The following is a 72,089-nucleotide window of genomic DNA, read 5'->3' as shown; positions in this document are numbered from 1 at the left end:
GGTCTTAAACATGTCACGTGAAAAGTTGAAGTTAAAGTATTGCAAAAAAAGAAAAGTGGTCATTCTTTTCTAAACAAGCTAAAAAGGAATTTGGGTCATTCTTTTTTAAACGGAGAAAGTAATAAGGAAACATGCAAGCACTGTAACCTTTCCAGATGGAACCTTAACACGAAGAGCATTAATAACTAGCCTGCTAAAAAAAAGAAACAAAGAAGGTACCTGCAAAAAATTTGTGTTACTTTCCACAAAAACTAAGGTTGCAAAGATTATTCATGTGCTCTAAAATTACAGAGCATATGAGATGGCATGCAAAGGATATAAATAGAGATGGAATCATGAGGCATCCTAGAGATGGTGAGGCATGAAAGAAGTTTGATACTACTTTTCTAAATTTTCTATTGATCCCCGAAATGTTCGTTTAGACCTAGCGAATGATGGTTTCAAACCTTTTGGAAAGATGAGTACTACTTATTCTATTTGGCCAGCTGAGGTAACGAACGGTTGGTCCAATACAGTATCATTAGATGTTTTTTTTTGAAAGGTAAAATATTTCTCATTCAAAATTCATTTTTTCAACATAATACTTATTCTTATATCTTCTTAGTTTAGTTATGGATTGTTATGTCATTTCAAGTCCCTTTATGGAATTAATCACAATCAAAAGGTTCCATAGCCGAGATTGGTACAGTTAAAAAGTTTTATGTCATGCCCAAGCCTACACGCTGGACGTGCTCGACACTCGAGAACCATCGTTGGTCCCAAGAGAACCCTTGGTCTGGCTGACTAATTCACGGAAAACTTACTCAATCAAAATAGGAACTTCAAATGCGTAATTAAACTTTAAATTTTAAACCAAAACTTAACTCGAATGAACGTTTGAAAATACGTATTAAGTTATACAATCAATTGTCTCAAGATCTCAAAACAACTCAACATGAAGGGGAATAATAAAGACTCCTTGACATCTAACTATCCATGAATTTCTCTAATAGTAAGATCGATGTTGGGAAATAATCAACGAAAACATAACAAAAGCTGAAAATAAGTGTGAAACCCTCTGTAAAGTAAGAGGCTCACCAAATCTAGCTAGAGTGCAAATGGTATCAACAAAGTGCCTGCCGATGACCCTTAATCTGCATCATATAAGATTTAAGTTTAATGACATCTGGTATTGGGGGGATTTTAACCCCGCAATAAAATTGTTGCCAAAATATTACAACGACCAGGAAAATCTCCGCAAACTGGGAAAGGTGAATGTTCTTGGGGCGGGCAACTAATCATAGGGGTTGTTGACCAACATAACATATAAATTTAACCCCCATAGATAACACATTCTTTTGCAGTGAGGGTTTAGGAAACAATCGTGGTTTTTCTAATCCACAAGGATAGATCCCCCTTCATAATGAACTAACATAGATACTAAACAAAGAAAAACAACTTTAAGATTTTAGGATTCTATTAAAGCATGTAACTAGTGACTTTGTTGACTAAAATGAATGTCTTCCTAACAAAACATTTCTAATAACCTCTAGAAATGGGATAAAAGTTTTTTAAGAAATTGGATGAAATTCTTTGAATGAGGAATGCAACAAAATGAAGACCATAAAATAGGAACGAAAATTTTGTGAGAATATCTATGTTGCTCGAACTCTTCAAAAAATGATGGGAACCTTTTACTTTAGTTAGTACGGGTTTCTACTAGCAATATACTTATACCATAACAATATTCCCAAATAGGTCCTTTACTTGTGGATCCACCTAAAAGAATGGCATAGTTTGACTTAGAATTAGAAGTTGAGGGAAAAAATTGCTATTATTTTTAAGCATACTAATTTATTTTTATGTTTCATTTTTAATTTAGTTAAATAAATAAACACATAGAGACACTAGTTTTTGTCGTACTATGCTTTATTATGTTGATTTGACAAACTTATTCGAGGAACCAGATGATATGCACAGATCTATTAACTTTATAAGATTTTTTTATACGACATCTTTATTGATGCTTTTATATTGAATTGATTTGAGTATTTCTGAGTTGAGTTGAGTTGAGATGATGTGAGTATGTCTTCCTTTTTAACAGGAAAAACTTATGTCTATGCTTTAGAGTTTCCTGTGCATGCTCGTACATTCAATGTACTGATGTCATTTGACCTACATCTTTCATGAGACAAATATGATAATCAAGATAGTCAACATGGGTTCCGTTGATACCACTTGCAGTTCCATATTTCCTTTGGTGAGTCTCCTTGCTTCAAAGGGTTCCACACATTGACTCATTTTTGTTAGGATGTCGTGGGTCTTGTTCCGGCTTCCATCATAGTTTGTAGAGGCTTCATAGACAATAGTGTTTTGAGGAGTCTTTTCATTTTTATTGTTTATATTTAAGATTTGAGTTGAACACTTTTGTATTGAGTATGTTAGAATATTTTGAGTTAAACTATCTTATAAATGATACTGTTAAGAGTTCAGTTTGTTTTGAGATTTCTATTTCAACAGGTAAGTCTTCTGCTGAGTATTGAGTCAGTCCAATGGTTCACTTGGGATCACTAATGGTTGGTTTACGAGTGTCGTTCATGTCCAAGGTGTAGGCTCGGTGCATAACACGCACACCCCGCCCCCTCCCTCCCTCCAAAAAAAATGCTTTTGAAAAGTATTTAAATTTTACTTTTTTTTTACTTTTTACGCCACTTTCCCCGATACTCCCCCAGACAAGGCTGGACCCACCACTCCGAAAGTATTTTAAAAAAATTATTTTTTTACATCACATCACCTCTAACCCCCCCCCCCCCCCCCCACGCGCATGCCATCCCCAACAAAAAAACTCAAAAAATTTGTTTTTGAAAAATATGTTAAATTTTTTGTGATTCTTATTTCCCTCCAAAACTTAGGGTTTTCAATCTATGTCACGGGCCTTCTTCCAAAACAATTTCAATTGTTTATTTATGATTTATTATAGTTGATTATGATTTATCATATTGGATTGATGGAGTATTGTTGATTTAAGATGGAAATTCCCAAGTGATCCATGTATGATTTCCCCATATTGCTAATTATATATTGATATGTTGGTTGCTTGAGATTATAAGTATGTCAGTTGATCATATTTACATTAACTAAGTTACTGAATCATGATATCCCCTATACAATGTAGTAATTCAAGAAGTTACAACTGAATTTGACTCATGGCCTTGAAGGAAAAATTATGCGGGTTCGAATATGTTGATGAAGATTATGTATAAGCTTGTGATTCACTTATATAGTGGATATTCCATGACTATTGTGTAAATTATGATATTGTTACAATATTATTCTACCCTATACATACACATGATGATGCGTGAATTGTCTATAATTATGATATGTGGTTGTGTATAATCGAAAGACTGTTCTAAAAAAATACTATGAAATGATGTGAAAGGTTTACTCACATAGTAATGATTCGAAGGTTGATGCAACATTTAACAACTAAAAAAACCTAAGAATAAGCTAAGAAACTAAAAATAATCATTTTTGCAAAGAAAAAGGAAAAATATGGAAAATTTGTCTAAGTTAAGAAAGTGAGTTTTTGTTATTTTTAAAAGGCCATAACTTCTAGCTCAGGATGTGTTAGAGGTAGTTCTTGATATGGTTGAAAATCCTATGGAAAGGTATTTCCAACTCCGTCGAGTTTTCTCGATTTTGATATAGTGTGCATGAGTTGAGATTTAGGATTTCTTGATGATATAGGTGTTGTTCATGAATTTATTGGGTTATATCCTTGTATAGATTAATGGAGTACATAGATCTAAGGTGAATTTTAGAAAAGAAATCAAATAAAAACGATTTAAGGTCAAGAAAATTGAGATGGAAATTTGTTAGCCGTCACCTGGGCAGATCCAGGCACAAGGCGCCCCCATCTGCGCAAGAGGTCCTGGGGCGGGCGCCTCCAGTGCGCTAGAATGAGGCCTCTATACTTGAGACATGGTGCGGCGCACCCAAAATGCACCCGAATCGGCATTTTTCACCCAATTTTTGTACTTCAGTCTAATAAAGCTTTTCTAAAGTGTTTCAACACTTCCTAACGATTATAACTACTCAAAATCACTTCTAATCATACTTAAATCATCCAGAAACATGAGTTACAACCTTGAATCTATGACTTCAAATTCAAGGGAAGATTAGAAAGCTCCTACAATTCTTTCAAGAAGTCTTTTATAAATACTTTAAACTTGTTTTAAGACTTAAAGATCGAGTTGTGTAATGAGTAAATATAAGAAAAAGGAGTTCATTTCAAGCTTCATAAGTCTTTCAAAAATGTTTTAAATGTTGTTTTATGACTTAAGATTTGGTTCAATTCAAAGTAAAGTGAAATATTTCTTCAAATATGGGGACTAAGTATTCCCAAAGCATATAAAATATTTTCACATTTAAAAAGAAGGGAAACTAGGATTACTAAAGACACTTCGGGCTAGCCTTAGAGCTAAGTTTATGCATTGGAGATACCACAAAAGTTAGCAACAATTCATCCGGTATTACACATCTATATGTTGAAGAAGTCCATGGGCGATCCTTCATTGATCATTCCAACTGAGAATATTGGGATCAAGGATAGCCTATCTTATGAAGAGATTCCGGTTGAGATCTTAGATCTCCATGTTCACAAGTTGAGAACTTAAGAAGTTGCATCAGTCAAGGTCCTATAGAGGAACGAATTTGTTGAAGAAGCTACTTGGGAAGCTAAAGAGGTTATGAAGAAAAGATATCCGCATCTCTTTGAATGCGGAGAAGATGGAGATCAATGTACTAATTCTCTTCTTAATACTTTAAAGTTATGAGTAAGCATGTTGTTACTTGTTTTTACTTGATTGAATGTTGAAATTGATGTTGCCACACTTAGCTTAGTGAAAGAAATCTCATCCTAGGATTAATGTTCCCAAAGAGGAGATATTGTAACATTTCGCATTTTCAAAATATCTAAGAATAAGCTAAGAAACTAAAAGTAATCATTATTGGAAAGAAAGAGGAAAAATCTGGAAAATTTGTCTAAGTTAAGAAAGTGAGTTTTGGTGATTTTCAAACGTCCATAACTTCTAGATCGAGATTATTTAGAGTATTTTTTGATATGGTTGAAAATCCCATGGAAATATCTTTTCAACGCCGTAGAGTTTGTGCGATTTCGATATCGTATGAGTGAGTTATGTCCTTCGAAAGTTGGGTTGTTCGATTGAGAAAAGTCTCATTCCGGATTTAGGGAAGGGCAAACTAGTCTTTTCACCAATTAATTTCCTATTTCATTTTAGCGGTTTATTGTACTAATAAAATTATTAGATCAGTTTGGAAAAGTCAAAATTACGTTTAGGGCTTGCAGAAGAGAGAAAAGAATAATGAAAGGGAGAGAAGTCAAGAATTCACCAAGAACATCAAGCTTTGCTAGGAATTCATCGGGGGTGATCCCTATCCAGGAATGTGTCTACCATAACGTTGGGTTCATTCACCAAGTTCCAAGAATGTTTGATTCAGCGTGATTTCATCCTAAAAAGATTGGATTTTTGAATGTTCTTGAATGTTTTTCTTGAATTGCTTTAGTTCTTGAACATGAATTGGGATTTCGGAGTTCTTTGACGATCTATGTATTGTTCTTGCTTTCATTGGGTTAGATCCTTGTATAGATGAATTGGGTGCATATATCTAAGGCGAATTTGAGAAAAGAAGTTGAACTAGAATGATGTAAGGTCAGGAAAATTGAGATAGATATTCGCTAGGCGTCACCTAGGCAGAGAAAGTTGTGGCACACCCCATTTGCACCAAAGGGCCCGTGGCAACACGCCAGAATGAGGCCTAGCGTGGTGCGCCCAAATCGGCGCTTTCACCCAATTTTCGTGATTCGCTCTAATTAAGTTTTTCTAAAGTGTTTTAACACATACTAACAATTCTAAATACTCTAAATGAATTGTAATCATATATAAATCATCCAGAAACACGAGTTACAACCTTTATTCCGTAACTTCAAATTCAAGGAAAGTATACAGCCAAGTCTAGAAAGTTCCTAAAGTCCTTTAAGGAAGTCTTTTACAAATACTTCAAAATTGTTTTAAGACATAAAGATCAGGTTGAGTAATGAGTAGATATAAGATGGATTTCATTTCAAGTTTCATATGTCTTTCAGAAAATGTTTTATATCTCATTTTAAGAATTAAGATTTAGTTCAGTTTAGAGTAAAGTGAAGTATTTATTCAAAGCAGTATAATGGGACTAAGTATTCCCAAAGTAGTATAAAATGTTTTCACATTTAAAAAGAAGGGAAACTAAGATTTGTAAAGAGCCTTGGGCTTGCTTTATGAAAAGAGTAATAGCTTTCTAAATGAAGCAAGCAGGGAAACTGAGATTTCCAAGATAGCTCTTGAGCTAAGTTTTTGAGCACTAATATCAAATCACAGAATAAGTATGTTTTAAAAACCTAAGAGCCAATATGTTATGGGAGTAGTATTGAGAACGTTATAGGTGAGTGTTGAGACAACTCACAGCCCCATAAACTAACATCAAGTCCACAAGTGCAATGACCAAGTAAATTCCCATAACCTTACTCAACCAAGTAAACCGAACAAAAGACCATAAGCAATGTCTAATATGATATAATGTAGCATTAAGAGGAATCATCATTATATCTAGCAACATAAACCAATAACATGTTCATAAATGAAACTAACATAGAATAAGGTCATTAAGCTGTAAAGTCAACATATATACATATCATGTACTTTCTAAAACATAAGAACAACCTTCCAAGACTTCCCTCAAGGATAACTAGTGCAATGTATAGGTAGAGTCTCATACCTATACCTAGACTAAGTCAAACCTCTTAGGTCACCCTAGTTAGTGTTCACATTATTACTTCATTTTACTTTCAGGAACACTTTCCTTAACCGACGTAGACCACATGAGCTAAATGTGGAATTCGGTTTCCTGAAACCCTACACCGAGAGAAGGCAGACCACTTTCCAAGGTAGTACCAAAACATGAACATAACATTCTAGGTGGATCCACTAGCTAGTATTCCTATGAGGGTAACATAGTTCAAGAACTAGGAGATATACTTGGGACGCTTTTAATGCATAATTGCACCATGTCACCATCTCATGAGAACCATTGTGAACCTACCTTCCCAGATTGAGAAGGGACACATCTCACATCTAGTTCACTCGGTGCTAAGCTAGAGTCCCTTTTTGAAATGTCATCAAGCCTTAATTAATCATCATAACTTAGTATTGGCAATAAGATACTAACCCCTTGTATATTAATATCATTATCTCATTATGAATTGCATGAGAATGTCCTTTCAACACAACCCTTATATGTGAGATCAACACATTATCATCATCATGTTATAATGAGGCATATAGGCAATTCATAGCCAACCTTATATCATTTCATCTTAAACATAACATCACAACTTCATATAATCAAAGACATTTCAATAAAATCATCATACCAACACATAATCGTTATAATCTAAAGGCATGCTTCAATTGAACTTCATCACCAAGTAAAAGCCATCACAATTGAAGTAAAGGTTCAAGATCACAAAGTCTTACTAATTCTCCTTTAACAAGACATCATCATTGGTATTACCCTTAACCACTAAAATTTCATCATCAATAAGTTTAATAAAATAATTCAATAGTAATTTAACACAATAACTAAGTCAATTGCATCAATACTAATCAATTCAACATGAGTTCATAACCTAGGGTTAGGGAATTTGGATCAATTCATGATCTATTCCACAATCTAGGTTAATTCATCAAGAACAAATGTAATTGAACCATAACACAACATAATCTAATCATAATCACCAAAATAAACCATAAACAATTCAATTTAGAAGATCAAATTCGTATTAGGAAGAAACCCATATGAAATCATCTTTTTGAGAACCAATTTTTGGAGAACCCTTTAGGGAAAGGAATCCCAAAGGTGAAGAGTTCTCATACCTTGTTAATTTTTGAAGATTGATGGATAAAATCACCCTTAATTCTTACCTAATGATATTGACCTAGCCCTTCAATGGAGTTCCTCTTTGGGAGATAGAAAGTAGAGAGAAGGAAGAGCAATTTGGGTTTGGGAATTTAGAAGTGTTAAGTGAGGTTTTAGGCTTAGGGTAGGTTATATAGTTAATTAACTAATCTAATTAAACACACCATAATCACTAATTAAACCCCTAACTAATTATCTAATTAAATGAACCTAACTAATTTTCACAGGGAAGTCACAGGCCTGATCTACGAGACCCCAACCTACAGGCCGTTACACAGTCGACGGCCAGGACCCCACCGTCCTGTGCAATCATAATTTTGGTCAGAGAGTTTCCAAATTGGCCTCTTATTGAAAATAAATAAGTGACCATCAACGGAGGTATCGAGACCCCATCGATCATTCCACGTCTTGTCGCCTGTAACCGTCGATGGCTGTTGCCTACACTGCCTCAATTGGCAGCTTTGGGTCAAAATGAAAGGGTCCTCCTCAAGGACCCTTAGGATGGTCCTTTGGGAGTCATAACTGGACATTTTGACCCTAAATCTACTCTAATATGTGTTAGACACCATTATACCAAATTTCATCCATTTCTGACTCTTAAAACCCCGTAAAATAGGCTAAGGCACACTAGCACCATTTTGACTAGTCTCCGGACGTCATGGACGTTCCTAGACGTTTTGACTCTAAAACTTCCTAAATGACTTTTATACATTATTATTGACCTTAAAACATTTTTATACACATTACAAACTCATGTGAGGCTCTAGATTAGGTCTTAGACTTTTGGAGTGTTACAACAAGAACAAGAAGATCAACTATGAACAAGAATATGGGTTATGTACTATGATTTATTAATAGGTTCTACTTAGTATGAACGGGGGGATGAGACTTCATTCATGCATTGCACAAGTGGACTTTGAGAGTGAATGCGGTATGTGCTCTTGTGACATATTGTTTCGTCAGTTAATGCATGTTTTCTATAAATCATGAACATTAACCTTAATTATGATTTCTTAATGAGCTTTGCTTAGTGTTACTGAGGGCATGGAATTCACTTAGACAATGCACAAGTAGACGTATAAATTTATTATGATGTGGTTTCCTTATGATATGATATGTATGAATCTATGTATGCATGATATGAATTGTTGTTAAGAGTTATTCTCTCTATATTTCATGTTATCAACATGAATGTCTCCTTGTCTATGCGTGTTGTCTATGGATGAGGTCAAGGTATGTTATGTATGATAATGGTGTCTTAAAAGTTATACATAACATGGATAGGAATTATCAGATACTATCTAATACATGACATAAGTACAGCCTAGGGTTGTTTATGATATGGTTTGACCATGTAATTACTCTAAGTGGGCATGATGGCTTTTAAACTTGATAAATGCATGATTTCGACCGAATCTCCCTTTTCTGCGTGTTTTAAGGATTTTTATGCATAGCTTCCACACTTAGTACTTATGTGCTAATCCATTATCTACATTTTCTATAAATGTAGGTTTTGGTCGTTGAGAATACTTCCCATTTCAATTAAGGCTTCGGTTGACTATTCTCTAAGCTTGGTGAGTCCTCATGCTTATGCGGGTGGATTACTCATTTATAGCTTTTAGCTTGCTTTCTATTTTTAAGACTGGATAACCCTAAGTTTGTATTCACTTGTTTTAGCTGGTGACTGTGACAAGGTCTAGACTCTTGTGTTGGTTTCATGAAAAAGAATTCTATTGTAAAAAGTTATAAATTTTCTGCATCATTTCTACTTGTTATTACATGATTATGGTAAGGTCTTGAAAGAGACCCCTTCGGGGTCAAGTACTACGTTGTGTTACGTCTAGGGGGTACTACTGAGTTGTGACAGAAGCGATAACAAAATTGAGTTTGTTAAATATATTTGCATATACTACTTAAGGTTCCAAATATTAATAGTTTTAACAAATTAATCATGTCTTAGAACACCTGACATCTGAAGGATTTTTTTTATTAGATCTAAGTTTTTAAATTTTCTATGCTAATTAGAGAAGTATTGTTACCGATTAAAGAGAAATAAGTAAAAACTAATATAAACAAGTAGACTTATGATTAAAAATATTAATATAAATACTTTTGCAAAGCGATGTCCAAATAAAATAGGCATAATACATAAATATATCTTTTACTTTTTCTTCTAAACTAAGATCTATTTTTTTTAATTTATATAAGTTTAAAAATCTATTTACACATGTTTAAGATTGAAAGGCATAAATATATGTAATAAAATATTGGTAGCTTGTTTTTATACATTCAAACAACACTAAAAGATATGATTAGGTGTCTTTGAAGTTAACAAAACAAAATCTGCACCACATGTAATAATAAGTCGTAATCTACTTTGATTTTAGGAATTTGACACTTCACTTCTGTGGGCTTAATTCTAATACCTTAAGTCCCCTCAATAAACCTTATTATTTTCATCTTTTCTTTAAGAAGGGTTTCATTTTTTAAATTTAGCAATCAGTGTTTCTCTGTCTCACTATCTTTGTTGAGGTAAGTAATTAACAACTAATTGATTAACCTGCAATTTGTGGCTCTATTTTTGTCCTAATATGCTTTAAGTAAAAAAGAAAAGTTGGGTTCTAAGTTTGTGTATTATTTTAGTTGCACCTGTTTGATGTTGAATTAGGCGAAATTCATAAACTAATTTTACTTGAGCAAATTTTAAAATGTATGCCCATGAATGTTGGTTCTTAAATCATGTTATGTGTTGTGTGTCCATGATTTAGGAACCATCATTCATGGACACACAACACATAACGTGATATAGGAACCAAAATTCATCGGCATACATTTTTAAAACTTATCTTAAGTAAAATTAGTTTATGAATTTGTCCTAATTCAACATCAAACAAGGGCAGTAAAATTAATACACAGACTTAGAAATTTTTCCTTAAAGCATATTAAGTCCAAAATAGAACCATAAATTACACCTTAATGATTAGTTGCTACTTACATCAACAGAGATAATCATGAGACGGAGAAACATTGATTGAAAATATTTCAAAACTGAAACCCTTGTTAAAGAAAATATGAAAAGAACAAGGCTTATTGAGGAGTTTTAAGGTATTAGAATTAAGCTCACATAAGTGAAGTGTCAAATTTCAGAAACAACAAAAAAGAGCCCTTTTAAAATTGGTATATCAGATTCTCATTTCCCCCAAAACATAGGGTTTTCAATCTATGTGATGGGACTTCTTCCAAAATAATTTCAATTGTTTATTTATGATTTCTTATGGTTGATTATGATTAATCATGATTGGATTGATAATTATTGTTGGTTTAAGATGGAAATTCCCAATGGATCCATGATTTCCCCATATTGCTAATTATGAATTGATATGTGGGTTGCTTGAGATTATAAGTATGTCAATTGATCATGTTTATATTAAATAATTTGTTGAATCATTATATCCTCTATATAATGTAGTGATTGAAGAAGTTACGGCTGAATTTAACTCATGGTCTTGAAGGAAAAATTAAGTGGTTTTAAATATATTTGATGAAGATTATGTATAAGTTTCTGATTCACTTAGAGAGTGGAGATTCTATTACTATTGTGTAAATTATGATACTGTTGCAAGATTATTCTCCCCTATGCTTACACATGATGATGTGAATTGTCTATAACTATGATAATCTGGTTGTGTTGATTGAAAGACTATACTCATGAAACGCTGTGAACATGATGTGAAAGGTTTACTCATATAGTAATGATTCGAAGGTTGATGCAACATCTCGCAACTCAAAAAATCTAAGAATAAGCTAAGAAACTAAAAATAATCATTGTTGGAAGATAGTGTTTCTCAAGGTTCTTCTAATGCTCACATTTTGAAATTTAACGATGATAGGGTGTCTAACTCTAAGCCTCAATAGGGAAATTGGGGTGGACTTCTTTCACCTTTTGTGCTAGGTGCGTAAGGAAGCACAATGGTAAATTCTTAGTCGATATTGATAGTTTCTTTAGTTGTTGTAAGAACACTCATTCTAGAGATCTTCCTTTAATTCTCCATAACTCCAAAATATTCTAAATTTTTCTTGACTTATCTTTACTACATAATTAAGTTGGTAGTGAATTCTTAACAGTATACACCTTGCCAACCCTCTAGCTTCTAGAGAAAGACCCATGGAGACTCATAGTCCATATATCAATCTCAATATCTCAATATCACATCAACTCTCCACCTCAGCATGGCTAGTGATATAAGTAAGGTGTCACATTTTCTTTCTAAAAAGAATAGTATTTATCCACTTTCTCATATTTTCATAAACCATGATATGCCGCATGAGAATGAATATTTCACAATAAATATAAAAAAGGGACATAATCAGCTCATCAAGGATTTCAAATATTATTAAGTTCTCAAACTCAATAGGTCATGAAACATATTCTCAAAGGATATGGGTAGTGGAGGAAATCATTTAAAGCCAAACTTCACAACTTACAAAAGCATTTTATTCATTTTCTTTAAGGTTGTTCAAAAATCAACTCAAGCTCCAGTTCTGGCATTTTCACGTCAAATATAAATTTAAGCCACACAACCTTTCGCTCGGATAGTTACTCAAATATCACAGACTTCTCACAATAATTAACAATGTCGCAAAAGCCTCCACATAGGATAAACATCACAATAAGGCATTATAGTAATTAAATTGGGGAGATAATTACATATTACCACTCATTTCACAGTATTCTTCCTAAGAACACGTTAATTACTCACATCAGTCTATAAAAGGAATAGCCAAATCTACCTCACTCGAACAACTCTATCAAAGCAATTCCTCCACCCAGTCACCGAAATGATCCTCAATATCAAGAATGCAAAGAGTTCATCAAAAGTCCAATGATATCCATATTGATAAGATTTAAAATATGCGGTAAAATAGTCAAAAAAATCACTTCGGAAATCAAAAAGGTAAAACTAGATTTTTCGTTGAAAATCAAGATCGACAAGTCAAGAAGATTTTGTTGTTGAAAACATTATTAAAAACAAGCAAGAATTGAGCTTTAAATCAAGAATTACACATTTTTCAATTTGGGGAAAAAATTGCCAAAAATTCACATTTGGAATCTTGATTTTAAAGTGCTTTGAAAAGATTATATTTGAAGAAAACGATATAAAATCGATAAAGGGATTTACCCGCACAAGTTTTTCTAGAGAAACTGCTTCCAAAATCTTCCTCCCAAGCTCCCAAGATGAAAAGAACGGTGAAAGGAAGTGAAATGGGAAGAAAGGGGATTGTTTTAGCCCAAAAAAAAAGGTTTTCAACTTTCTGTTGACCACCTTTGACAATTGATCGTGCATTTACAATTTTCTTCTATCTTATTGAAGTCTCCGAATAAAATCTCGAAATTAATTCGAGCCTCGATAAAAATAAACCAAATATGCTACCCCCACTAAATTCGATATTCCACACTCAATGGAATTGTCGAATTTCTAAAAAAATGTCGTTATAACTGAAATATCCTCTTGACCCTATCTTTAGGCCTGAATAGTTATAACAATATATGTATATATATTGTTATAACAATATATGCATATATACTGTTATAACAATATATGTATATATATTGTTAATATAGTCATTGATCTGAATAGTTAACATAATCTGAAACTTGAATTTATATTTTGTTGTGGTTCATATTAAATTTTTCCACAATACTATTAGAATGTGATATCTTTACCTTAATTTTATATATATGTCTTATATTCTCCAACTTTGTATGTGAACAAATAGACACTTAAACGTGTATAAAGTTGAATGAGTAGACACATTAGTCCTATGTGACATAATACACATAGGACACCACCTAGGGTGCAAATTGTTATGTAGGAGGCCATATAGGACATGTGTATTGTCTATTTGTTCAATTTTATACATGTTTAAGTGTCTATTTGTGCATACTCAAAGTTGAAGGATAAAAATATAAAATAATGCAAAGTTAAAGGACATAATTACGCATTAAGTAGTAAGGGAAAATTACAGAAATCACATACTTTTAATGCAAAATTACAATCTATCTCTTAAACATTAATAATACAGAAATCCCTCAAACAGATACAATAATATAAGTGTGCTGATACATTAAAGAGAGGGTCGGATACATTAATGACTAAAAAATCAAAGTGTTAATACATTAAAAAGAGGGTCAGATACATTTAAAAGAGGGTCAAATACATTAAAAAAAGAGGGTCGGATACATTAATGTAGGATCCGAATACATTAATAGCCAAAATATCAAAGCGCTGATACATTAAAAAGAGGGTAGGATACATTAATGGAGGGTTTGATACATTTATGACATTTTTTGCTTAAAGAGAAAAATAAATAAGGGATTTTGGAGATTTGTAAAACTTATAGGGGATAATGGTAATAAGTAAACTAAAAGATGAGATTTCTGTGATTATTCCTCAGTAGTACTACATAAACAAATTCTGAGTAGCTATGTTCATGTTTCAACAATTTATTAGTCTTTTGGACTATCGTTTATTTTATTTTATTTCAAGATTATTTTCATTCATACCCAACACCGCCTTAGATATAATTCTTTTACCAATTATGAAATTAGTATCAAATTCACATTTACCAGTCGACTTACTGTTAAAATTTTATAATTCTTTGGCATAATACATAAATATACCGTTTAACTTGGCTTCGAATCACATTTATGCCCTTCAACTTTGGGTGTGCACAAGTAGACACTTAAACTTGTATAAAGTTGAACAAATAAACATACATGTCTTACATGTCATTTTTTGTCATACGTGGTGTCCTAAGTGTATTTTGTCATGTAGGACTCATGTGTTTATTTATTTAAAAGCTGGATGGTTAAAGTGTCTGTTTGTGCATTATGAAAGTTGGAGGTCAAAGTCAAAATTTGAAGTCAAGTTTAGGGTCAAATATATGTATCATGCAAAAAAAAATTTAACTTTGAACTAATATAGAGACACGCCTTAACTAAACTAAGGTCCAATTAACCCACCCACCCACCCCCCGAACTTATTTTTATACACCTTTTGTCTTACTGGCACACTCTGTGACTCCACGCAATTGAGGCGCGTGGGAGATATTTGGATGCCACGTAAGCCAAAAAGGTGCAAAAAATTACAAAAAATAAGTCTAGGGAGTAAGAGGACCTTAGAATAGTTAAGTTGAGTTTCTCGAATTTCGATCATAGTCTAGGGGGGTAGTTGTGCATTTTCCCAACCAATATATTGTTAATGTTTGATACCTACTTGTGAGAAGATTGTATTTTAATATCATTGTATATATAGATAAGTGAATATAGTTATATGTATATAAACTAAAAAATTTTTTAGTTGGCAACAATATATTCAATATTTTTATATTAAAATGGCTCAAATCCGTTAATATAAGAGCAATATGGCAATGAATTTCTCGGCTTCAAAGATGAAAAAAATCGATGGAGAACTTTTACCTTTTTCATATTTGATACAGCATTCATAATTTTCAGTTGATAAATATTTATATATTAAGGTTCATAAATTGATATTAGCGCAAACAAACATCAGTTTGGTGGTTGATTCATCAATTTTGCAGTTGATTTTGTAATATTTCATACATGATTCATCTATATCGTTCTTGATTCATCAATTTCATGGGTATATTTTAAGTGATCATTGTTTAGCCATAGTAATAATACACTAACAACTTCTTAGACTTGAAACTCTTCTCATTAATCAATTCCCGATGTTTTACTTAAAAATATATAAGGTATATATAATACTAAAAAATTACTAAGTTTCAAAAAATCAATTAATCTTATGATTTAAGAGATATTAATTGCCACTTGAAGAGATATTAATTGCCACTTGATTTTTAGTAAAATCAAGAAAACTTAAAATTGTTTTTCAAAAGATTTAAACACATAAAAATCAGTTGAAAAAGTGTTGGAAGTTCAATGTGCATTCCTAGAAGGTGTCAGGCCCTCGGAATGCCCGCTAACTCGCGGTTGACCGGCGATTTGACTAAATGACCTTTTAAAATGATTTTCCAAATTTAACTAAATAATGAAAGAATTCGCCTGTGTATGTATATATTTTATTTTATTTTATTTTTTTATATTATTTCTAAGGGAAAGTATCTAGAGGGGATTATCTTAAGGGAATAAACCTAAGTATTGATAACAATCAATAAAACAAACTAAATAAATAAATAAATAATAATAATAATAATAATAATAAAAAATTAAAAAAATATTTATGACTATATAAATGTAGCAAGAAATGATTGTCTTTAGGAAATTAATAAAATTCAACCGAAAGGTTAGTCAATATAACGATAATAACAAATAGTTAATAATAGGGAGAATAAATATTTGAACTTGGGCCAAGCCCAAATACTGGATCTGGAGTCTGCCCCATTTCAAAATGACCCAGGGCTTCCTGCAGATTTCTGTGGGCTTTCCCTCATTTTCCCTTCAGAAAAAAACTGTGTATACGTGCTGCGTATACCACTGTATATAGGGCTGCATTTGGCCCTTTTCATTGTATATCAAGCTGTATATTCGGCGTATATATCTTGATTCACCGTTTCAAGCACTTGTATTTATTTTTGAACTTGTGTACCATGCTTTATAATGTATTATAGTGTATATAGTATGTATACAATTGGTATACAACCTCCTCAAAACCTGTAAATAAATTTTACAGCCCCTGCTGTTGTTCTTCTGCTCCGTAAACCAGCAGTCCGACTGACTTAAAGACGGGAGAGACTCGAGCCTTTATGGCTCGAATTTGGGATGCAACGAGATGAATTCATTATGGACTCTGAGGGGTTCATACAACAACAACAAAAGGAGAGAATTAGTATCCGTATTGAATAGAATGAATGGGGAATATCTTAACTCATACAAGAACTATTTGAGAAAAAAAACTTAAAAGAAAGATGCAGTCACCTTCAACTATTAAAACTAAACGACAAATAGCTCTTAAGATAGGCAAAAACAAGCAAGCTTAACGAATAATACTAGTTAACAATCACTATTTTTCCCACCCAAAAGTAATATGCATGAATACTTGAACAATGAAATAAGAGCAAATTAACAAGATGGCAAAGGGTAAATCATATCCTAATAAAAATGATCAACAATCACATGGAAAGCCAAAAGATGATGAAGAAAAAAATACTTTACTGCAATACATGCAGTGATTGAACTTAATTATATGAATGGCATTTAATGGTGTTGATGTCAAAAGGAAATTTGAAAGCAATAGTAAACCTATTCCTTAAAGCAAAAGAAAGACACTGGCAGGGATCGAGCCTATTTCTCAAGCTAAACATGCTGCAAATGAACACAAACATGCATGGAAAACTATAGAACACAAAGAGAAGACCATGGTTAGGCAGTGACATCACACAAAATGAGGCGGGATCAAGAAATAAACTGCCATATTCGAAAGCACTTCACATTCTTCAGGGGACTGACTACAAATAATGAGCGATTTTTGACTAAACCGTGGGTGAAACAGGAATGAAACAAGACTCCAAACAGGCTCAGCTTGAGGTTGAAGAACAAATCTTGGTCAAACTAAATTTACACAAACTTACAGTTATGGTTGGAAACCATTTAGCCCTTTAAGCATCAAAATACCAAAAATATTAACATGTAACGACAAACAAACATTGTTCCAACCTCCTTAGCGATTACCGACTAAGAACAAATAAAGAACAACAAAGGCACACTTTTTAAAATTCGAATATAGCAAAGAACGAACTATTAATCAAATATGTTTTAAGCATAAACAACACAAAAAAAAAGTTTTGAGTTCACTATACTAGGCAGCGAGACAACGGAAAACACAAAAGAAATGGGTGAATGGGGGAGATTAAATCGAACATGCTGTGAATGACTAAAGTTATATCAGCAGCATGCTGACTTAATGAAAATGACACAGGGACATGCATATCGTATAAAATTATATCGAGTCGACAATACATGACATCCGACAGCCACAAAGAAAAGCTTCAACACCTGATTATCATTTTGAGACAAGGAAACAAGGAGAAAAAGAAACATCACGAAGGAGGCGTAGTTACCTTTCTCCGGGCAGCGAGTTAGGACCAAACGAGCAGGAATGAAAGATGAACTTCCACGTCAAGGATCGATTTTGAGCAGCAGCCGAGATGCTTGGTAAAAATTTACCGACCTGAAACGCTATATAGAGAAGAAGGAGAAATCTCCTTCTCCGTTCCCCTGAATTATACCTTAGTATTTCTACGTGGTCTGCCCCTTTTTTTTACTACTTGATGCCTTTCTCTTTAGAAATTTGCCAAGTGAAAAGCCACAACCCCCCTTTTCCTGAATGTATTCCTAGAGTTGCATTACTGTATATATTTCCTTGATATCTTTGCTCAAAATCACAACTAAAGCTCCTAACTTCGAAAAAGAAAAATCCCCCTCATCAATAGTGAGATGAAGGGAATATATAAAGGGAGAATTAGGGTTTCACTAGGGAGGAAAAATCGGATTGGAATCGGGTTCAAAACCTATCCAAAAAACTCAAAATTTGAATTTCATCGCCACTTTTGGACAAACATACTTTCCCTGTACTTTTGGATCCATTCCGCAAGATGAAAAGGGACGGACGTTTGGGATCGATCCCAAACGTCCTTGCGCGAAGTGGAGCGATCCCACAACGGCAAGGACAAATATGCAGGTTGTATGAATAAAGCTGGTAGAGGATGGAGATGAAGGGAGCTTTTTCGCGTGAAGAAGAAGATAGGTGCGTAGGGCTGAGATGGTCACGCGCTACTGCTCACGTATGGTGTCTCTTTGTTGATGGAATAATATTAATTGGGTGTTGGGTTGGGTTTGGGGGTTACGAAATTGGGCCTTGGGGTAAGGAAATTTGAATGCTAATTGTTGCCAGTTGATGGAATTTGACTGGGCTTGCTTAAAAGTGGAACAAGGCCTGAAATTCTTGCCAAAAATGAATTAAAATTGGTATAAGATGAGGTGAATTAAATATAAATTAATATAAATCAATTTCATAAATTTCTTAATTTTAACGAAATAAAATAATCGACTTAGATATGAAATAATTAAACTTTTTAGTAAACAAAATAAAAATTAAAAAATACATAAAAACCTTTTGAGACAATTTCTGAATAATCACGATATTATAACTTCATACATAATTATGTAAACCATATATATTATGAAAAGCGAAGAGATCCATTAAAATTAATTTGAAAATTATTTTGAACTTTATGAAATCTAATTATTTTAAGTCATTTTGAATTAAGAAACTTGTTAATTAATTTATTGGGGAGGGTCAAAATTGGGTGTCAACAACTGTCCCTCATTTTACCTGAATTGATGCAAGAAATTCGAGGACAATGAAATTGACCAAACCGATTTTGACCTGCCACATAATTATCTTTAGGAAAAGGGATTTGGTAAGACTTTAGGAATTATGGTCGATCTCTGGAAATGGGTTTCCTACATATCTTAGGTTATATGAGAATTCAGGCCATTTGTAGTTTGATACACTTGATTTAACACACGATCTTGAAAGAAATCAAAATCCACCTCGATATGGAATTATGAAGGTACCAAAATAATCAAAAATAAAATTCAAGAGCGAATGTTGGAATATAGCTGAGTTTTCAACATTAAACCCGCCTACATATACTTAAACCTTAGGAATCAGGCTGTTTGTAGTTCGACTCAATCGGTTGAAAAAGAAATCCATTATGTTAGATAACCTTGATTTCATACAAGTGACAAATCAAGTCGAGTATGAAAAAGAGGCTTGTAACCTCTTAGCCATGAATGTGGTGCGCTCATATCCATAGGTAAGAACTCACACGGACATAATTTCCGAACTCTTGGCGCACTGTCACTTAGATTGGAAACTGACGAAACTCAAAGGAAAACCCACATGCCTTTTGATAGGGGTCTGGTTTGATTGTGGTGGAAGTCGCTCCTCTGCTCGTGTCCTAAGAGTTTGACATTCCTCTTTGGACTGTGTCCCAGTTTGCTGCTAAGAAAAAGTTCCACGTTGTGCTGCATCCTTGTTGATGTCGTCCGAACCTGTGGTATGTTTTGGAGAATTCATCCTTTCGGATGCCCTCGACAAAGAATGGGATAAAACTTGTCAGCATAAAAATGCGATTTAAATGGGAGACAGTGTCTTTTTCCATGTTGACACTCAATCGTTTTCCTCGATATTTGACGTCAACTCGATTGGTTTGACGTAAAGCGAATAAAGCTTATGTCTTGTGTTTGTAATATAATATCCAATGTATTCTACATTTGATGTTAATATAAAAGAAAGTTGATGTAGTTCTGGTATTTCTCTTGATGTCGTCTTCGATACTCTTCTTGATGTTTACTTTTATCAAAACAAGAGAATGTCGTTGATGCCGATGGATAAATATTTCTCTTGGGGTGCATCCTTTCCTTTTTTAGTAATGCATGCTTTCTAGTGGGGCATGAATACCTTCCCGTGATACGTAAATTTCAACGAGGCATGAAAACTTCTCGTGATGCATAAACTTCTGCGAGGTATGAAATCTTCCCGCGAAGCATAAATTTCAACGAGGCATGGAATCTTCTCGTGATGCATAAATTTTGCGAGGTATGAAATCTTCTCACGATACATAAATTTTGCAAAGTATGAAATCTTCTCGCGATGCATAAATTTCAACGAGGCATGTAATATTCTCATGATGCATAAACTTCTGCGAGGTATGAAATCTTCTCGCGAAACATAAATTTCAACGAGGCATGGAATATTCTCGTGATGCATAAATTTTGCAAGGTATAAAATCTTCTCGCGATACATAAATTTTGCGAAGTATGAAATCTTCTCGCGATTGTTGGATATTAACTCGCGGTGCGTGATCTTCTGCGATGCATAATATTGACTCGTGATGCATGGTCTTTTGCAATGCATGAATATTGACTGTGATGCATGATCTTCCGCGATGCATGATTATTGAATCGTGATGCATGATTATTGACTCGCGATGCATGGTCTTCCGCGAAGCATGAATATTGACTCGCGATGCATGGTCTTCTGCGATGCATGAATATTGACTCGCGATGCATGGTCTTCCGCGATGCATGAATATTGACTCGCGATGCATGGTCTATCGCGATGCATGAATGTCATATCGCCTCCAACAATGATAACGGTAAACGACTTTCAACATTATGATGCAAATGACGTCCTTTATGGAAACCATAAACTCTTCCTTGAGATTTCCGCTTGATTCTCCTTCAAATCTAGTCGTACGTCTATAAATTTCATGTTGTTGGAAATTGATTGAATTAAACAATTCATATTCCTAAGTCTTTGACATAAAAGATATAAAATGATTCTTGCTTCTAGGAAAACTATTGATTTTGGGATAGTTTTCTCCTCTTTGGACTTCTCTATATTCATCCATCAGAAGAATTTGCTGATTTAAGAGTAAAACCATAAACCTGCGTCCACATAAAAATTGTTAGTTAGCTTTTAAAAAAAATGAATTGATCTGTGTCTATTTCTTCAGTTTTTTGCTCCTTGTCTTGCTATCTCCGGATGATTTCCCGATCTCCCGACTCTTGATAGATAAGACAAAATATTTTATGCCAAAACAAACGAAACACAAAGGAAAATCTTTAAGAATATAAATTTTCAAGAAAAAGCATCTGAGAAAGGTCACTGCCAAGTCATGTCATATCAGGCTTAACATACTTCTTTGAGTCCGATGCTTGGAAGTTTATCTGATTATTCGCTGGGGATTTCCAGAGTCACTCCGGACTTGTAGATCTATGCTGAAATTTTGAGGCCATCCTCAAAATTTATGTCCCAGTTAACTGTCTTGCTTATCTTTCCACTATAACTGAGTAGATTACGAAAATTTTGAGATCTACTCAAAAATTCTGTCCTAGTTGTTGCAAATTTCAAAAAATCTTCTGAATTGACTCGCGGAGGAAGAATTTATTTATTTTTTAATCTTTGAGTCCCTCTCAAAGATTCTGTCCCGGTTTTTATTGTGAAGAGGAATAGAAATCTTACGGGAGATATGACCGAGGCCTACGTATAACGTTGAGGTAGGAATCAAGTCAAACGTAGTTCCCCCTCTTAAAGGTTGACAAAGTAAGAAATTTACAAGAAACCGACTGAGGCCTAAATAGGCCGCCTACATATCTCATTCTTGAGAATTCAGGTCGAACATAGTTCAAATACAAGAAAATATCAAAAGGGGTAAATGGGGTGACCGAAGCCGACATAGGCCGCCTACGTATCTCATTATTGAGAATTCAGGTCAAAAGTAGTTCATTACAAAGGGATAAAAATTTAAGCAAAATAAATACAAGCAAACGGAATGATTACAAGTAAATAACAGAAATGCAAACCGCAACTACACACGTAGTATCTCTTGACAGCGTCTGAGTTGATAGGTTTAGGCCATACGGTGCCATCCTTCTCCGACAGGACCAAAGCACCTCCAGATAATACTTTTTGAACTATTTATGGTCCTTGCCAGTTTGGTGTGAACTTTCCTTTGTACTCTTCTTGATGAGGCAAAAAAAGCTTAAGAACAACCTGACCAACTTCAAAATTTCTGGCTCTTACTCTCTTGTGAAAGGCATGAGTCATTCTCTGTCTATACAACTGGCCATGGCAGACGGAAACCATTCTCTTCTCATCAATCAAAGTTAGTTGATCAATCCGCTTGCTGACCCATTCAGCATTACCTAACTCATCTTCTTGGATGATTCTCAAAGACGGTATTTCGACTTCAGCAGGTATGTATGCTTCCGTCCCATACACCAGCAAATATGGAGTGGCTCCAATTGATGTTCTGACAGTCGTGCGCTACCCCAATAAAACATATCGTAATATCTCATGCCAACCTCGATGCTTGTCAATCATTTTTCTCAAAATCTTTTTGATATTCTTATTGGCGGCCTCTACGGCTCCATTCATTTGGGAACGATAAGAGTTGAATTCTAATGAGTGATCTTAAACTGTTCACAAATATCTCTCATCAGGTGACTGTTGATATTTGCACAATTATCAGTAATGATGGATTTTGGCAGTCCAAATCTGCATATCAGATTGTTGCGAACAAAATCAGCCACCACTTTCTTGGTTACCGACTTGTAAAAAACTGCTTCCACCCACTTGGTGAAATAATCAATGGCAACCAAAATGAATTTGGGCCCATTAGAAGTGGCTGGCTCTATCGGACTGATGACATCCATACCCCAAGCTACAAATGGCCAAGGTGAACTCATAACATTAAGTTCGTGAGGTGGCACTCGGATCAAATCACCGTGCACTTGACATTTGTGACATTTTTGCACGAACTTACAACAATCATTCTCCATAGTCATCCAAAAATACCGGCTCGTAGGATCTTTCTTGCCAAAGTGAGCCCATTCATATGCGTGCCACAAACTCCAGCATGTATCTATTCAATCAGTTTCGCAGTTTCAACGGCATCGACACATCTGAGAAGACCTAAGTCTGGAGTCCTCCTATATAGGACTTCTCCACTTAGAAAGAAATTGAAAGCCATGCGGCGTATCAACTTCTTCTGATTGGACGTAGCATTTTCGGAATAAGTTCCAGACTCCAAATACTTCTTTATATCAAAATACCAAGGCAAACCGTCTGGTTCTTCTTCAACATAGGTTCAATGGACTGGATATTCTTTCAACTCTATATCCAGAGAATCAATGTAATCTGTATTCGGATGTTTAATTATCAAAGCAATGGTATCCAGAGCATCGGCTAATTCATTCTGTATTCTGGGAGTATGTCTGAACTCGATCTTATAAAATCTTTTGCAAAACTTCTGCACATGTTGTACGTAAGGTATAATCTTAAGGTTCTTCACAGCCCATTCTCCTTGAACTTGATGAATTAAAAGGTATGAATCTCCAATAACCAACAACTCGTAGACATTCATGTCGATGGCCATTTTCAAACCAAGAATACAAGCTTCGTATTCAGCCATGTTGTTTGTGCAATTAAATTGGATCTTAGCTGCCATGGGATAGTGCTGACCACATTCTGACACTAAGACTGCTCCAATACCTTTACCTTGATGATTCTCCGCTCCATCAATGAATAATCTCCAACCTAGATACGCTTAAGAAATATCCTCACCCACAAATGACACTTCTTCATCGTGAAAATAAGTCGTAAGTTGCTCATAATCTTCATTAACAGGATTTTCTACAAGATGATCAGCCAAAGCCTATGGCTTTATCGCTTTCTGAGTCACATACAGAATGTCAAGCTCACTCAAGAACATTTGCCATTTAGCTAAATTTCCGGTCGGCATCGCATTTCTGGAAAATATACTTCAATGGATCCATTCTGGAAATGAGATATGTAGTATATGAAGACAAATAATGTCTCAACTTCTGGGCAAGCCACGTCAATGCACAACACGTTCTCTCCAACAAAGTGTAACGAGACTCGTATGGAGTAAACTTCTTGCTTATATAATAGATAGCCCTTTCCTTCTTTCCTATCTCGTCGTGTTGTCCAAGTACGCATCAGAATGCGCTATCCGAGACAGACAATTACAGCAATAAAGGACTCCCTTGTCACGGAGGAATCAATACCGGTGGATTGGACAAATAGTTCTTGATAGCATCAAAAGCAGTCTGACACTCTTCAGTACACTTTGTCGGGGCGTCTTTCTTTAATAGCTTGAAAATAGGCTCACACACCACGGTTGATTGAGCTACGAATCGGCCGATGTAATTTAACCTCCCTAAGAAACTCATCACCTCTTTTCTCGTCTTCGGCGGAGGTAACTCTTGAATTGCTTTAATCTTAGAAGCGTCGATCTCAATACCCCTTCTGCTGACTATAAATCCCAATAATTTCCCGGTTGGAACTCCAAAAGCGCATTTGGCGGGATTCTACTTCAAGTTGTAACAATGTAGACGATCAACGAATTTTGTTAGATGTGTCAAGTGGGCCGAACTCCCGCGGCACTTGATTATGACATCATATACATACACTTCGATCTCCTTATGAATCATGTCGTGAAAAATGGTCATCATAGCTCTCATGTAGGTGGAACCGGCATTCTTGAGGCCGAACGACATCACCCTGTAGTGATATACACCCCAATGTGTAATGAAAGCCATCTTTTCTGCATCTTCCTCATCCATCAGAATTTGTTGATAGCCTACGGAACAGTCCAAAAACGACTGCATCTCATGCCTAACACAGTTGTCAATCAAAATATGAATATTCAGCAACGGAAAATTATCCTTCGGGCTAGCTTTGTTGAGATCTCTATAGTCAACACAAATCCTGATTTTCTCGTCTTTCTTGGAGACCGGAACAACATTGGTCATCCAAGTTGGATATTGTGTCACTTTTACCAAACGGGACTCTATATGCTTGGTGATCTCTTCCTTAATCTTTAAACTCAGTTCAGGCTTGAATTCCAAAGTTTTATGTTTCATCGGACCGAACCATGGGTTAATTGGTAGCTTATGAGATACGACATCGGTACTCAACCCTTGCATATCACCGACTTCCCAGACGAACACATCAGTATATTCAGCAAGTAAATGAATTAGGCCCTTTTTCTGAGCTTCATTTAGGTGGATGCTGATCTTAACTTCTTTGACACATTCTGGATCTCCCAAATTCACCATTTCCGTTTCCTCTAGATTTGGTTTATGATGATTCTCAAACTACCGAAATTCCTCCGCGACATAATCTGGTTTCCCATTTTCTTTTTCATAATCGTCAACCTCGTGGTCACCTACCTCATTTTGTTCATTTAGCTCGTGATATGACATGACATTTGCAGGTCTATAACTTATGTTACTGAAATCATAAACAGACAAAGTTAGAAGTGTAAAGTATAACAAACGACTAAATAAATAAAGTTAAAGACAAAGAGGCTTTCATTTTAAAACAATGCAAACTATGGCCATGGCACAGGGCCATGTTGCCTTCTTTGAACATCACAATGAAAAATTCAAAAATTTGAATAGTTAAGAAAATGCTAAAAGGTGGGTCTCGTGCCTCTTCCGGACTGCCACCGATTTTAATGTGCATGAAATGACGCCTTTCTAACGAAGAGTTTGGGGGATCAGAATCAGCGTGGAGTTCCAGTTCCGCAGCACCTCCCCTGGCTCAGCGTCGCGGATACCAGTTAACTCGACCTCTTCCTCAACAACAACATCGATCTCCTCCAAGAGGTCACAGATTCCTTGCCTAAGGTCTTCATGCTTGGCATACTTCCGGATTGGAAAGGATTGATACAGATGTGGGATCGGCCTAGTCAAGGCTTGCTCATTTTTCTTCTTCCTCTTCAGGTCATCATCTATGGGGATGTACCCCAAACCATATCTGGATCCCTTAACGAGGACCGAAATAGGCTCAATAATTCCTTGGGAATCTCTTCCCAATCCGAATCCTAGCTTAAAACCGTTCTGCAGCATCACAGTGGCTATCATCTTGTACACAGCAGGCATTGGAGTATGTGGGGCCAAGTCTTCACCGGTAGCATTCACCAGCTCCACCGTGTTAAATTTGGTACCTTGCGTTATCTCATCAATGATCAGCACCTGTCTGCCAAAATTACTCTCTTCGCCATGAATGACCAACTCTTCATTCCTCCACATGAGCTTCATCATCTGATGGAGAGTAGAGGGGACGGCCCCAGCCATATGGATGAACGGCCTTCCCAGAAGAAGGTTGTAACTGGTATCTATATACAATAATTGAAATTGAGCGTTGAACTTTACGTGGCCCATTTGAATGGTCAAATTCACTGCTCCCAGTGTGTCTCTTTGAACCCCATTAAAGGCTCTCACGTTGACCTGGTTTTGCTCCAGTTTCCCAAGGTCAAACCTTAGCTGCCTCAATGTCCACAATGGGCAAATATTCAGACCAGATCTGTCATCTACTAAGACGCGGTTGACAACCTTTTCACGGCATATCACAGTGATGTGCATCGCCTTGTTATGTGATCTCCCTTCGACAGGAAGCTCATCGTCACAAAAGCTGATGTGATGCCCTTAAATAACCTGATGAATCATGGTGGCCACGTTATCACTGCTTGTACCTACGGGTACGTACGTATCATGGAGAGATTACATTAAGGCCTGCCTATGGGATTGAGAGCTCATCAGCAGGACCCATACGGAGATCTAAGCTGGAGTCTTCTCCAAATGTTTGACGATGGAATAATCCTTTGGTTGCATCCTTCTCCAGAATTCCTCTACTTCTCATTCGCTTATCGGCCTCTTAGCCTGGTCCTTCTTCTGTCCTCCGAGAGCAAGCTCGTTAGGAGTGTAACACCTTCCAGACCTGGTCATGCCTTGACCAGCAGCAGTTTCAATAACAAAACTTAGGTTTGACGAGAGTTTCTAACGGCACCAAGGCAACAACCTTTGTAGGTGTCAAAATAACAAACTCTCTCTTTTATTTGATACTTAAAGAAGCGACAACCCTTTCCAAATGATCGTGAAAGATGGGAGTAATCATCTTTGTTCCACGCCAGTCTTCAAACCATCTTCGATAGTCTCACCAATCTTGACTATCTCGGCAAACTTTGCTCCAACAAGCAACATGATTCTATCAAAATATTTCGGCTCTTACACGCGCACGAACACTTCAACGATTTCTTTCTCGGTCATGGGTGGCCTCACCCTTGCCGCTTCTGTCCTCCACCTATAGGAGAACTCCCTATAGCTTTCGGTTGACTTTTGCTTCATCTTCTCCAATGAGTATTGATCGGGAACAATTTCTACGTTGTAGGCAAACCGATCAATGAAATCTTTGGCCAATGCATTCCAGCTGGGCCATTGTTTGGTTTCGTGCGACATAAACCATTCGAGAGCTTCTCCACACAGACTCCGACTGAAGGGCCGCATCAATAAAGTTTTGTTCCTTCCGACTCCCACGAGCTGGTCACAATAGGCTCTCAAATGAGCCATAGGATTACCCACTCCCCCGAAGGTGTCAAATTTTAGAATCTTGAACCCTTTTGGAAGGTCCAAATTTGGGTGGATACACAAGTCCTCGTAACTAAGTCCAGCGATGTTGGGTATGCATTGTAGCTCCTTCATGGCCTTCTTGATTTCCTCTTTTATATCGACTCTTACATCTTCCTTTGTCCTCCGTTCCTTTTCTTGCTCCTCGTAATGGTCCAACTCAGAACCGTGCACATCATGCTTGGCAGGGACGGGAACTTGAAAAGTGTCTCTCTTTGGTAGGGGTGGAGCTACAAAGGGACTTTGAGCGTTTTGGGCGGTTTGGTAATTCTGTGGGTAGGGCTGAGGATTGGTATTCTAATTTAAGTGGTGGTGGGGTGTTTGGGGATTGGAAGAATTTTAATTTTGATTTTGGTTTTGGTTTTGGTTTTGGTTTTGTGGGGATGGAGCGGTCTGATGGTGAGTATTTTGAGGATGGAGTGGCATTTGGGGATGATTTTTTTTTGAAGGGAGATGGAGTTTGTTAGGATGCTGAAGCATATTGGAGATTTTGGGTAGTCAAATCTATAACCGACAAATTATGAATAGGTGTAGATGGCTGATTTTGAGTTGGATCCATATTTGAGGAAGGGAAATAGATTGGAGGCCTTCCATTAGCAGCCTTAGAAGCAAATCCTGGTGGAGGAAGATCCTGTCTCCGTTGAATTTCCACCCTCATCTCTACGATCTGCTGCATCAGCTTCATAATCAACTCATTCTGTTCTACTACGGTGGGTTGAGCCACCACAACATCAGTAAGACTCACTTCTTCATTATTATCCCCCATAATTGCCTTTCCTCTGTCTGAGCTTTGTCTAGGGAAGGAATCTGCAGGACCTTTTGATCTGGTAAAATAAGGATGATCTACCAGCTTTTGATCGACACAGATCAGTTTCAAAGTACCTGAGAAGGAAAAAAGGCAGATTTGTTAGTGTAGATTCAGAGTACAAAATGCATAATATCACACAGAGAGTAGATCAACACACAAATTGCTTTGTTTAAGGATATCTTCAACCCATGAGTGAGAACGGAAACACATTTTTTAACAAGCAGGAGTTTGCTTGTTTCAGTTTTGGACGCTGTTTCAGAAAGGTTAAATCATGTTGAGCTACGGTCTTCTTGCAGTTGCTTTTTAACGTCTGTCGATCTGATCTTCGTATCTTCTCGTAACATGAAGGGGAGAATGAAAAATTTTATAGATAGGGGCCGGGCCCGGGATGGCTTCCTACTTATCTCACAAGGAGAATTCAGGCCCAACGTAGTTCGAGTACAAGATAAAACACTTCATTCATTCGTTCATTACGATTACAAGGAAATTGAAAGGCAACAACAGAGCTTTTAAAAGATAAAGTGATGACGACAAGTTAGTCATTTCCTTTCCTGTTGCAGCATTAGTCTCCTCCTTTCAAACAACCTAGGAATGGAGGCTTGTAGACGATTTCCTCGCCGTCGTCCTCCTCAGTTTTTTCAGGGTGAGCGTTGTCGGGACCACTATTGACTTCTCCTTGCTCATAGGCGGGGTATTTTCCGCCCATCAGGTTGCTTTGGACTGTTAGTTCCTTGTCAAGTAACACACCTTTAGCTAACAGAGCGGCGGTCTCCGAATCTATCATCGCCTCTCTCGTTTCTATTTCTTGCACTTTCAACCGAAGCGTGTCCAACTTCTCTATCAAGCCCTCTGTCTCAATCTCAACATATTTCTTTCTTTTCATCTGTGATGACAGATCCTCATCCATCGTCATGGTTGCAGCTTTGTAAATTGAGATGGCCATGTCGACTTTGAGCCATTCTTCCTTAGATTCTTGAATTTCCCGAGTAATCCGTTCGATCTTTCTCGGTAGTTCTTCTTCAGTGAGTTCCATCTGGATGTTCTTACCCTTGTCCATAGCAGTAATTTCGCCTTTCCTGAGACAGTAGAACAGTGTTTTAGGATTTGTGGTATAGGAGGAGATCTTTTGAGTGAGAAACTTGAGACTCGAAAATCTTGGTCGGACATTTTGTAATAGCAGCTTCTGTATATTCTTTTGGAAATTTTGGACAGGAGTGGATTTACGATATTCTCATTCAAAGCAACGCAACACATAAGAAGTTAAACACACATATCACGTCCTAAACATGCTTGTGACCCTTTTATGCCAAGGGTGGGCCTAACGAATTGGACGATGTTTATGCTTTTTAAAACCCGATTTATTATCCCCAAAATACTTCCTTAATAGCATTCAGAATGTCTGATAAACATAAAATAAAGAAAAGGTTCTGAAAATAAATTACAAAACAAAGTATAAATAAAGCAGTCCCACGAAGGGGATGGTAAATAAAACTCAAGCCTCCTTTGATCCTTCATCAAGTCTGGTCCTCTTGGCGATGTTGACCTCCTCCCACATAGCATATCTGTTCGCCCAGAGATGATATCTTTCCAATAAATCTCCTTCTTGATGTCTGAACCCCTCTATTGATTGAATTTGTTGTTCCATGCTATCATCTAACTCTGCCATGCACTGTTTGGCTCTTCGTTGTTCTTATTTCAATCGAGCTATGACTTTGGCGTCTTCTAAATGATGGCGTTGATGCTCTAATTCATTCCTATCAAACTTCTCTTGAAGGCGGTGAAGTCGGACTTAAATGTTTGGCTCAAACATCTGCAATAATGTGGGGAACGTTTGGACTAGGCTCAATAGTACCAACGAGACTCTTTTTCAACCATGTTTTGTACAGGTTCACCCAACACTCTTCGAGATCTCCACATCTTACACATGTCTTCAGCAAATGCAACTCGTCCATTCTCGTGGTCAGTTGCAAATTTCCTCATATCTGTGATCTGGGGCAACTCTTGTTTCCCTCCTAGTTGTCTCAAAACTCGACCTGGAGCATATGGTCGAGTACCTCTTAACCCAGGAAATACCAAATAAGGGACCTTTTCTATTCGAACCACCATTTTCATCGTTACCACCAAACAATCTATTGACCATTGTATGTCTTCTTCTCTTAGCCCCTGAAGCCTCGGATACCAAAAACTCTCTCATCTAGTCTTATCGCAACGATTGTGATACAACCACCAATCATGACGATGTAGCTTATTTGACCGCCTTAGGGGATCTGGTTCTCTTGGATTGTGAGTTTTGATCAAATGTCGCATCATCCACCACTGTAGTATCAGATTACATCCTTGAAAAAATGTTCTCTGCCCTGGCACTTGTCTAAAGCCCTGTTGATGTCGGTCAGAATCATAGGCGCTAAAGTGTAGTATTTTGTTGATGTTTTGTAATCCACTCCATAGAAGATGGCATGAGTGACCATAAATACACTAGGATGAATAGTGTATTTTGGCCCTTGAGAGAAAACCATCATTCCGAGTAAACATATTGCAAATGCGAGGGGACGCGTTTCTTTCCATTTTTCTTTTGAAATGAACTCATCTTTGTATTTCTCATAAGCGCTTGCATGCCCAAACCGATAATATAGTTTTTTGAAGGGTATATTTGGGCCAGGGAGCTTGTCCATCCACTTGGCTTTAACCAACGACAACTTTTCTTTAATTTCAGCGAAATCCCATATTATGGGATTTAGGACATCTGTATCTGGATGTCGTTTGCTTTTGTTGCACATTGCGATACTTTCATAGCGGATAAGAACTTCTTCTATAGTTGGCGTCAACTCCACTTCCCCGAACCAAAAGACCATGTTCTCACTATCCCAGAATTTCACCATCATCCCAATTAAACCAGGCCAAGCATTCATCTCTAACAGCGACGGAAGGTAACCTATGTGTTTCTGAACGATCATTTTATCATCGTTGTTCATGAAACTCCACCATACTTTAAGGAAAGGATCGGGGATAGTAACCATTCTTGTTTTCAAAGGCTTGTATGTCGAATTCATCCTACAAAAACAGCAAGTGAAAATTAGTCGACCCCCCACCCCGTAGACAATAAATCGTTTTAAAATACATAAACATCCTTCAATCAACACGTATGCATGATTGTCTGTTTTTGGCAATTTGGGCCAAGTAGACACAAGGTGCGCTTCAAATGGGCCCAACATGCCTTGGGCGTTGGGTCATCCTAGTTCAAATGCTCCCAAATTTGGGATTTGGCTCAGTTCTACGCTAGTTGACTAGGAGTGACTTTTGAAAGGACCGGGAACCCAAACGGACAATTTTTGCTGAAACTCGCGACAACCATTGGACGCCTAATGAACCAATAAATTGTCACTAATTTCGAAAGAAGGTGAGTATAAAAAAAGTCCAGCTGCGGTTCAGCAAACCGTCTTTTAATATACTATACATATATATCATAAATATGCCATGATATGTAATGCCAGTTTTTTTATGAAAATTTAAACATATTCGTCACAAACATCATTTTAACAACTAAAAACAATTAGTCAAACAGTCAAATCTCATGGTTAGAACTTAATTATCCCCAGCAAAGTCGTCATTTCTATTTTACTTAAAAATATATAAGGTATATATAATAGTAGAAAATGACTAAGTTTTGAAAAATCAATTAATCTTATGATTTAAGAGAAATTAATTTTCCGAATTGATAGAGTCGCCACTTGATTTTTAGTAAAACCAAGAAAACTTAAAATTGTTTTTCAAAAGATTTAAACAGATAAAAATCAGTTGAAAAAGTGTTCGAAGTTCAATGTGCATTCCGAGAAGATGTCAGGCCATCGGCATTCTCGCTAACTCACGGTTGACCGACGATTTGACTAAATGACCTTTAAAAATGATTTTTCCAAATTTAACTAAATAATGAGAGAATTCGCCTATATATGTATATATTTTATTTTATTTTATTTTTTAATATTATTTCTAAGGGGAAGTATCTAGAGGGGATTATCTTAAAAGAATAAACCTACGTGTTGACAACAATCAATAAAACAAACTAAATAAAATAATAATAATAATAATAATAATAATAATAAATTAATAAAAAATTATGACTATATAAATATAGCAAGAAATGATTGTCCTTAGGAAATTAATAAAATTCAAACGAAAGGTTAGTCAATATAACGATAATAACAAATAGTTAATAATAAGGAGAATAAATATTTGAACTTGGGCCAGGCCCAAGTACTGGATCTAGAGCCTTCCCCATTTCAAAATGACCCAAAGAAAATTGGGCCTCCTGCAGATTTCGGTAGGCTTTGCCCTCATTTTCCCTTAAGAAAAAAAACTGTGTATACGTGTTGCGTATACCACTGTATATAGGGATGCATTCGTTCCTTTTCATAGTATATCAAGTTGTATATTCGGCGTATATATCCCGATTCACCTTCTCAAGCACCTGTAGTTATTTTTGGACCTGTGTATCATGCTTTATAATGTATTATAGTGTATATAGTATGTATACACTGGTATACAACCTCCTCAAAACCTGTAAATAAATTTTACAGCCCATGCTGTGGTTCTTCTGCTTCGTAAACCAGTAGTCCGACTGACTTAAAGACAGGAGAGACTCGAGCCTTTATGGCTCGAATTTGGGATGCAAACCAGAAGAATCTGTTATGAACTCGGAGGGGTTCATACAACAAAACGACAAAAGAAGAGAATTAGTATCCGTATCGAATATGATGAATGGGGAAAACTTAACTCATACAAGAACTATTTGAGAAAAAAAACATAAAAGAAAGATGCAGCCAACTTCAACTATTAAAACTAAACGACTAATAGCTCTTAAGATAGGCAACAAAAGCAAGCTTAACGAATAATACTAGTTAACAATCACTATTTTTCTCACCCAAAAGTAATATGCATGAATACTTGAACAAACAAATAAGAGCAAATTAACAAGAGCGCAAAAGGCAAATCATATCCTAATAAAAATGATCAACAACCACATGGAAAGCCAAAAGATGATGAAGAAAAAAATACTTCACTGCAATACATGCAGTGATTGAACTTAATAATATGAATGGCATTTAATGGTGTAGATTTCAAAAGGAAATTTGAAAGCTATAGTAAACCTATTCCTTAAAGCAAAAGAAAGACACTGGCAGGGATCGAGCCTATTTCTCAAACTAAACATGCTGCAAATGAACACAAAAATGCATGGAAAACTATAGAACACAAAGAGGAGACCATGGTTAGGCAGTGACATCACACAAAATGAGGCGAGATCGAGAAATAAACTGCCATATTCGAAAGCACTTCACATTCTTCAGGGGACTGACTACAAATAATGAGCAATTTTTGACTAAACCGTGGGTGAAACAGGAATGAAACAAGACTCTAAACAGGCTCAGCTTGAGGTTGAAGAACAAATCTTGGTCAAACTAAATATACACAAACTTACAGTTATGGTTGGAAACCGTTTAGCCCTTTAAGCATCAAAATACTGAAAATACGAACATGTAACGACAAACCAACATTGTTCCAACCTCTGCGATTACCGACTAAGCAGAAATAAAGAACAACAAATGCACACTCTTTGAAATTCGAATCTAGCGAAGAACGAACTATTAATCAAAGATGTTTTAAGCATAAACAACACAAAAAAAACACAGTTTTGAGTCCACTATACTAGGCAGTGAGACAGTGGAAAACACAAAAGAAATAGGTGAATGGGGGAGATTAAATCGAACATGCTATGAATGACTAAAGTCATATCAGCAGCATGCTGACTTAATGAAAACGAAACAGGGACATGCATATCGTATATATCATATCGAGTCAAAAATACATGACATCCGACAGCCATAAAGAAAAGCTTCAACACCTGATTATCATTTTGAGACAAGGAAACAAGAAGAAAAAGAAACATCACGAAGAAGGTGTAGTTACCTTTCTCCGGGCAGCGAGTTAGAACCAAACGAGCAGGAATGACAGATGAACTTCCACGTCAAGGATCGAATTCGAGCAGCAGCAGAGATGTTTGGTAAAACTTTACCGACCTGAAACGCTTTATAGAGAAGAAGGAGAAAAATTCCTTCTCTGTTCCCCTGAATTATACCTTATTATTTCTACGTGGTTGGTCCCTGTTTTTTTTACTACTCGATGTCTTTCTCTTTAGAAATTTTCCAAGTGAAAAGCCACACCCCCCTCCTTTTCCTAAATGTATTCTTAGAGTTGCATTATTGTATATATTTCCTTAATATTTTTGCTCAAAATCACAACTAAAGCTCCTAACTTCGAAAAAGAAAAATCCCCCCCATCAACTGTGAGATGAAGGGAATATATAAAGGGAGAATTAGGGCTTCACCAGGGCGGGAAAATCGGATTGGAATCGAGTTCAAAACCTATCCAAAAAACTCAAAATTTGAATTCCCTCGCCACTTTTGGACAAACACCCTTTCCATGCACTTTTGGATCCATTCAGCAAGAGGAACGACGTGGAGCGATCCCACAACGGCAAGGACAAATATGCAGGTTGTACGAGTAAAGCTGGCAGAGGATGGAGATGAAGGGAGCTTTTTTGCGTGAAGAAGAAGATAGGTGCGTAAGGCTGAGATGGTCACGCGCTACTGTTCACGTATGGGGTCTCTTTGTTGATGGAATAATATTAATTGGGTGCTGGGTCGGGTCTGGGGGTTACGAAATTGGGCCTTGGGGTGAGAAAATTTGAATGCTAATTGTTGTCAGTTGATGGAATTTGACTGGGCTTGCTGAAAAGTTGAACAAGGCCTGAAATTCTTGCCAAAAATGAATTAAAATTAGTATAAGATGAGGTGAATTAAATATAAATTAATTTAAATCAATTTAATAAATTTTTTAATTTTAACGAAATAAAATAGTTGACTTCGTTATGAATTAATTAAACTAATTAGTGAAAAAAATAAAAATAAAAAAAATACATAAAAACCTTTTGAGACAATTTTTGAATAATCACGATAAAAATTATACCTATACACATAATTATGTAAACCATATATATTATGAAAAGCGAATAGATCCATTAAAAGTAATTTGAAAATTATTTTAAACTTTATGAAATCTAATTATTTTAAGTCGTTTTGAATTAAGAAACTTGTAAATTAATTTATCGGGGAGGGTCAAAATTTGGTGTCAACACCTGATATGAAGTTATGCATCCTTTTCTTCCACCACCATTAGTGTTGTCCATTGAACATATATAGGTGGTCTAGTTATTGAGTATTGGACCTTTGAAAAGATCCTTTATAGGTGTTAACCTCTAATTTGATACCAATTAAAATGTTGTATGAGTCCACAATAATAGCGGGCACTTTACTTGTTTCTACAACCATGAAAAAAATGTATTGAAGATTGGTACAAGTTACCGCAATAGTGGAAACATGGCCCCTCACTAGATTCTATATATAACTAAGAATATAAAGTTAAGAACAAACATAGATACCTAAAAAATAACGAAGATGATATACTTTGGTGAAAATCTCTATGCTAAAGGGAGTAAAATCACGGCCTTGTTGGAAAATATATGTACAGCAGAAGCATATATATCATGATCTTTCATGCTTACTTGATACCTTCAAGTGAATCCCCAAGTTAGACAGACCTTCAAGTGAATCCACAAGATAGTTATGGTCTTCTACAGTGATCTGAAGTTCACATCTGCACTCTCTCAATACTTGGATGGGCAAGTATGAAAAGAAAACTCATCAATCTTTTTCTAGGTTATGAGAATCCCTACTTATAGAAATTTCTTCAAATCAGTAGAAGAAAAATATAGCATCGCTTACAAAGGTGATACTATAACTATTTTACTACTGCAACTATTTTCGTAATATGATGTTCTGAATTCACTTTATTGTGCAGTTTGATGAGTTACATGGGCATGAAATTCTTCTTTTATTTCTAGACACACACTTATTTTCTTCCTGTGTGAACCGCATTCGTGATGGTGATAAACCAATAAAGAAGGTTTAGCCTACCTTCATTTTCATCTTAATTCTATGACAGTGAAATTCCAATATAATCATTCATGTTTTGTGCGTGCAGGCTGCAACAGTCGTACTTATGTAGATCTTGATGCAAGAGGAAGGGCTAAGATATTGTTGTTGTCGCCACAATGATTTTCTGTCAGTGATACGAATCTTGTGTCGACTGGTACAATCATTTACTTATCGAATCCCCTTTTCACAGCTCCTAAAATATGTTGTTCAATGCTTCCTAAGTCTTTCGCGGGTAGCTTGGGAACACAGGTAAAAAAAATTGTGAATTATTCCAGAAATGCTGCATGAGTTAGTGTGGAATCTTAATCATTGACCACCTCAATAATTGGTCGGAAGAGATAACAGAAGTGTTGAGAAGGAATTCAACAAACTTGCTTTACAGAATCCAATGCCTATAATAGAAGAAAGAGCTTAAATTAGGAGTCATATATAGGTTTTGAGTATTTGAACATATAATGACTAGACTTACTGCTTGCTGAATGAACATTCTCATTTTACTATTTTCGTTGTAACAGGTTACTATCTAACATCACTCTCATGTAATTTTACTGATAAATGCTTTTTTTCACCAAGGACAAATATGTAAGGTATTCATCTAATAAAAAAATGTAAAAAAAGAAGGATATTGTATTCATTCATTGTCTTCTCCTTAGTTTCTTAGGGCACTCGAAACATTCGGTATTTGGAAACTTACTTCCACTGGTTTGGAGTTAACTGGGCGAGACTTTTAAGTTTTTCACCAGTATCTCGCGTAGATTTTCATTTTCGTACATGAGCTCATGAATGGCTTGGTGGTGTTTCAACACCATATGTTGACAGATCCCATTTGTTGTACTTTCTTCGCCTCTAGTGACAGTCATAACTGTTTGGTTTAGCAAGTTTGAATGGAAAAAGAAAAGAGAGAATATTAAAAGTGAGGGAACTAATTTGGAGGGAAAATGAAGTCATTTGCAAAGTGCAAATGAAAAGTCATTTCTCTAATATCGGCAAAAGAAAGGGAAATTGTTGTCCTTATATACGAAAACACTTCCATTACTTCTTAAAGAGCTAAGAAGAAGATGCCCCCTCGTGCTGTCGTCGTCGCTCGGCTTCGAATTTGGATGTGATTGATTGATAAATTTTTTGGAAAAATTTATTTTATCAGTTTTTGTTAAATCAAATAAATTCTGTTAATATTATCTCTTATAAATTTGCGGGTAACGGTAACATTCCGAAAAGTTGTTACTCTTTCCGAAAAGTCGTTACTTTCCGAAAAGCAGTTATTTTCCTAACAGACACATTTTTCTGAAAAGTTGTTATTTTTTCCAAAAGACACAACTTTCTAGTCTGAACATATTTCTCTGAACAGACACGTTTCCTGCTGAAAATGGCTATAAAATGAAGTCAATTTTTGATTTTTCAAACGCTGAAATTTTCTTTCTCTGCATATATTTTTCTCTCAAATAAATCAAAGTGTCGATCGACTGAGTCTGTGTGACTTGTTGCTGTTCTGAAGTTCACTGAAGTTAAAGAAATTTGAGGTACCGCTATTTCTTTAACAGGTTTAATCCGTTTTATCTTGGGAGAAATTAATCCATAACCTTGGGTACAGTGAGGAGATTAAATTTCTTAAGGACACACAGTAGTTTCTGTGGACTCGGATTACTTCTTGTATTTTATATATTTTCTGCTTCATCTTATTTCTGTTTCTGTTTATTGGTTAACCTTATAAATACAGGTTATTATAACAATAACTATTTAGCGATTAAAGTATTCCACCTTCAAAGTAAATTCAAGGAATTTTCTATTCTCAATTCTCTATTAACTAACTATCACGCCATTGCTATTACTATTGCTGCTACCGCCGGTTTTATGTATAAAAGCTCAGTCTTCAGTCTTGATCAGCAAATAATCGCATGTTTAGAGGTTCAATTACTATTTTATACTACAAATACCAATTAAAGGGAGTGAGTTATGTTTGGATACAAACTTCTGTTAGAACATCAGACACTTCAATTGTCTTTATTGCGATCACAATAAATCTCTACATGCTCTTTACCAATTGACGAGTCCACTCCCTTACTTGTTGTTGTTAAGAATTTATCACCAACTTAATTATTACTTAAGATTATAAGTCAAGAAAAATCTAGAATATTCCGGAGTTGTAGAGAATTGAAGGAAGATCTCTAGAATAAGTATTCTAGATAGAATAGTCTAGAAATATTCTAGAAAAAAAATCTTAGGAATATTCTAGAAGAGAGTAATATGTATCTATCTAGATTCTTCCAACACCACCTATAAATAGAGGTAGTCCACTTGAGTAGTAACCAACTAAGAAAGCAAGAAAGAAAGCAACCAAAAAAGTAAGCAAGAGAGCAAACAACAAGTGAGTAAGAAATAAGAGAGAGTTGCATGTAAAAATTGTAAGATCAAAGCGGGTCTTTACATTGATGTAATAAAATTCAAGTTATGAGAAATCAATAGTGTACCCATGGTCTCCACACCCAAAAATATTCAACAGTTGCTACAACGTAACTATGAACAGAAGAATGTATTAAACACGACTCCTTCATCAAGAGAGTAAAATCACCATCTATTTCAGTAGGATTTTTTAAATTTCCACTAAAAAATACCCAATTCTCAAATACATATAAACACATTTTACGTTAAAATAATTTAAACACTTTTAGAGTTGTTAACACTAAAAATAAGTTTGTTGGTCGATATTTTTTATAAATAGAATCAAACTAACTCAATCAAAATACTATCTAATTCACTTTAGCATATACAATGATTAGATGAATTGGTCATGTAATAATTAATAAATTTGGTCATGATTAAAATATTTTTTTTATATAATTACTTATCTCAAGGTATAAGCAAAACCATAGATATATTTTATTTAGAAAACATCAAAAATTGACAAAAAAAATAATTGAAAATTGTACTTTTTCAGAACGATCATCAACCTATTCGAGTTATATTTATTATTATTTCTATCTTGTTTCGAAATTATAGATATTATTTTGTCATCATAATTATATTTTAAAGTTAAAATTAAAAAGGGACAAAACAGGCAAAACACGATAAATTTAATTAAGTATTTTTTAAAAATATAACTAAGAGAAACTGATAATCGTTGTTTTAAAATGACTATATATACATGAATTGAAAGAGATTGCATTCAAATGACTGGAAAGTTTTTAGCTAATTTGATAATTATAATTGTTCAATAATAAAATTATTATTGATATTCAATCCTGAGAACTTTTTGTGTTTTGACAAAATAGATACTTATTACTCCCTCCATTCCTTAGTAATTGAATTTTTTTTAGGCATTTTTCATTTTTCAAATTAAATTAATTGTTCAATTTTTAAGACTATTTTAAAAATATTATTCCAATTTTATCCTTCATTTCGATTTTCAATGTGATGACTTCAATAAATTTGACAATAATTAATAAGGATAAAAATGGAAAACTTATGTTCAATTTATGTCTCAATTTACTTTTCTTAAAGGATGTGAAACACCTTGAAAGTTCAACTAATATGGAATTGAGGAAGTAAAAATTTTCCCATAAACAAAACTTTTTGAATGATAACATTGTGAATGTTGTTGTGTTGTTGATATAAGAAGAGAAATCATCAATTTATAGATTTTTAAAATTTTCTTTTAAGAAAGATAATTAAATATTAAAGAGAATTATACTTTTCTTACCGAAAAAAGTTCAAGTATTTATGGTAGTACTTTGAATTTCTTATAAGAAAAAAATAAAACACAAAATATGACAAGAAAATAAGGGCACAACCCTACCAATATACCCTTCAATTTTGTCATTTAGAGCTGACATGTCACTCGTTACAAAAGTGGTTCACTTATGCCCCACTGTTACAAAATTGACTTACATTATACCCCTTACCTTTACAATGACTCGCGTATACCCCTAAATGACAAAATTGATTTTAAGTATTTAAAAAATCATGCATTTTTTTATATCACCAAACCCATTTTTTTTACTTCTTCTATTATTATTATTTGATTTTATTATTCTTAATTCATTTTTCTTTCATTCTTTAGTGTAAAATAAGAGATTTTGAAATGTGCATTGCATGTGATTAGTTGAGTAGTTAGTTGATTGATGTATTAGTTTAAAAAGTAGGTAGTTAGTTAGTTTATTAATGATGTATAAATAGCACCGTGTGATTAATGAGAAGTTAAGTCAGTCATTTCAGTTTCACTGTTCTATCCATTCTCTTCTACCTCTCAAATGCATCTGCTGTATCTTAGCTACGACGATGACTTTCAACGAAATAAAAAGGAAAACTGGGACTAAAAAAATAAAATTAGAACTATTTATTTTTTTGTAGCTATATCGTAATTTAGAATTTATATGTGTAAACTATTTTTAGGACATTCATAATAAATTTTATATGAAAATAAGTGAAAAGAATAAATTTACAAATTAGCGGTTGAATTTTTAAAAAAAATTGAGAGAAGGATACAATCCAAGATTTTGCATGAAATGGAAACTTTCCCCATATGTATATATATAAGTATTTGCTCTATATTTCCTTCATTAATTCATAACACACAGTGTAGAAAAACAGAAACAAGAAGATAAAGATTTTTCAGGAAATGAGTAATAACTGCGGCCGTTAACATCTTTAGAGTGTCGTAACAGGGCGGACGAATTGATAAAGAATCTTCATGAGAGTAATAATCGCGAAGAGGTTCTTATTCAACTCAATAATTTCATCATGCAACAGACAATTAGTGAAGTAATGTGCATGGATCTTGGATTTCAGTTGTGGAACTCCCCTGTTAGAGTCACCACACTTTTACAGGTATATGTTAAATGTTAATTATGAGTCGAATTTCTTCGATTTATTGTTAGTTAAACTTGATTTGATCCAATTTCTAACTCTTGTGTTAATTGACTTTAGGAAGTAATTGCAGTGTACCCCAACTTCTTAAACTCAACATTAACCATGAAGGAATCTGCTCGAATTTCTAATGCTCTTATTGTATTTCAGGTGAATATAATAAACTCTACTTCTCTCTTGTGTGTATCGTTAGATGACGTAACAAGATTACTCTTTTTATAAGTGCAGTGTATGGCGTATCACCCAGAGGCAAGAATGGGTTTCCTCAAAGGTAACGTTATTCTTTTATCGTTTGTATTATAGTCCAATAATGATATGGAACAAGTAGTCTAATACTAGTTTTTTGTTTAATGCAGCAAAAATACCATATTATCTTTACCCCTTTTTCCAAATTTCAATAAATGTGACTCTGCAATTTAGCATCTTGTCTCTTATTGCTGCCCTAGCAGAGGTGTTAATTTTACCTTTAATACAGCACAACCATGAGTCCTTCAACTAAATGTGATGTATGCTAATTATATGATGTTCTGAATTCACTTTCTTGTGCAGTTTGATAAGCAATATGAGCAAGACACTCTTCTTTTATTGCTAGATACACAAGTATTTCCTTTATGCCTGCATTGTATCCATCATGGTGATCAACCGATACGTAAGGTTAGGCCTTCCTACAATGTGATATTCCTATATGACATGAGATTTTGAATTCTAGAGTAACTTACGAGAATGAAAGACTACAACATTAAGAACAAAACAAAGGAGGGGTTTTGCTCTTCTTTGTTGCTTTAAAAGAAAGTTTGAAGAAATGACCTGGTGATATCGTTTACTGTTGATATCATAGTGACCTTCGTTTCCATGACTCTGGTCCTCTCTCTTCTCTTCTTATTTGTTGTATAAGAGAGTGTATTTGAGTCAAAAATGTTCAAATACTCCGAGAGTTTTTACATTCAGCAGCTTGAGTCGATGTGTATTTTCTCATTTCTTTTGAACCTTATTCATTTGAAAATGAGCCCATGATAAGCAAACTTTTCGATTGTCTTTTTTTTCTGAATTACTATGTTTGTGCGGGTTGCAACACTCATCCTTATGAAAATCTTGATGCAACAAAATGGGCTAAAATATTGTTGTGCTCTCCCCTCTCGTTGTCTGTATGTGATACAAGTCCTGCATCAACTGGTAGACACATTTGCTTCTGAAATCCCTTGCTCACACCAGGTAAAATATGTTGTTCAATGCTACCTAAGTCTTTCACGAGTAACATGGGCAGGCGGGTAATTTTTTTTGCCCCTGCTGTTCTTATGGTTTTGTAAGTAAATTCGTGTCTAATTATTATTTAATTTGATATCCCAACATGATACATGGTATATGAAAGAGTGAGAGAAATGCTTCCTCTACAGCTAATTGAAAACACTTTTCACAATATTATTGATCATGTAATTCCATCGTCTTTATTCTTCTGACAGATACAACATCCCTCTAGCTAATGTTTAAAACCAAAAATGAATCTTCACATTTACTTTATGATTTTACTAATTTGAAGAAAGATGCAGAGATTCAAAAAATGTTGAATCAGTTAGTGCGGAATCTGAATCATCGACCACCTCAATAGTTGCTCGGAAGATGATTGACTATAGCGGATAGTGTTGTGAAGGAATTCAACCAACAGAATCGAATACCTGTGTACAGATTTAGGTTTTGAGTATTTGAACCTATAAATAGCCTTAGGAACATTCTCAATTTTGCAGCTTTGCTATGTAAAGACTTTGAATATGAACCTCTTGACTAATCTTACTGCCTGAAAACTAGCAGTTTAGTGTTTTTTTGTGTATGAAATAACATACCATCGAGTCTTTCATTATCATATGGACTGTGTTTTTATCTATATCAGAGTTGTGCAAGGAATTGGAGAGAATGACCTGTCTCTTATTCAATAGGTAAACATGTATAAATACATAACTAAGGAAAGATCCTAAAGATATCTATCTATATCTTTGTACAATATCAAGAAAATGATCTATATACATTCTGTAACACTCCCCCTCAAGCTGGAGCATATATATTGATCATGTCCAACTAGTTACAGAGGTAATTTACGCGAGCTCCATGCAATGCCTTCGTGAACAAATCAGCTACTTGTTCTCATGTCTTCACGTAGCCCATAGATATCAAGATTTTCTGAATCTTCTCATGAATAAAATGACAATCAACCTCAATATGTTTTGTTCTTTCATGATATACCAGATTTGAAGCAATATGAAGTGCAACTTGATTATCACACCAAAGTTTTGATGAAGTAGAATGCTCCAATCAAATTTCTGTTGAAAGATGATGTATCCACATTATTTGACACGTAGAATGTTCCATTGCTCTATATCGGATTCTGCACTGGACCGAGATACACCATTTTGTATCTTACTTTTCGAAGACACCAAGTTTCCACCAACAAAAATACAATAACCAATAGTAGATCTTTGATCAATCTTGTATCCAGCCCAATCTGCATATGCAAAACATCCCCACTTACTTCTCTCATCTTTATTCTTGTTCAGGAGGACCGAAACTCTATTAAACTATACATAAAATCCCCCTTGTTTATTTATACTTGAAGAAAGTTTTAATATTAATTATTATATCTGAGTCATTAAGTTTGTTCAATTTCAAAGTCTGAATATCATTAAGATGTCAATTTAAAATCTTCTACAAAGATGACAGTTCACCCTAGTCAATTTACTTTCACCAACCACTCATAATCATAATTTCATTGTCAACCATCACCACCTACTTTCACCAACCACTCATAATTATAATTTCAGTGTCAATCATCACCACCTACTTTCACCCACCACTCATAACTATAATTTCTATAATTTCAGTCACAACCATCACCACCGATCACATTTCACAGCTTCTCAATTTACTTTCACCGACCACTTATAATTTGAGTCACAACCATCACCACCGATCACATTTCACCGCTACTCAATCATTGACCACCTCAATAATTTCTACCCTTTTTCGATCTACGTGGCACTATCATTGAAAAAATTATCAACACACCTTGGGCCCATAAGATAGTGTCACGTAAGCCAAAAAAGGGTATAAAATTATTTATAAAATAAGTTCAGGGTTAATAGGATCTTAGTATAGTATAAGTGTGTCTGTGAGTTTTGGACATAGTTCATGGGGTATATGCATTTTTCTGCATATTTAACGTATTTGAATTCGACTACCCTATAACAAAAAAAATACAAATAATAGTGGCAGAAAAACCCTCTATTTATATTTAAAAAAGTGTAGATCACAACTCTTTGGAAAAATTACAACCCTTCGGAAAGGTCAAGACCATAGATAAAGTCACAATTTTTCATAAAAGTCGCAACTCCTCATGAAAGTCATAACTCTTCCTAAAATTCACAACTTTCATAAAGTCACAACTTTTCATGAAACGGGAAAACTAGTTTTGGTAATAGATAAATTTAAAGGGAAATCATTGTTTGTGGTGGTGCCATGTAGGCGTGCCTAGGATTCTCTCTCTCTCTCTCTCTCTCTCTCTCTCTCTCTCTCTCTCTCTCTCTCTCTCTATATATATATATATATATATATATATATATATATATATATATATATATATATATATATATATATATATATATATAATTACGCAGCTTAATGTTTTAGTTAATTTGTATAATTTGTCTCGTCTGTATAAATTGTAACTAACAATTCTTCGTTTAATTCGTATATGTATATGATAGTAATTTCCTTCCGTTTTTCAATTCAATCATTAGATACATCCAAAAAAAATTATAACTCTTTAAAAATTTGTATATACATAGTTTTCACAATTCGTATAACATTTGTATAATGTAATTTAATTTGTATAACTATTTAAAACTTGAATATTTGTATTTGTATAAAATTATTATTTCAAATTTTACGAATAAAAATAACTCAATTATACAAAATACAATTGCATTGTACCGCCTTTCTTCTAAATGAGATGATAGAGTTAGCTTTAACATAATATATCTCCTTTTAATTTGGCTCGAACTCCAAGATTCGACATTAATCACAAACTTTCTCCGCGTGTGTGTATACAGTATACGCTTTCTGATTCCTTCATTATTTTCATAACACAAAGAGTGCAGAAAAAACAAGAAAATAAAGAATTTGTTTAACCGTCTTCTAGAAATGAGTAATAATTTGCAATTTTCAGAGCGTCGTCATAGGACGGAGCAATTTGTTGGGCTATTGCACATGTTCCAGCCAAAGGCTCATGGCCTAATCCTACTTGAAAAAGGAATAAAATTATTCTCTTTATTTGGTTTCCAATTTTATTAGGAAAAGGATTGGAATTGTAATCCTATTTGTAGTTGGTTTTGGCTTTGTAAGAAAAAGCACAACTTTATAAATAGAGTATGGTTTGAGAGAATAATTAATTGCTCATTGGTATTGTCTTTGAAATACATTAGAACATAAGAGAGGTTTTTGAGAGAGCTTTTAACAAGAGAAAAAGAGAGGGAAAAAAAAGGTTCTTTTGCTGCAGTCTTTTTCTCCGACCAGCAATATTTAGATCGTGTTTTCCAATTAACTAACCGTTGGATCGGGATGAAATTTGGATTGAGTGTTCCTGACATCTTGGTGGTTGATTTGAACGGTGCCGATCGAATTCGGAGTTAAGAAAGATCCTATTTTAGGTCCCGAACAGAAGCTGGATTTGGGTGGTGTTTCTTTCTATTTATCTTTTATTGGTGTAGCTATTGTTTGTTCTCTTTTGGCACTTGTTGTGAGACATTAGAAGAATATTTGTAACCCTCTTATTGGTATGGTGAAGCAATTCGGATCTTGTCGATCCCGTGGTGGTTACCTTTGGTTTGAAGGGTTTTTCCACGTTAAACTTAGTGTTCTTTATTGTTAGATTTTCGGTATAAAATTATTATTTCAAATTTTACGAATAAAAATAACTCAATTATACAAAATACTACCGCATTGTACCGCCTTTCTTCTAAATGAGATGATAGAGTTAGCTTTAACATAATATATCTCCTTTTAATTTGGCTCGAACTCCAAAATTCTGCATTAATCGCAAACTTTCCCCCGCGTATGTGTATACAAATCTGCTTTCTGATTCCTTCATTATTTTCATAATACAGAGAGTGCAGAAAAAAATTAAGAAAATAAAGATTTTGTTTAACCGTCTTCTGGAAATGAGTAATAATTTGCAATTTTCAGAGCGTCGTTATAGGACGGAGCAATTGATAATGAATCTTCGTGAGAGTAGTAATCGCGAAAATGTTCTTATTGAACTCAACAATTTCGTCATAAAACTCAATTGAAGCAATGCGCATGGATGTTGGATTTCACTTACAGTAACCATACTTTTACAGGTATATGATCGAATTGCTTCACTGTATTCGATGTGTGAAATTATCTTATGGGTCTAATTTTGATTTTAGGAAGTAGTAGCAGTGTACCCCAAGCTTTTAGACTCAACATTAATCATGACGAAATCTACTCGACTTTGTAATACTCTTAATGTATTTCAGGTGACTATACTGATGATTTTTATATAGTGAGTGCCTCTTAATATTAATCTTTTATGAGTGCAGTGTATGACTTCTCACCCAAATTCAAGAATAGGCCGTAACAACAAATTTTTTATATTTTCATTAGGTAGGTCTAGTTTATTCTTCTAATACTATTATTCTTTTTAATGTAGTAAACATACCTTTACTCATTTCTCCGAGTTTCTGCAAATGTGATGAGGTCTGTGCAAGGTGTGAAGCTTACCATCTTAAATCTTATTGCTGCCTAGCAAATGTGAGTAGATTCCATCTATCTACATTCTAATAATACAAAGCTTACAATGTTCTGATGAATTCATGACTTTTTTTGTGCAGTTTGATGAGTCATATGGGCAAGAAATTCTTCTTTTATTGCTAGATAGACACACAAGTATTTTCTTCATGCCTGCTCTGCATCTTTCATGGTGATCAACTCATACGGAAGATTACGCTTGCCGAAATGCTTCTACTGTGATCAACTTTTATACATGTTTTAAATGAAAGACTACAACATCAAGAACAAATTAAAGTAGAGGAAGCAGGGCCTTCCTGACGAAAAATACAACTTTATTTAGAATTGAAGAGTGATATGTTTATCATCCACGTCACTGTAACTTTCATTTTCATTATTCCGGTCCTCTCTCTTCTCTTCTTATTTGTTGTATAAGGAGTGTATTTGAGTCAATAATGGTAAACTACTGTTAGGACCGGAAATAAGCAGGTGTAAATGCGGAAGCTAGCAATGCAAACCTCGAAAGACTACGAGTAAGAAGACAACGAGAAATATATCAAAAGACACAAAGATTTAATGTGGTTTGGTCAATCGACCTACGTCCACAAAGGAGATGAGCAATCCACTATAAATATGAGAGTACAAAATAAAGAGAGAAACAACCTCAACCAATTCACTCGGAATACATGGGAGGTTCACACAAGTGATAACCTATCAAGCTTATGACCCACAAATTTTCCCTTTAACTAAAACTCTCAAAGCCTTTAAGACTACATTGTGAATGCTAATTAAGTTAGAAGGAACATTCCTCTATTTATAGAGTCCTAAACCTTTTTCTACAAGAAAAAGATTAGTCAATCCAAAACCTTTTCCTAAAAGAAAAATCTATTTATGGTAAGAAATCAGGGAAAATAAAACCCAACAACTACTCCGAGAGTTTTTACATCCATCTAGTTTTCTCATGTAATGTTCCAGAAGCTTGAGTCAATGTTGTCTTACATAGTGTAATTCATTTGAAAGTGAGACCATGATAAGCTAACTTTTCGACTCTCTTATTCAACCCTTTTCTCTGAATTACTATGTCTATGCAGGTTGCAACACTCGTACTAATGAAATTTTTGATGCAAAAGAAAGGGCTAAAATATTGTTGTGCTCTCCCCGCTCATTTTCAGTTAGTGATACAAGTCCTGCATCAACTGGTAGACACATTTGCTTTTGAAATCCCTTGTTCACAGTAGCTAAAGAATGTTGCTCAGTGCTACCTAAGTCTTTCGCGAGTAGCATTGGCAGGCGGGTAAATTTTTTTTGGTCCCAGCTGCTCTTATGGTGAATTTGTCTCTAATTATCCACAACATTATTGTTTGATTTGATCTTTCACTTCATGATACAGGGTATCTGATACAGTGAGAACCAATTTTCCTCATAATCTAATTGACTACAAGTTTGGCATCATTATTCGTGTGAGTCCATCGTCTTATTTCTTCCCACAGACACAACATCCATCTAGCTAATTATGTACAAAACCAAAATATACTTTATGATATTGAGTAGTAATTATGTGTTTAATTTGCAGGATGATCTGGAAATTTCAAATATGATGCATCAGTTACTGTTGAATCTATCTCGTCAACCACAACAATAATTACTATGACTATAGTAGATACAGATAACATAAGTCTTGGGAAGGAATAGTAGAAAGAATTTGCATATATAGAGAACAATTTTGCAGCTTACTATGTAATGATTTTGAATATGAACCTCTAACTAGTCTTACTGCTTGTGGAATGAATGTTCTCCTTTTACTATTTTGCTGTAAGAAGTTCTTGTATAATCACACCCTACATAATTAATCTTATGTCACTGATATTTACATAATTTTAACCAGTAACAACCAAACGCCTCTCGAGTTTTTCATGATCACATGGACTGTGTAAAAATTTATAGAAAAATGGTGCAGAAGATACACCTTCCGCTGCATTCTTCTATTGGGAGTGCACCACTGGGTTCATTCGCACATCTTCATGTAGATTTTGGCGCACAAAGCTAATTCTCTCATCTTTATTCTTGTTTAGGAGGACCGACACTCTATTAAACTATACATAAAATCCCCCTTGTTTATTTTTACTGGGAAAGTATTAATCTTAATTATTATTTTTTGAGTCATTAAGTTTGTTCAATTTCAAAGTCGAAATATCATTAATATGTTGATTTAAGAATTTCTACAAAAATGACAGTTCAATGCTACACATTTAACTTTCAGCCCTCCATGCATAAGTCATTACCATAATTTCGGTCACAACCATCACCACCATCAGGGGCGGATCTAATATAGCCCGTGAGGGTGCCACACTATCCACGAGCTTCGACGGAAACTCTATTTATATAAAAGTATTTTTGTATAAATATGGATAAATAAAATCCGTGCCACCCAAAGAACAAATGCATTATTTGGCGTAATGGTAGACCGTCCAATTTGCAATCCCTCGATGATTGTTGATTTTTTTTACTTATTAAGTATTAATTAATAATTATTCTGTAACTAATTTAATTTAACTCTTTGACTTTTCTTTTACATAATTAATATATTTAAAAAATTATCTTTACTGTTGAAACCTCCTTTAATCTTTTGAATAACAAAAAGTTGCAATTAATTAAAGCTTCAGGCTTCCGTCCATCGTTAATCCTGCTCTCCCATCCAGCCACGAGATGAATAATTCTATCTGAACTAAAATTGATTTAATTGATTAGTCTACGGAAAATTAGAGACAATCTAAAATTTGAAGATTTTGACGCACCAATACTATCTTAATTTAGGTAGTTAACAAAATTTTTACTACAATTAACGAATAATGTCGTATTTGATTGGTACTAATGGCTCGAATATGATTTATAAGCTAAACTTAAAATAAAAATAATGAAATAAGACTGAACCGTATTCTCGCGAGTGGTTCCTCTGGCTTGTACCAACTAAACAAGGGCATCCCTATACTTCTTATGGGTGCACAGTTGATTATACCCTACTTTATGTCAGTTTCTAACGATAGATATTCATATATACACGTAATTTTTTTGAAGTTAACGAATACACGTGCATCCTTATCAAATCATGTGGGCCCACCTCTGTTTGACACCTAGTGACTCTGATTCCTAGATCCGCCCTCTGACCACCATTCATCCACAACCACCATCCTTAACACAACTACAACTATCGCTATTGCTAATCACCAAAATCAATCGTCATCACCATTAGTTATCATCATTTGCAATCATCTCCACTAATTACTATCAATAATTATCACCATTAATCAACAATATACATCACTACTCGTCATCATGATCAACCCTCATTAGCTATCACTTTTTATTGTACTACTAATTACTTCTCTGTCCCTATTTAGTTGTCCGCTTTAGAAGTGACACACATATTAAGGCACCAATAATTATCATAGGTTAGTTACAATTTTATCCTTAACTTAAAAGATTATGCAATTCCTCAAGTATAATAAATGTATTTTCTAATTTAAAAAAGCATGCATTACAACTTAGTAGTGCTAAATTTTTTCTAGAATTAAATAAGAGCATATTAGAAAAAATATTATTGTCCTTTCTTGATTTGTTAAAATGGACAAGTAAATAGAGACAGATATAAAAGAAAATATGAAATAGAAGAATATTTATCATCCCTATGATTAATCACAATTATCAATCATTTATCACGAAATACTACTCATAACCATCATCATTAATCATTATTAATCCAAATCGATATACACAATCCCCATCATAAATTATCATCACTGTCAATTGCCATATAATTTTTTAATTATTTTTAAATTTATATAATGTTAAATTATTTAATATTTTATGAAAAATTTATATCAACTAGTTTTTTAAACATAGACAAAATTTTTACAATTAGATCTTGAGAAAACATAGTGGAAGGCATGATATCGACTTGCTCTAGAATATTCTCTAGTGGCCTTCTCACAGTCAACAAACCTACACATACCACTAGAGCTCGAACACTCATCCATCGTCTCTCCGGTTATTGCTTTCAGCTTCGGGCAATGGCTGACTCCGCTACTCCATTCAAGAAAGTTCAGATTCAAAGGGATGATACTGTAAGTATCATGGACCTAATAGATGAACGCATTTCGAGATTCATTCATTTCTTTTTCAATAAATCAGGTGTATCTGATTGATTTAATGACGAGAAGCCTGGAAATTAGAGGACTTGGAATTGTTTTTACTTGAATTGGATTAATGTGAATTCTGTAGTGTGCAATAATCATTGAGAAATGTTTATTTTTTATTTGAAATTTGTTGAATGAGCGAAAATTTGTTTACTAGGGTTTGCTGATTTAGTTTCTGAAAGATGGAAGAATAATCATTTTGCCTGTTTGGATAATTATTGGTTCTGATTTAAACAAGCAATTAGTACATAGGATTTGTACTTCAGATTGCTACTAATTAGGGATTGAGGAATAGTTGATTGATTAATCAATTTAATATGGCGTAATGGTGATCGAGATGTCTTTTTGTTCAATCTGCTGTATATCTTTGTTGTATTTAGAAGGCCTCAACTGGAGATGGGAGTTGTTTCTTAGCCTGACCTGCTGAATGGGAAGGCCTTACTTGATCTTCTTCTTATTGATTCTTTTAGTGATCTTATCTATGCAGACATTTGATGCCTATGTAATTGGAAAAGACGATGCCCCTGGAATTGTTGTGCTTCAGGAGTGGTGGGGTGTTGATTTTGAGATAAAAAACCATGCAGAGAAAATTTCTCAATTTGATTCTGGTTTTAAGGCACTTATCCCTGAGTAAGAATCCTTTTTCTTGCATGAACTTCCAGTTGATGAATGTCTCAGCTCCCATGATGTAACTGTTTGTTTAATGCTTTATTTCTTTTTTCTCTTTTACTTTGTGATTTCAGTTTGTATCGTGGAAAAGTTGGCTTAGATGTTGCAGAAGCACAACATCTGATGGATGGTCTTGACTGGCAAGGGGCTGTCAAAGATATTCAGGCTTCAGTTAATTGGCTAAAGTCAAATGGATCCAAAAAGGTACTTGCGGTTTATACTACAGTCAGTTTCATCAACAAAGATGGTCCGACTTGAAGCTATAGGTTCACACACTCATTTAATTTCTCAGACATCAAATGCTGTTTATATTTTAGAGTATTAAGTTTGACTAATTTTATTAACTCCACCTAGAGACACAAATCTTTCTGAAGTAGCTGAATTATTGGTGAGGACTTAACATTGCTTCTCTGCATGTTTCTGAAAATGAAACAATTGGAAAGGAGTATAGTTCTCCTTTGCTGCAGAGAGTTGATAGGTACATTGGTCTCTTAATTACATTATAAAAAATGACTGGTCTCTTTATTATTATGAATGCTAGTTAACTGTGCGCTGGAAAGTTATCTAAATTGCTCTTCCAATTTTAATTTAATCAGAAAGAGAATGGATATAAGTATTGTCAATTGATATATCTTTTTGATAACGGTGGCTTCCAAGCCAACTTGAGCACATTTCGAGTTCTCTATTAATTTACTGAGTACCTGCTACTTTCCACCAATATATGTACCGAATATTTTTTTTCTACTAAGGCTTAGGCATAATCACCTAGTATATTTTGTCTCTATCGGGATTTGAATCTTGGACTTCTAGGCCTTCCATCCTTTCCCACCCTTGCCACATCATCTTCTAATTCTAATGTCTCATAATCCTTACACATTTACAAGGAATCATCCTAATGTTGACTTCAAAAGCAAAGAAGAAGTGGCTTATTTGATCATATACTTTGGTGTTCAGTATGGAACTTAATAACCACTGTTTCATTTTTTTGGTGAAGTTGAGTAATATTGTTGTTTTTATTGTTAATAACAATTATTTCTAGGTAAATGGTTTTGGTGTTTCTGCAACATTCACTACAAAATTGTATACACATTGTTCTTTCGTCCAAAGTAAATTGTGTCATTCCTTTCTCCTCATATTAATAAATTGTTCATTCATTGTATGACCAATGTCAACGTGATATCAAATAGTTTCATGGGATATTGTCGATTTTAGGCCATTCCATTCTTGACACTACAGAACATGAAATGTCATTACCAAAAAAAGAAATGTCATTAGAGCATTGACTGTATGAAAAGTTGGAGGTTAGGGTGTTGTGAGACACAATATTTAGCTGTTTGAAGTAAATGAGATTCCTTGTGGAACTTTTGTAATTCCATAGTAGAGATATGAATTATGAGAAAATAAATAGTATAGGAGTATTAATGTCAAATGTCCGTATGTCAACCTGTCTCCTCTAATCTAGACAAAAGTTGAGAAGTTTATGCTCTTCTCCTTCAACTTTTCTCACTTAGTCTTTTTAAAATCCATGCATACCTGAAAACTTTGTAAATGATGCACTGGTTTTAGTCATGATATGTTGTAAACCATACTTTTTTTTTCCAAATTCATCTTCTCACCATACAAATAGCATTGTCTTGTTGATTTCCAACAACTTGCATACTCTATAGTAAGCAATGTGTGGATTTCATCAAGTAATGCTTCAATTTGTTTAACCTCATTATACGCTTGATGATCTTTGTGTACATGATAGAGTTGTCGACATTGTTCAACTGATATTTGTCATATGAGAGCTTATTAGTTACAAATATGTGGTATTAGGTTGGAGTTACTGGATACTGCATGGGTGGTGCTCTTGCGATTGCAAGTTCTGTTTTGGTCCCAGAGGTTAATGCAGTCGTAGCCTTTTATGGGGTTCCTTCACCAGAGCTTGCTGATCCTGTTAATGCTAAGGCCCCTGTGCAAGCTCATTTCGGTGAAGATGATGCTTTTGTTGGGTTTTCAGATGTAAAGGTACATTTCCTTTGTGCTAGTTGGCTTCTTTATATGGATAACCTATTTTCATGTCATGATCATGTTGCATGGTTGTGTTGGGTCATTGTGCTTTTTGAACTATTGGCACATTCCGCTTTCCTTGGCCCTATTTGGCTGGTGCTTTTATTATGTCCCATATTGAATGAACATTTTAGTATCTGTAATTATTTGTGGGATATTGAAGGGGGTTGGCAACTAATAGTGTACTTCATGAAACAATGTATAGATATAGATTATTCTATGTTGCTCAGATTCTTCAAAGTTTCTCGTTGCACCTTGGTCCAGCCGATACTTTCTAGAATGGGTGTGGGATCTGCACTGGACTTGTTCAACCTAACTTGGGTGCTTTGATTGGGTATAGATTGATTGGGTACTTCGTTTTTCTGAGGTTTATGGCTCAAACACATCCTTATATGTACGTATATATATAAAATTACAATGAATAGTCAAAGTATATACTTATTTATGTTGTAAGCTTCATCCAAAAAAAATATATGTTGTAAGTATATATAATTTTAATTATTGTAAAGATAAAACTATCTTTTTGATTAAACGAAAAACACTTGCATTTTGCTTAGTTTTTATTTTTTATTTTTTATTTTTTAGAGTGTGTTTTACTGATAATGTGTTTCTTTCGCGTAAGTGACGACGCTAGGTGACCCTATTGACGACAAAATCGATTTTCTTGCAAGATCAATTTATGTTCACATAGTGTTGACACTTAGTTTTTTTTTTTTTTTGAAACTTAAGTGTTGACACTTGGCTTTAATTTGGTGACAATGTGTTTGTTTAGTACAAGTGCCGACACTAGTTGATTCTGTTAATAACAAAATTGATTTTGTTGCAAGATCAATTTGTATCCATTGAGTGTATACACTTACTTGGAATTAGATCTTGTTTGTTTTGTACTAGACTTTTTGCTTAGTAGTTGGAATTAGCTTGTAACGAAGTATAGTTGTTGTTTTGTACTAGACTTTAGTTTAGTTGTTTGGAATTAGTTTAGCATTAGTATGGTTTAGTTGTTGGAATCAACTCAATTGTAGTATAATTAGTTTCTAGTTTGATTTATTATTTGAAATAATGTGGTTTAGTTGGTGAATTTAGTTGTTGGAATCGGTTTAGAACTAGTTTAGAATTAATGTGGTTTAGTTCTCGGAATTAGTTCAAATAGAGTTGAATTAACCTCTAGTTTGATTTATTATTTCAAATATGTGGTTTAGTTGGTGGATTTAGTTGTTGGAATTAGCTTAGAACTAATTCAGAATTAATGCAGTTTGGTTGTTGGAATTAGGGGGTGTTTGGATTGACCTTTTTAAGAGGCTTATAATTTAAAAAGGAGAAGTCACAAGTTAGGAGCTCCCAACTTTTGACTTTTTTTGGTTACTTTTTCAGCTTTTAAAAGTGCTGAAAACACTTTCTGTGTTTATCCAAACACTTCTAAAACTAAAAAAGTGCTTAAAAGCCAAAAGCCGTTAAAAACAAGTCAATCCAAATCACTTACTTAAAAAATAGTTTAATTAACTTCTAGTTTGATTTATTATTTGAAATATTGAGGTTTAGTTGGTGATCTATTTGTTGAAATTTTTAGAATTAATGTTGTTTGAAAATAGTAAAATCACAATTTATATTCAATTACTATATTCTGAAGTTTGAAATTATCATTATATTGGTTGTGTATATGGAACCTGATTGTGGTTGGATGTATAATAGAAATAATCTTGGTCGAGCATTATTGCGGAATTCGCATAAGGTATAACTCGTTTATTAAACCATGCAAAGTCTGTTGATCCTTTTTTTTTAATCTTACATCCAGCGATGATCAAGTTTTATCTACACAAACAATAATGATGATTTGAACTTTAAAATAGAGTAATTAAATACTAATTGTGATTTTACTAGTTCCAAACCACATTAATCCCAACAACTAAACCACCAACTAAACTACATTATTATTTCAAATAATAAATGAAACTAGAGGTTGATAAAACTATATTTTAACTAGTTCCAACAATTAGACCACATTATTCCAGTTAATAAATTAAACCAGAGGTTAATCAAACTAATTTCAACAACTAAACCACATTAGTTCCAACAACTAAGTGCACCAACTAATCCATATTATTTCAAATAATAAATCAAACTATTTTTTTATATAAGGTAAAGGTTTATTTACTGAGTACCAAGAAGGTACCAAAACCAGAAGTTACAAAAGAGTATTGTGAATATCCATACAGTCAATTACAACTTCTCCCTAGCAACTCCATATATTGATCTATATTATCAAGGAAACTACTTTTGCACCACCAAAATAAGTTAACTCTAGAAATATGGTCTTTTTTGCCCATCAAAACAAGCTTTATTTATTTCTAGCCAGATAGTCGAGAATATGAACAAATGTATAGTTCTCAAGATTTACTTCAAAGCTTTGTGTGTTAGCTGGTGCGACCAACTCTCCAATAATTCCTTCACACTCTGAGACATGATCGAAGAGATCCCACAAATACTGAAGAAAAATTCCCAACATTGGCTAGCTATTCTGCAATGCAAAAGAAGGTGATTCACAGGCTCCAAATCTTCTTCACGCAAGTAACATCTACTAGTTTGTGCAAACCCTTTTTCTGAAGATTGGATTATCCTGAGTTAGGTAAGCTCCCCATGCCACAGTCCAACCAAAACAAGCTACCTTTATAGGTGCTTTAGTTCTCCAAATCCCTTTCCATGACCAACTAGTATCCCAAAATCTTGTTTGCTTCATTAGAATGCTATAGCACTTTTTAATTGAAAAGGTTCCATCATTACTAGCTATGCATTTTGGTGAATCCCCCTTACTCTGATCAATGTGGGTATAATCAAGTTGAAGGAGCAATTGACAAAAGTCGTCAATTTCCCAATTGTTCAAATTCCTTCTAAAATTCATTTGACATCCCGTGTTGGAATTAAAATCAGCCACAACTCCATCTTTGTTATTGTAACATCTGAAAAAAAAATAGGAAATCTTTGTTTCAAGCACTCATCATCATCCATAAGTCGGTCCACAATCTAATTTTTCTACATTCCCCAACTCCAATTTGGTGAATTATTGAAACTTGGCCCATAATTTATTATTATTATTATTTAACAATAAATCAAACTAGAGGTTAATTAAACTATATTTGAACTAATTACAACAACTTAACCACGTTATCGCCAATTATAGTTAAGTGTCAACACTAGGTGAACATAAATCGATCTTGCAATAAGATCAATTTTGTCATTATGTTGACACTTTATGCTAAAAATACATTATTACTAAAGAATACTGAGAAAATCAAACCCCTAAGCAAAATGCAAGTGTTGTTCATTGAATAAAAAATAGTCTAAAGCATACAATTTAAAATTGTATATACGGAAAAGGGCTAAAAATACATCAAAACTATCTTTAAATATACCCCTCGCCCACCTATTTGGCTGAAATACCCTTCACTCCACCTATTTGGTTCATTTCCCCCCTTAAAACTAACAAACTTTTCATCCTTCGGGGTGGTCCAATGGTTTGAGCTTGGGACTTTCATGTTGGAGGTCTCAAATTGAAACTCTTTGCCACCGAAAGCAAGGGGTTTTCCTTCTGAGTCGAGCTCGTCTGGTGCGGGTTACCTCGATTTGCGAGCTATTGCATAGGAGCAGGGGTTTTATCCTGTTCGCATCCAAAAGGGTAGAATTGTGGGTTTCCCTTGTCATTAAAAAAAAACTAACTTTTCTTAAATTAATTTATTATTACTATGTGGCAAATTTTTACTTCCTGAAATTAAAACCCCACCTCACATGGATAGGCATCTCTGTATTGTGGATAATATGGATAGAAGTTTGGGTCATGGGGCGGGTCAAATAAAGGGGTGAAGGTGGATCATCGACAGCATCACGTCTAATTTGATTGTTGACCCTCACAATGAAATCATCAGCTCTCTTGCACAATTCATTGAGCTCTGCTTCTGTATCACCAAATTTGAACTCTTAAAATTTCTTTAATTCTTTATCACATTCTCAAGAATTACACTTTCCTTTTCCTTCTCTTCTTCATCATCATATCCACAAGATTCCTCTTTTTACTCCAGCTCATATTTTGAATTTACACTAAAAGGTAAAAAATAAGAATATTTTGATCTTGAAATCCTAATCTCTCCAGCAAGAATATCAGAGTTTTTTTCATCGTTTTCTTGATCTGATGCATATTTCTGTTTCTGTACAGTAGAGTAGAGGTTAAAGAAGTAGGATTTTGATAGAATATCTTGGACTCTCCAACAAGTTTATGAAGTTACTAACTAAGAAAATGCACTTAGAACTGAAAAATAGAATACCCAATTTGAGAATAGAATCGAAGAGAGATTTCAAGAAAGCCGAAGAAGGGGATTCTAATTGGGTCTGGTGTGGGAACCATGGGCGTCATGGAGCGGGTCAAATGAAGGGGGTGGAGGTGGCGATTTAATTTCAGCAAACAGAAATTTGCCACATAATAAATAAATAATAATAAAATTAATTATAAGGGTAAGTACATACTTCTCATAAAAAAAGTGATAAATCCGAGTTGCATACCTTTTCCATTTTCTACTAGAGTAAGATTTGTAATTAAGAATTCAAGTTGGTCGATTCTCATTTTTTTCTTTTTACATGTGTTCTTGATATAACTAAATACAAGAGGTCTAGGTGTGGCATTATGTTTTAACAGGTACGGCAACGTAGCACTATGACTACTAGCAAGGGCACCAAGACAATGCAGTCCTACCTACTAGCGTAGAAACAAATCTACCTACTAACCTTCTACCATAACTCGCTTCCTCCATACCTTTCTATTTAAGGTGATGTCCTAGGTAAACTGTGACTGCGTCATGTCCTGTCTAATCTCTCTCACATACACAAAAAAAAAAATTAAATAATAAAAAAAGAAGAGAAATGAAAACTCAAATGAGGTTAAAGTAGATCAAATTAAGTTTTTAGTTTTAAGAATATTCCATATCCTCATTGGTTCATGAAATATAGAAAAGGAATGATTGGGAAAATAGAAACACACATCATAAGCAAATGAAAGTCCTTCCCTATGTATTTGTTAAACAGATATAGAGCAATGAATGTGCCATTGAGCATCATGAGTTTTCCTCTTGTAACGAACATGCATAATTTGGACATAACTATACTAACACATAGTCACGTGCATTGAGAGAAATTTAACCTATGTTTGTTATGGTTTCTAGACTGGTAAAGCTCTAGAGGAAAAACTGAAAACAGCAGGAGTTCCACATGAGGTTTACTTCTATCCAAAGACTGGACACGCATTCATGAACAAGTCACCAGAGGGCGTTGAAAGGAGGCAAAAGATGGGGATGCCTGATGTAGAAGATGCTGCCGTAGATCAAGCTTGGTCCCGCTTCCGTTCATGGATGAGTCGTTTCTTATCTGCCTAAGTTTTGTTGCTTGTTTTCTGATCCTATAATAGGCTGTAGCATGGTTACCATAATAATGTGATGTGTCTTGATGCTCCGGGATGTTCCCTTGAAGCTTGTGTTTGGCATTCAGTTCCTATGGTGCACATATAAACTGAATGTTCTGTAGATTGGACATATATGTGCTCTATGGGGATTTTCGAGTATCCCAAATGAGTGCACTTGGTTAATTTCCAGAAGCTTGCATTTGGCCGTTGGTCTGTCTTGTCAGTGTGTGCAGAATGATTTTGCCATCGAGCTGGCCAACGCTTTCTTCATCTCCTTCCCTTTCCTTGTGGTTTGTCTTTTTAAAGTTAACTACACATGAAGACCGAGGCTTTCCCTGTGCTAGGCGAGGTGGTATATTGAAAATTGACGGCCAAACAACAGACCCTTGGCTCAAGAAATTTATTTTTTAGAACGAACAATAAAAGTATTAAAATAAAAAATAGTAAAATACTCCCAAGTCAAAAGAAGTAATAGGAATAAGATAATAGTACAATACTGGTAATGATAGGAATAAATAATACAGAAAATAAAAGTACTAAAATAAAAAATAGTAAAAGTACTCCAAGTCTAAAGAAGTAATAGGAATAAGGTAATAGTAGAATAGTAATTATGATAGGAATAAGTAGAAGAGAAGCAAACAATGTGTCTTAAGTCAGAATCATGGTTGAAAAAAAAGAAGAGAAATTACTAGTGATTTATCAATTTTTTATCGTTGTATTTTTTTTAGTCATGTCGTCGAGCCAAAAATATGATTATAATAATTTAATACATAGATAAATCAGATATTACAGTTATTTGTTAGCTTATACACATGTCTTGATACTTCATTTTAAAAGTACACTGTTGAATCACACTGTACTTGTTACTTTAGTTTACTTTTAACCCTGCCTTAGAAGCTTCCATTTTTTTGGGCGACTTAAAATCACAATTTTAAGATTGATGGTGTTTTTTTCTTTAAGAAAATAGTAATTATGGTGTTTGAGCTAGGTTTTGCTCACTTCGATTAATCTTATGGGATATCTGTCACTTTCGGCTAATAACAAATAGTAGGTAACTTTGTCCATCAAGACTAGGACAGATGAAAAAAATCACCTAATATTTTTTGTCTACGCAGAAAATTAAACTTGAGATCTCATAATTCTCAACTATTTCATTAATCACTAGGTGATATCAATGGATGCCGAATGTGAAGGTTACTAAGCGATCCTCTCTTGTATTGTTTTTGCTACCTTGTGGTAAAGCTAATAGTGGTCACGAATCACGATTTATGGACGGTGTTGTGGAGAAAATTAAGGTGCTTTTGACTATTACCAAATTTATTTGGAGATCCGCTACGTCATTTTCGAGTTATGTGGAGCCAACTTGAACATAGTAGGTGGAGGGTCAAGTAACCAGTATTCATTCAGTGATGATTAATTTTGGAATGTTTCATGGTCATCAAATCACGAAGTTTCATCGAGTCCAGAGCCTAAAGGGAAAAAAAGTTGACAAAAATTCTGAAAGGATACATTCAAAAAAAATTATAACCAAAACAGTAAAACACTTTACTTTAACGGCGTTTAGACTCTGAACTCAAGTTTCATATCTACAAAAGGAGCTCGATTTTCACTAGGAAGGGCGTATTTTTTTCTCTAATTGAATACTCAAACCTCATTTTAGCAAACACATCAATATCATTATTTACTTGTCAAGTTTTTTAGTTCATCAAGCTTATTTGAGATCACCTTTATCACAACTTGGATCATAGATAACGTGCTCGAAAGCTTTTCAAACACATTTCCAAAACCAAAAAAAAAAAAAGCAATACAAGTTCCCCTTGGATCAAAGAACTCAAATTTTCTTGAACAACTTGAAGGAAAGCTTCCATATATTGGAACGCACTATTTAAAAGATATGTGGAAAGAATGATGGGATATAGATATAAACACTAAAGCTATATATTTTAAAGAGTAAAGCAAGGTGTAGATTTGCAATGATAGATCATTTTGTAAACTCAATTATTTTTAATACGAAAATAAGATTAAGACATAATTTATTTATATTCAAATTAAGATATCTGAATTTATATACATATTTTAAAATGAAAATGTATATTATAATTTGATTTTTTAAATTTGAATACACATTTTAATATTCAAATATTGTATTAAGATCTGAATATTAAATAACTAAAATTGTTTTATTTTTCTTTGACATCTAAATTCATATTTTGTATTTGATAAAATAAAATAAAAAAACATAATAAAATATTAAATTTAATATATGATTTTTTTTAAAAAAAATAGAAAAATCCACAAATACTATAAATGTTTTAGAAATGATTTAACATACTCCTTCGATATATCTTATCAAATTTGTCCCTCCTTCCACCTATAAAATCATAATGTCCCTCAACCTATTAAAAATGATTTAAATTTATCTAAAAATGTTTATCAATTATTTAAATACTAGTTAATTGCTGGAACATCATGTGGTCTTAAAATATCTTATTAGAATTTATATAAATATAATGATTATAATATCAATATATTTTTCATTTTTTTAGCCTTCAAATGCAAATAAATAAAGTCTCGCCTTTTAAATCCACTTTACTACTATTAGACATTGACAACTTAGCTATACATCTTTCCTTTTTTTTTTTTTCAGTTACTTGCCAATTTTAGTCTTTTAAAGTACCACTGAGATGTTTAACTAATTTATTTATGTTAAAGTGATACTGTATTTATACTCTTTCTTTGAAATCATCTTAAAAAGAAATAAGTGCACACCTTAGTTCATATATTTTGTTTACTTAAAGCAAATATTTTTATTTTGTAAGCTAAACAATCAAGAACTTATTATTATTTTTTTACAAATCAAATAAAACTAATAATTGCCAAGTATATTAATTTTTTTATAGTGATATGTATAATTAGAATTAGAATATATTTTTGAGTCGTTCCTAGTATGTTAAACACATTTTTGATATTTTTGATATAGGGGTAAATTTGAATTATTTATACTAGGTTATGGGAATTTTTTAATCAAATAGATGGAAGGATGGAGAAACTTGATCCAATAGGTGATAGCAGGACATTTTGAACCTTTATCGTTTGAAAAATTATATAGCAATTCGTGGTGAAGGTGGCGACGATGACTGTGGTGCCAATTGAATTAATGATATTGACTAATAATGGTGGTGGTGTGGGGCAAATTTAGTGGCTGGAAATAATAGTTGATGGTAGGGATGAACAAAATCAAAATCAAAATCAAAAATCGAGTCAATTGGAAAAGTATCTAGTTTTTTTAAACGGTTGTAAATGGTTTGGTTTGATGATTATTAAAAAAGTCAATTCAAACGTAAATCAAGCCAACTATAAATATATATATATTTTATAACTAAAGAATATTATAATATATTTTTCTTTAACTTTACCATAGTTTTTATTTAGAAGAAACTACCTTATTGGATATGCATCGATACTATAGATACTAATTCTATCTACACTTTCAAATAATTATGTGTCGGGTGTCTTATCATTAGTTAAGAGTTTTATATTATATATTGAGAAAGATAAACCTATATACATGCATTTTTGCTATCAGATATATTAAAATAGGAAAATAGGTGGGCGAGATAAGGAGGAAGGCTAGCGACATAGTCATGTATTCAGATAAATGTGAATCAAACTAGATACACACTAGATACATGTATATGAATGTATCCGGTGTGATTTTATGTATTTAGGATATCAACTACATAGGAAAGTGGTGAGTAAGATGGGAGAGAGGCGAACGAGATTTGTTATGTTTTCAAATGACGTGAACCCACTTGGATACATGTATCTAGAACAAATTACACCTAATTTTGATCTCATGTGTCTCGAGGTACATGCATCAGGATATATCTGGACGTATCTAAACGCACCAAAATTTAATAAAATTTGTAATACTGCAAATTATTAGTTATTAGCCTCCAAACTAGTGAAAATTTGTGTAAGTTTCTCTTTTATATTTAACATCACAATTTGGGCTTACCATTTAAGTCATGTGCTCGACTGCCCAAATTTGATGTTAAAAGATGGGAAATTTTTTAAAATGTCAATATTTTCGATATTTATTAATATTGTCAAAATTTTAATTTGTTATGCATTTTATTTATGTTTTTATTTAAAAAATACAATTGTTAAATAACAAAAGGAGAAATCAAGGGGAGAGAATAATTTAAAAAAGAAACAATCATTAAAAATTCTCGTTAATTACAAAATAAAAAATAAATGACAGAGGCATTTGCATAATTGATTAAATTTTTCATTATGAATTTTCAATTGATAATACTCGATCTCTGATCAACTTATTTGGATTAGAATTGATTTTTTCTGTTTGGCTAGAAAATTTGGAACGAAATAGGTCAAAGAATCGTTGATAATCAACTTTCGAGAAGTAATTTTTTACTGGGAGTTCGATAAAATTGACGAGATACAATTTGAACCACTTAATAGTTAATTGCTTCATTCTTAATTTGTTGCTAATTGATTATAAATTTGATGTGAAATTTTTTAAATAATTGTACAACCTATCTATTTACATACAAAATTACATATGATTATGAACAAGTTAGTAATAATGAGTTTCAATGGATGCGTTAAAATCTTTTTGTTGGTTGAATACGAAAATAACAATGAATAGTTTGGGACTGGGTTTTTTCGTTGGCTAATTCTTTTTAGTTTATTGAGCAAAATGGTATCCCAAATGTAAAAACTACGAACAATTGTACTGTATATATTTTATTTTTTCTTTGATTATTCGTTTTTTTAAAACTATTTTGTATACCTTATCGAAAATGATATAATAAATGTAATGCATTTTGTAAGTGTTTAATGTGAATACAATTTCTATATTAGTTTAATATACATATATGTTGGTTGTCATATTATAAAATTAGTGATGCACGAAATACAATTTCGTTCAAAACAAGATAAAAGCCTCACTATAAGTAAATATTATTTTAACTTAGATACAAATACAAATGTGTTGGCTGTTGAAGCATAGAATTGAAATGGAAAAAATACATATTTTTTATGTTAGAATTTTGTTAGTGATTGTAGATACAATTGAAATAGAAAAAATACAATTTTATTCAGAACATGATACAAGTACCATTGTAAATACATACATTTTAAACTTGGATACATAAATTCAGTTTTTCTCAATTTTAATTTGAATGGTAAACTGAACACATAACATACAAAAACTGTTGGTATACAATTATGATGAAAACATAATAACAAAAAAATATAGAATTAGAATTGAAAATTGAGTTTGAAATAAAAAGTGAGATTGAAATACATAATGGGCAAAATAATACTCACTTCAATTGGAATACAAATGTGACTTTGTTGGTATATCATTACAATGAATAAAAATAATAAAAAACAAAGTTGTATGTATACAACGTGACACTAAAATACAAAATGAGCAAAATAAAAATACATAATTTGTTGTCATTTATTTTGTGTTTTGAATGGTCGATGATTGTGAGGTTGGTGGCGAGAAACACCAACGACGCCAATATTCTGCCGAAACTGGTTAATAACAATGGTCAGCCATGTATATGCTTGGATCTAGAAAATTAATGATTAAGTGGGATACCTCTTGTAATCCTCTTAGAGGTCCATTAGCGAGGACCTTCGACGTTTTCCTTATCCAAAACACTTATCGAAATTGGAGAATTTAGTAAGCAACTAAATAATTTTTTTTTTGAAATATTTAAACAAAAACAAAATTGGTTAACAAACCTAAAAATCGGATAAAGATGCATACCTTAATCAATGAGATTTTTGTGAGTATTTTAGATTTTTCCATTGGAGAGTGATTTATAGTTTATCAAATCCTAAACATGATTTCAGCTAAAAAGAATAATTTTAAACAATTTAAACAAAGATAAAATCATAAAATAAATCTTAAAAAATGAATAAAGATACATACTTAATCAAATGCATTGTGTGAATATCTTTATAATATACATTATTTAAATTCTGAAACAAAAAAAAAACAAGGAAGAGAGAAGCGTATTTGAAATTGAGAATAAGAGAAGAATTGGAAGATGAAAATATGAGAGAGAGAAAATATTATTTTTGAAAAAAAAATATGAGAGAGAATTAATTGAAAAATGTATAATTAAGGTGAAATAACATAAGAAGTAAATTAGGATACACATTTTTTTTAAAAAATACTGACATTTTTACTAATATTTTTTAGTATGGAGATTTTTACTTAATATGTTAGATTTTTTGACTAATTTGCTAATTTTCCCTTTAGAGGGAGAATAACTAATTTAGTTGATGATTTATGGGCCAAACCCATATATAATATATTTTTATTTGTATCCTATGTCATTACAAATCTTATTTATATTTGAACATTACTATTACGATATAACTATCAAAAGTGCGGTATATCAGGTAAGAACTTAGGTTTTCTATGTTGTTATGGCTAAATGGATCTCTATGCCAATGTTATTTATCTCTTTATTTTATATAAAGTTGGTGAAATCATAAACACGAAAGAGTTAAATTATTAAATTATTTTTATTCGTTGGTTAAATGGTATTAGAGCCACAGGTTCATAGGTTTCTTGTGTGTAAAAATCGAGTCTAAGTAGAATTTCGAGGATCGATACAAAGAGGTCTATACTTATATTCGGAAAGATATAGCGATTTTATGAAAAATCTTCACTTCTTGAATCTCTATCGTGCATCCTTTGTTCTTTCTGATTCTTATCGCTTCAATCTGTTCACTCTTACGTATAGTGCCGACTCGTGTGTAGTTGGTGTGGTGTATGATTTGAATTTTAGATATGATAATAAGGTTGAAGTGATATACTTTTAGAAATAATGTCTGGTCAGTTTTAGAATATTCAGTGATTCGAAGAAATTGTGTAAGATTATGAGTGGATGATGCACTTTAAGGATAAATAGACGATTATGTTGAATAGTAGTTTAAAGGACTTCGTGAGTGTGTTATATATTATTTCGGTTAGTAATCTAATAGTGGGATAAAACAAGTGTCATCACATCTATTTTTGGATCATGACACTTTTCTCAAATGAAAATGTCATAAATGAACTAAACTTTTAACGAATAACATAGATAAACTTTTTTTCAAAATTTAATGACATATTTGAGTTTTTCCAAAACCTAAATCAAACTAATATACATCTTAAGTTCCTAATATTTTTGTTTGGTTCACTTGTAAGTAATATGCTGTAAGCTTAATCGATCGAATTAATAAAATGCATGCAGAAGCATACAAAATTGATCACATTTGTTATTTTTATGTCTAGTGATAAGAATATTATAGGTTCGATTTTACCACTTTCATTTTATAGTGATGTGAATGTTCAACGATTTATTTAAGGTGATTGAAGTAATATGATAATAATTTAATAAGTATCTATTTATTTTCTTGTAGTTTTGTGAAACATGTAGTTACCATTGATTGTTTAAGAGTTAAATAAGTGTTGAGATAATATAATTTTATGTCCTAAGTGCTAAAAGATAATTCATAACCAAACCAAAAAGAATAAATCAAGAAATCCAAAAATAAAAATAAAAATTCGAGAAGTCTTAGATTTTAATTCGTTTGATTTAATTCATAAATTTTAAAATATGAAATAAATAATTTAATTTTATATTTGAAAACTGCGAACCATTATGATCCATGTACAACCCTATTGATGGTAATATGTCATTCCCCCCCCCCCCCCCCCTCCTTTTGTTTAATATATTTTTGTCAATGAGACCAAGAGGCGTACAAAGCTGGTTTGCCCGAGAGGTTAAGGGGGAAGACTTAAGATCTTCTGCACATAAGTGCGCATGGGTTCGAACCCCATAGCCAGCATTTTTTCTCCTATTTTTTCAAAACTACATTAGACAGTTAATATATAAGACTTGACCCTATCTTTCGTATTATCCATTTTCATACATGTCATAACTGATTCGATAAGCTACATATCCAGTGCGGCTCGAATAATCTATAAATAGAAGGGCCACATGCCCTCCATATGACCATAATTTCTATTTATCTTTTTTTTTGGGCTTCTCATGTTTAGCCTTCTTTCCTATTTAAATTAATTGTTTTAATGAAAACAAATTACTTAATTTATTTTGATTGTCTATTTAAATTATCAATAAAAAAATATTTACAATAAAAACTCCTCACCGTACCAATATATTATAGATTGGATAAAAACACCTTATTGATTTTCAAGGGTTGTGAGTGTTATTCAATGATTTATGTTAATGAACTTGTCCTAATTTGTATATTGCACAAGTAAATCATTTTAAATATGCTCAAATGAATCCATCTTGTTATTATGTCTATATACTTATCTAATCACAAGCCTTTTTCTTGCATGAGCTCATGGTTAGGACATTTGGCTCCATTATCTTACCATAACTTTACAATCCTACTCTATTCCTAATTGGAGTAAAGCATATCTATTAAAATCTCTTGAGTATAAGTTATACATATGATGAAAATCATATAAAAGAAGATGACTAGTATAAGTAATTTGAATATAAGTAGAGAGAAGGTAAACAAATAGGATATTATGATGTTGAACAATTTTTTGTTTGTTAAAAATAGACATTCAATCCTATATTTATAAAGTTGATCATTGAGAAATTGTATGATTTGTGAAACTAAAGTTTGAATTTCTCCTTGTGAAATTCTTCCCTTAGAAACATACCAACACTCTTATAGAAACACCAAGTTCATTCAAATATTCACTTTTTTTTTGGGGGGGTGGGGGGTGGGGGGTGGGGGAGATAGCGTAGAAAGGCAATAAAAAGCACCAAAGTTTGAATAGGCTAATGCATTAAATTAGACAATTTCAAAGTAGACCAGTATCATGTTTTTCCCCAAATGGATAGGGTCGTGCCTATGTATACTTATCATCAAATCATATAATGCTAAAAATGAGAATTAAAAAATTAAAAATTAAAATACCATTTTACCCTTCAATCAAAATAAAACATTTATTTATTAATTACTAATATTTTAGTTATCAACAACTACACTTTAAATTATTATTTATGGCATTATAATTACAATTGATTAGGCTAAATATCATTTTGCCCCTCCACAAAATAAAAATAAAAATAATTTATTTATTTAAATAGTAATATTTTACTTACCAACAACTACACTTTAATTTATTTAGTTATGACATTATAATTATAATTGATTAGGTGTCACGACCCAAAACGAGCCGCGAGTGGCACCCACACTTATCCTCCTAGGTGAGCGAACCAACAAATCTAAACCCCAACATTTACCAGTATATCAATTAAGAATAGTAAAAAATAATGCGGAAGATCCAAAACTTATTAACGTAATCAATTAAATAAACTTCTAAAGTTTAATACTTATTATTCCCAAAATCTGGAAGTCATCACACCAAGAACATCTATCCTCAAATTTCTAAATCTAAGAGTATTTAAGAAGCTAAAATAAGTAAAAAGATGGTCCATGTCCGAACTTCAAGACATCAAGACGTGAAGGAGAGAATCCAGCACGAGCTAGGAATAATAGCTCACCCTGAACTCTGATGTGCTGAAGACTGGCTAGAGCTGAGGACGAGTCGAAGTCGATGGCACGCTTGCTGCACTCCACAAATAACAAAGAAGAAAATTACAAGTAGGGGTCAGTACAAGGAACACGTACTGAGTAGGTATCATCGGCCAACTCAAAATAGAAAACAGTATATACTGAATAATAATATAAAATCAACCACAATACTTAACGGGTGACAAGCAACAAGTACAAGAACCATTGGCAACAACACCAAGCACACCTATGAGGACTCAAGCCTCCACACCATACTCATTTGGGAAATAGGTTCTTCGAATTTGAGTATATTAACATAATTCAAGATTCCTTCTCTTTATTATTATCATCGTGTCGGAACGTGACACTCCGATCCCATATACCGTGTCGGAACGTGACACTCCGATCCCCTAATACGTGTCGGAACGTGACACTCCGATCCAATATTACCGTGTCGGAACGTGACACTCCGATCCATTTATCTCATTATTTTTATTTCGTCAAGCCTTCTTTATGTCAAGGCGTCATCTTAATAGAGATGATTTAAGATTGAAGATTCAACAGTCTCATCATTCTAACCCACCACAATTACACAATCAAAACATACAAACACACAATCAAGCACATAGAAGACTTTACAATACCACCCAATACATATCGATCGCTATTTAGAGTTTATCTATCACATAGAAATAAACCATAACTTACCTCCACCGAAGAATCGTGATCAAGCAAGCTACCTTCCCAATGCCTTTGATGTCCTCTTCGTTCTCTCTCTCTCTCGCTCGTCCCCCCCCCCCCCCCCCCTTTCTGTTCTTTTTATTTTTCTTCTGCAGATTCTTTTTCTTTTACCCTAATCATCATATAAGCAATTATGATAAAGTAACCCACTATTTATTTCCCATTATCTTCTTTAACCCCCAACTAAATAAATTATTAAACTTACCCCACTAATTTCATAATTATAATCATGAATAGTCCGAAACACCCCTTTAAAACTTTTAGCGGAAGTCTGACCAAGTCGGGGTTACGCAGCTTGTGACGGTCCGTCGTATCTATGACGGTCCGTCCTGCAGGTCCGTCACAAAGTTCAGAGAGTTAAATTTAGTAGTAAGGTTACGCAACTTGTGACGGTCCGTCGTATCTATGACAGTCCGTCCTGCTGGTCCGTCACAAAGTTCAAAGAATTGATCCTCGTACCCAGATTCCAAGAGTTGAAGTGTTTTGGAATGGAGACGCTCGACGGACAGCTGTGCCTATGATGGTTCGTCCTACTTGTTGCCGAGGGTAATGAGGAGAGCAGCAGAAGAAATTACACAAGTATGGGACGACGGAGTCCATCACGGTCCGTCGTGACCATGACGGTCCGTCGCGTGATCCGTCGACCCAGTCAGTTTTTATCAAAAATAATTCTAATGCTCGAACCGACTAAACAGGTTGTTACATTAGGTTAAATTCAGTTAGGATAAAAGACAAAATAATTTATGAAACTCTTTCAAATTTGATGACTCTTTGAATTTTGAAACTAAGATAAAATTAGTATCATGATTCAATGTGTTCCATTAATAAATCCGATAGGTGAAAAGATAATCAAATATCACTATAAATCAGTAAATTGCTCCCTAGATCATCATATTCTTTCCTTTCATTTAGTGTTCTCTTTTCTTCTTCCTAAATAATGATATAGATACATGTCATCAAGAAGCTAACTGAGGAGAAGAACAAAGAGCTTCATTATGAAATTAAAAAGAGCAGCTTTCATACAATATAGTTCAAGTGTTAAGCCTTAGAAGTATATATATTTGTCTAGATCTTTTTTATGTTATAATATGATTTTAAGTTTTTATTTTTCATTTTTGAGTTAAGGGATGGTTGTCCAAAATAAATTTGGTATGCATTGTTCTTTATGTAATTCTTTAACAATTTGCATTGTTATGCAAGCTTTTCTTTGTTTTTGTGTTATTATTCTTTTAAGTGCTACTTAATTGATAAATCTTCTATTAATAAATGGTGAATTTGGTAATACTTGAATAGTTTATGCAATATGCTTTTGTTTAAATACAAGTAATTTAGATAAAAATTGTGTTACTTTATCGTCTATCTTACATAGTGTTGCGAATACATACATATATATATCGTTCATTTTCACCCTTTTTGTTTCATTTTTTTTATTTTTCTATAATTTATACAATATAAGATTTAAAAATTTAATTTTCAAATAAAAATGAGATGTTACATTACATTCATCTGACATTAAGCCTAAAAGTTTTCTTAAACACAAGCATTCTATATTAACAATAGCTTTCCCTACTGTTAAAATTCAAATGGTCGGTATGATGACTTTTGCTTTTGAACATTTTTGTTGTAGACAAGAGTTAGATAAGTGCAAATCATGATATAAATGCATGAGAATATTAACAATTTTTCTTGGATAACGTGATTTTTTTGCTAATAGATGAACCATATTTAATTGCTTGTAAATTTCAAAATAGCCTTTGAAATTTCTAAAAAAGATCTTTTATTTGTTCATTGAAATATTAATGATTGTGTAGTAATTTAGTTTCGGAAC

General features: G+C 33.7%; 3 protein-coding genes, 1 long non-coding RNA gene and 1 other non-coding gene across 5 annotated transcripts; 3 read left to right on the top strand and 2 right to left on the bottom strand.

Annotated features, from left to right (window-relative positions):
• Positions 1–16,295: 16,295 nt before the first annotated feature.
• On the bottom strand, positions 16,296–18,812 carry LOC138348436 (uncharacterized). Its single transcript, XR_011221043.1, has 2 exons — positions 18,118–18,812; positions 16,296–16,847 (listed from the first exon to the last, which is right to left on the bottom strand). It is a non-coding gene; the product is annotated as an uncharacterized lncRNA (long non-coding RNA).
• A 3,735-nt stretch (positions 18,813–22,547) lies between these two features.
• LOC138348933 (uncharacterized) lies at positions 22,548–23,410 on the bottom strand. Its single transcript, XM_069298542.1, has 2 exons — positions 23,049–23,410; positions 22,548–22,881 (listed from the first exon to the last, which is right to left on the bottom strand). The coding sequence occupies exons 1-2, from the start codon at positions 23,408–23,410 to the stop codon at positions 22,548–22,550; spliced, it is 696 nt and encodes a 231-aa protein (XP_069154643.1).
• Positions 23,411–41,680: 18,270 nt separating this feature from the next.
• On the top strand, positions 41,681–49,217 carry LOC138348932 (uncharacterized). The gene is made up of 9 exons (XM_069298541.1): positions 41,681–41,743; positions 41,843–41,932; positions 42,011–42,053; positions 42,139–42,233; positions 42,332–42,382; positions 46,933–47,073; positions 47,680–47,768; positions 48,966–49,035; positions 49,149–49,217. Exons 1-9 carry the CDS (start codon positions 41,681–41,683, stop codon positions 49,215–49,217), a joined length of 711 nt encoding a protein of 236 aa, XP_069154642.1.
• Positions 49,218–51,439: 2,222 nt separating this feature from the next.
• LOC101249645 (uncharacterized) lies at positions 51,440–60,148 on the top strand. The gene is made up of 5 exons (XM_004240104.5): positions 51,440–51,696; positions 52,256–52,398; positions 52,512–52,641; positions 54,256–54,447; positions 59,694–60,148. The coding sequence occupies exons 1-5, from the start codon at positions 51,520–51,522 to the stop codon at positions 59,901–59,903; spliced, it is 852 nt and encodes a 283-aa protein (XP_004240152.2). The 5' UTR covers positions 51,440–51,519; the 3' UTR covers positions 59,904–60,148.
• Positions 60,149–67,727: 7,579 nt separating this feature from the next.
• Positions 67,728–67,810, top strand: TRNAL-UAA (transfer RNA leucine (anticodon UAA)). Its single transcript has one exon. It is a non-coding gene; the product is annotated as a tRNA-Leu (tRNA).
• The last annotated feature ends 4,279 nt before the right edge of the window (positions 67,811–72,089 follow it).

The sequence above is a fragment of the Solanum lycopersicum genome, chromosome 5 (genome assembly GCF_036512215.1).
Source record: "Solanum lycopersicum chromosome 5, SLM_r2.1".
NCBI lineage: Eukaryota > Viridiplantae > Streptophyta > Magnoliopsida > Solanales > Solanaceae > Solanum > Solanum lycopersicum.
This window is presented reverse-complemented; position numbering and strand designations above follow the sequence as displayed.

Coding starts and splice junctions, on each gene's coding strand:
- LOC138348933 (XM_069298542.1), bottom strand. CDS start 23,410: ATGGAGAATGATTGTTGTAAGTTCGTGCAAAAATGTCACAAATGTCAA. Junction 22,882..23,048: donor ATGAGAGATATTTGTGAACA/GTTTAAGATCAC, acceptor CACGACTGTCAG/AACATCAATTGGAGCCACTC.
- LOC138348932 (XM_069298541.1), top strand. CDS start 41,681: ATGTGCATGGATCTTGGATTTCAGTTGTGGAACTCCCCTGTTAGAGTC. Junction 41,744..41,842: donor GAGTCACCACACTTTTACAG/GTATATGTTAAA, acceptor AATTGACTTTAG/GAAGTAATTGCAGTGTACCC. Junction 47,074..47,679: donor AGAGTAGTAATCGCGAAAAT/GTTCTTATTGAA, acceptor TTTTTTGTGCAG/TTTGATGAGTCATATGGGCA.
- LOC101249645 (XM_004240104.5), top strand. CDS start 51,520: ATGATATCGACTTGCTCTAGAATATTCTCTAGTGGCCTTCTCACAGTC. Junction 52,399..52,511: donor TTTAAGGCACTTATCCCTGA/GTAAGAATCCTT, acceptor TTGTGATTTCAG/TTTGTATCGTGGAAAAGTTG. Junction 52,642..54,255: donor AGTCAAATGGATCCAAAAAG/GTACTTGCGGTT, acceptor ATGTGGTATTAG/GTTGGAGTTACTGGATACTG.